Genomic DNA, 59,544 nt, shown 5'->3' with positions numbered 1-59,544 from the left:
GCAGTTCCCTGTTAGTGTGGGGCTGTGGATCCCCCTGAGCCGGCCAGTAGTACAATCCTGGACTTGATAAAATTTTTCAGAAGGTGCTTAGGGCTGCCATAAACTACATAGAACTTGGTTTGGGTTGTCGCCAGCCTCACTGTCCCCAGCCATGGAGGGATGGTGAGAGGGGTTCCTCCTCAGTGGATTTCATCAAGGTTCAGATCAATGGTTTCATCAAGGTTTACAAATGGATCCATTTGTAACATTCAGCTCTTTAGACCCATCCACAATTGACATGTTAGCTGACTTAATTTACTATGGTAATGTTGATGTCACTGAGATAAGAATTTGTATAGACATGTCCAGTGATTGCTACCTTTAGGAAAATCTACATGGGAAACTAAGATCATGATCATTGTATGTAATATAAATGGTTCAGAAAAAAATACATAGATGGGGAGAATGAATGATAAAGCAAATTGTGGCAAAATGATAAAAATTGTTATGGGTAAAAATGGAAAAATTCTTTGTACTATTGTAATTTTGGGGGGTAAGCTTGCTATAATTTTTAAAACAAAAACTGAGAAGTGTCTCTAGTGCTGCAAGTGTGCCTGTATGTGAGAGAGTTACCAGTCATGTATGGTCAACAAAAGGGAGTAAAATCACAAAGGCAAACATGCAGTGACTGGTCACTTTCTCTGAGAAAGAGTCAAAGTTACTACAAAGTATTCTGGTCCCTTTTTAAGGTTGGGCCTGTGGAGATTAGGATCTTTGAGATACACAGTTAAGCTCCTACTCTGGGGACTACTCTTGGTTCCATCCTTAGAATCAAGCTTGTGAGGTTACAGAATCAGAGTTGGTTTTTTAAAACTTGAGGATGAAAGGAGACATGGGCTTTTGGGGAAAAGGCCCTAGGAACAGGCAAAGTTCCTTCAATGGGAGAGGTGATCCAGAGCCCCAGGTAAGTGCATTAATAATGGATAGAATCAGAGGTAAGTCTCATTATAAAGGGCAGAAGGAGGTAATATGCACTGAGACATTTGTGGGTAGATGGTCTAAGATGAGGTAGTTGATCCTCTCAAGCCTCCTCTCCATTAACTAGGAAGCAGTGCCATCTTATGAGAAAGAATAAGCATGAGTAGGATTGGGTTTGAGGAGAGGAGTGGAGGGGAAAATGCCCTTTGAAGGGTTATATAGAGAGAGAGCGCTAAGAACTAATGACGATTGAGCCCTCACCTGATCCATGTAGTACTTAAATTTATAGGACATCAAGATCTGTGGTTTTGTTCTAGTAATACTGGCGCTCTGGGAGTGGAAGCAGAAATTAATGTTGAACATACAGTATGCATTCAGCATTGATAAAGTGAGTGAATACTTAGGTGGATTTATCTGTGGGTGAAGTTCTGCTAAATCAGTAAAACAAAGGGGCAAAGGAGTTGAGGGAAATACTGGTGAGTTGACACATTCTGGTGTCCGCTGTGTAGGGAAGGAAGTGAAGCCATCATGTGACCATTAGACTTGAGAACAGTGGGATATCAAGGGATTAGCTTTCCCATGAGGTTCAAGTGGGAAAAATGGGGGTGGGAGTAAAAAGACTGAAAAATATTTTAGCGCCTAATTCTAGGCATAATTGTAACTAAAATGGGCGAGGGTGAAGGTGATTGCAATTGAGGACAGTGATTGAGGCTGTATGTAAATCTGTTCATACATGGAAGACACTGATGGCAAGAGAAAAGGTAGAGGGAAAATGGTCATTGGGTCACAGGTATTACATCTTCTATACTGTGTCACAGGAGCTGGCACGCACAGAGAAGATAACTCAAACCTGCTAAATATTTTCTCATTGTGAAGTTTTAGTCAATACCCGAATTTGGTATTGGAAAACAGTGAATAGGATATGGCCATTTTACAATGTCATGAAAATTAGTAATTCTTTCCTACTTTCCCTGCAAGAATATTGGGAGATAGTAAAGACCACTGGATCTGCCTGAAAAAAGCAAGAGGCAAGGAAAATGGAATTTAAGTGAGGGCAAGGTCTGGGGCTAAAATTTATCCCAGTATCCCAACTGCGATGGTTGCCATAATGTATAATATGCTTTTATACAAACGCGAGTATCTGGTACTTCCCTTGGAGTGGGCTGGCTTTTGCTTGTCTGTATTATCTGGGCTTTACATTGATAATTAGGTTTTTCCTAGGCAACATACCTCTGCTTTACTATCTAAAATTCATTTATTCATCAAACACTGAGTACAGATGGTCCAAGATAATATAAATAAGAGTATGAGTAGTATGGAACCAACAGGAATTTAAAGAGGGTGGGAATGAAGCAATTATATTTGTCCCTCAGAACAAATTGGACTGGGCATAGCCCAGGTAATAGACTAAGAAACTGCAGAGGCCAGAAATCAGAAGGCTCTGTAGAAGAAAATGACAATAAGGATGTAGAGAGGCTGGAGTCAGTAAATTCCTGAAGTAGACTAGATGAGATTGGGTAACCATTGAGATAAGAATGGACTGAGGGAGAGGGGAAAGCCAGGCAGAACCAGATCTTCTCCCCCCCCCCCATGAGAGCTGCATGGTGGTAGTACTCACAGTAGGAAATAACGAATAGGGATGGTTGGAGAGGAAAATGAGCGCAGTTTGAGACAGCAGCCTAAAGCTGCACTGTCCGAAGGCCTACAGCAGTGATGTTCAACCTTTTTCATCTCATGGCACACACAAACCAATTACTAAAATTATGTGGTACACCAAGAAACATTTTTTGCCTATGTGACAAAAAGATTGGTATGATTTTGATTCATTCACACCAGACGGCTATTCTTGGCTGCTGTCATCTTTTAATTTGACAATCAAGGGAAAAGTCAGGTATTGGATGTTTTAAAAATTCTGGCCAGTGTGGCTCGGTTGGTTGGAACATTGTCCCATATATCAAAAAGGTCACCCGTTTGATTCCTGGTCAGGTTCATTCCTCTGGGCACATAGGGACAATCAGTGCTGCTCTTGCATCAATGTTTTTCTCTCTCCCTTCCCCTCTAAAATCAATGGGTATCTTGTCAGGAGAGGATTTAAAAAAACATTGGATATTCCCTTGTCCTGACGTGTGGCTTAGTTGGTTGGGTGTCATCCTACAAAGCAAAAAAAAACTAGTTCAATTTCTGGTCAGGGCACATGCCTAGGTTGTGGGTTTAGTCCATGGTCAGGGCATGCCTGTAGAGCAACCAATTGATGTTCCTTCCTCTTCGATGTTCCCTTTCTCCTTCCTTTCTAAAAAAAAAAACCACAAAACCCCCACACCAATGTGCCACATAGCACACCCTTTGAAAATCGCTGGCCCAGAAAAAAAAAACATGGACTAAAGGAAGAGGGCTTCATCCTCTGGTTGGCAAGATGACCTTGTGGTAGGTTGATTGCAAAAATTACCACAGTCCCTCACTTTTCCCAATGTTTACACCTTTTACAAGTGACCTGTCCAGCCCCTTCCATCAACAGTAGAGTCTTTTCCTTCCCCTTGAGTCTGCCTGACCTTACGACTTTGCTAGATGCAACAGAATAAGGAAATGATTGTGTCAATTCTGAGCCCAGGCTTCAAGGACTTTGCACACTTCTGCCCTCTCGCAGACCTCTGTACCGCCATGTGAAGAAGTTCAGGCTAGCATGCTGGAACAGGAGTGACCACAGAGAGCCCAGTACTCCTAGCTGAGGCCATCCTAGATCAGCAGACCTACGTGGTGACTGAAGACACATGAGAAGGCCAGTTAAGACCAACGAGGCAGGCACTATATGTAATAATGTACTTAGAGGTATTATTTTTTGGTAAACACAGGGTTTGTGTTTGCCTCAACTTGGTGCTGACCAGAAGTGCCCAGCCAATACAAAATATGTGGTAGAGAGAAGTGGCGGGTTTGAGGAGGAAAAGGGGTGAAACAGCCGTTATACTAATGAGCAAAAATACTAAAAAAAAACTTGCCAGCTAAGGTGTGATATATGAGTTGAAGCTGATGATTGTGTTTTGTTTTTTTTAAATATATTTTTAGAGGGGAAGGAAAGGAGGAAAAAGGAGAAACATCAGTGTGTGGTTGTCTCTCACACACCACCCCATCAGGGAGCTGTGCCCAGACTGGGAATCAAACTGGAGACTCGCTGGTTTGCAGGCCAGTGTTCAATCCACTGAGCCACACCAGCCAGGGCTGACGATTGTGTTTTATGGTGATGCTGATCTGCAGTTACTGATTTCCTTTACAGACACGTAACATGTAGGCACAACTGAAAAGCTGGGTTCACCCAGGTTGAGGTCTTGCTAGGGTTAGCAAACTCTTGCTTGCAGGGAAAATTTAACACATGGCTTGTTTCTATACAGACTGTAAGCTAAAAACTGTTTTAACATATTGAAGTGTTGTAGGAAAAAAAACTACAACAGAAACTATACAAGCCCATAAGGCCTAAAAATATTTAGTATCTGGCCCTTTACAGGACAAGGTTACCAATCTCTCAACTAGGTGAACAAAGAGAAGAAAGAAGGGCAAAAGTTAGAAGGTATTGCAAGGGAGTATTTTATTTTATTTTTGTTTATTTATTTAAGATTTTATTTATTTTCAGAGAGAGGAGAGGAAGAGAGGGGAACATCAACGTGAGAGAGAAACATTAGTTGGCTGCCTCTTGCACACCTAACCAGGGACCTGTCCCGTCACCCAGGCATGTGCTCTAACTGGGAATCAAACAGGTGACCTTTCAGTTCACAGGGCAGTGCTCAATCCACTGAGCCACACCAGCCAGGGCAACAAGGGAGTAATTTAAACATAATCCATGGAATCATAGCTGAGCATGAAGGAAAGTATAGAGAAGGGTGGTTGATAGTAGGGTCAAAAGGTCATAGTTCCCAGCCCTAATTGTCTAGAAATCCTTAGAAGCAGCCTAACCTCCACCTAGAGCAGCAGTTCCTGATATAATGACCACACATGAGGTAAGAGGGATGCTCCCAAGAATTTAAGATTAACCTCTTGAACATCTGCTTATGTCCAGTAGGGCACTGCATTTGGTAGAGAGAGGAAATTGGAGGCAAAGTAAGTACATGGGACTAGAGCAGTGATTTTCAGCCAGTGTACCTTGGCACATCAGTGTGCTGCAAAAATTATTAAAACATGCAGTACCTGCCTACTTAGGGGCACTAACTTCTTTTCCCTTAGATTGTCAAATTAAAAAAAAATGAAAGCCAACACAGCAATAGCAGTCCGGTGTGAATTACCTACTTTTTGTGTGTGTCAGATTAACAAAAATTGTACTTTTTTGGTTCTCAAACTTTCACATGCATCAGAACCTTCTGGAAGTTTTGTTAAAACAGATTGCTGAGATACACCCCCACGGTGTCTGATTCAGAATGGCTGGGATACCGAGAATGTGCTTGTTAAACAAGTTTCAGCATGGTTCTGACGTTGCTGCCCTGCAAACCCCGGTTTGAGAACCACTGTTCTAGAGTAACCCCTCCCTATGTATTCCGGATTTCACTTACCTTCAATAACAATTTTGATTTGTAAGTTATCCTTTTTCTTTTGTTTTTTAGTGATTTTGCTACTCAGAGGTTTGTGGATCAGCAACATCAGCATTACCTGGGAGCTTGTTAAGAATGCAGAGTTTCAGATTTACTGGATCAGAATCTGCATTTAACAAGACCTGTGGGTGATCCATGTGCACACTGATGTTTGCGAAGTACTGCCTGTGCATCATTCTTATCAGCAAGCAAGCACTCATGTTCTCAGTTTCCTCCTCCAAGCCTGCCCCTCTTCCAGTGTCAGTAGTTGGCACCACCAAGTAGCTGCTCAGTTAAACAAATTGTAGTTCTCCTGATTCCCGTCTCCCACATCCTACATCCAGTTCATCAGCAAATTGTGTGGGATTTGAGGATTACATATCCTCTGACTTCACCACTTCCACTGCTTTGACCCTAACCCACGATGCCATGATCTCTCACTTGGACTAGATGCAGCTTCTTACCTGGTCCCTCCGTTTTCACCCTAGCCCTCTGCAGTTTGTTGTCCTCCGGTCATGCCCTGTGATCCTTTTAAAATGTGAGATCATGATTCCCATCGTATTTCAGATCAAAGCCAAAGGCCTTATCTTGGTCTGTCAGGCCTTATGTGAACTGCCTTAGCCACCTGTCTGCTCTTTGTCTCTCTCCCCTCCACCCTCACCCCCAGCCCGCTCTACTCTAGCAACCCTGCTCACTTCCTGTTCTATTACAGGCTAAGTTCACTCATATCTTTAGGCTTTGGAACTCTCTGTTCTTTTGAATAGAATGCTCTTCACCCAAACAACATGCTCTTCATTTGGGTCTTCCCTCATAATTCATTTGATTTAAACTGTCCCCAGTTTTTTTCTTTGTTCCTTTATCTTGTTTTATTTCCCTTCATTCCACTTACTACTTTCTAACATTATTTCTTTGTCTCCCACACTAGAATGTAATGAGCTCTAAACCTGTCTTATCCATTTTATGCTCACAGTTGCTCAGACCAGATAACTGGAATACAGCCTTTTATTTTCTCTTTCTGCTGCTGTTCACTCAATCCTATCTCTCAAATATCTCTCAAGCAATTCATTTCTTATACTCTTCACTGCCACTGTCCTTATCTATATCCACATCATTTCTTTCTTGAGTCACCTACCACCTGACCTGCTCACTGTGCATAGGAAGCAGAGATATCTTTTAAAAATGTGATCAGATTATTACTCCTTGCTTAAAACTGCAGTACGTTCCCACAGCATTTCATTAATTGCCTTACAAGGTCCTGTGTACATGTTCATCTGCACTACATTCATTCACCCCTTGTTCATGAAGTTTCATCTACTTTTTCCTTTCACTTTTTAAAAAAATATTTTATTTAGAGAGAGGGGAAGGGAAGGAGAAAGAGTGGGAGATAAACATCAGTGTGTGGTTGCCTCTCATGTGTCCCCCACTGGGAACTGGCCCGCAACCCAGGCATGTGCCCTGACTGGGAATCGAACCGCAATTGGCTGGTTCACAGGCCCACGCTCAATCCACTGCACTACACCAGCTAGGGCTCCTTTCACTTTTTTTTTTTTAATTACATGTTTGTGCTTCCTGTCCCTCTGAATGGAACCCCTTCTCCCTGCTTTTTTTTATTCTTTCCCATTCTTAAGGATTCAGCTGAAATGTGACCTACTAAGAAAGATATTCCCTTAACACCATATTAAAGTAGTTTTTCCAGCCTTCATAGTTTTCTGCTTCATAACTCTGACGTTCTTTGTATCACTTCACATTTGGCAGTTACTTCACTGTTTGTGTTTTTCCATCTTTGTTGTCTTATTCCTCAACATCAGACTCTAAGCTTATGAGGGATACTCTTTTCCACTTACCTCCGTATACCTAGTGCTTTTTCATAATACCTAAGATATAACAGATCTCTGTAAGTGTGTTGGGAAAGTATGCCCAGGTGAGGAGAAGGTCCAGGACAGTTCTTTCTTCTCACCATTCTGTGACACTTCCCTTCTTCCTGTGTCTTGGTCAATTTTACCTACAAATCTGCCAAATGATTCCATTTCTGGGACTTCAGTTCTTTCAGTTTCATTCCATACCATAATTGCTGATGTGTAATAAATACATTGTTATTTCTTCTGAATTAATAACAAGGCTTTACTATTTCCCACTGTTAGCATAAAAGGAAGCATACCTTTACCTTTTTAAAGAAATTTTGGATCCGATTTATTTTCCTCAGTTAGAAATTCAAAACTAAGTAGTAGTAGGATAGCAGTTCTAAATATGTACAAAACATAAAGAACAAATATTTGAAAGCCCTGAAGAAAAATAAAAGGGCAGAAACTGGAAGGAATTAGATCACTGAAAGATAGGAGCTGTGTGTGTGAGAATTGCATTTATTTGTCTTCTAAGGGTCCACCCCAGTCCACATGGAGGTTAGAACAAAAGCGGAAAGCCACAGTCGTTGAATTAGACGTTGAATCCTAGGGTGCCAGAGTGATGATATTGAGGGGGAGATTTCAGAACGAAAGGGAACAGGGAGAGCCCTAAAATTTGTATATACCCTGCACTCAAATCTTAGCTGACGTTGAAATGCAAACATGCAGGGGAGACCCCAAGGAGCACAGGTAATAGCTGGGAGGCTGAAAGAGGTCAACAGACATCTAGCTGCCACCACGGGGGGGGGGGGGGGGGAAGAATTTGGAGTCTGAGTCCCACCCACTTAGAAGGGGCAGGGGAAACGTAATAGGGCTTTTCATTGAAAACCCTGTAGGACCACACCTTAGCTGAAAAGTCTGACCGAGGACTGAGCAATTCATCTTGGATTAAGGGCACAGAACAACCACAAAGCACCTATAAATTCAAAATGAGGAGCTGGTAAATTAATATGCTTGAACAAAAAGCAACACTCCCCAGAGTAAAATAATAGAATCCAAAGATTCTACAGCACATCTCTAATGTCCAGTATAAAATTAAAAATTACTAGACGTGTGAATGTGCCCATAGTCCAGAGTAAAAGCAGTTATAAAGACATAGTATCCTGGCTGGTATAGCTGTGGATTGAGTGCGGGCTGTAGACCAAAAGGTCACTGGTTCGATTCCCAGTCAGGGCACATGCCTGGGTTGCAGGCCAGGTCCCCAGTGGGGGCCCTTGGAGAGGCAACCACACATTGATGTTTCCCTTTCTCCTTCCCTTCCCCTCTCTCTAAAAATAAAATCTTTAAAAAAATTAAAAAGTTGCCAATTTTAAAAAATAGAGAAAAATAACCAATGGAAAGCTTAGAATTTTAAAAAACTACTTGAAGCGAAAATTCACTGGGAGCTTTAACAATACATTAGAGAAGCCATGGGGTTGCCGGGTGAAGGGAGATAAGGGAGAGGGAAAAAATAGGACAACTGTAATAGCATAATCAATAAAATATACTTAAAAATATATATTGGAGGAGACGAGGGAAGTGCCATTAGATAGAAACCAGTATTTATAGATGGGAATGAGTAGCACCAGAAATGGCAAAATAGAAAAGACTATAATTTTGTTTTACTTAAAAGACAACTGACCTTTTGCAGTAAAGCTTACAGCATTGTATTATGTGGTTTGTGACACAGAAAAGTAAAAATTATGGGGTAGATGGAATTAGGTGGTTGCAAGGGTCTTATATTTTACCTGATGTGGTATAATATTAATTCTAAGTACACTGATACAAGTTAAAGATGAAAGAGAGGCATACAGAGCTTAAAAAAACATAGTCATGCCCTACACAATAATGTTTTGGTCAACATATATGGACTGCATATATGACAGTGGTCCCATAAAATTGTAATAGAGCTCAAAAATTCACATCCCCTGGGGATACCGCAGCTGTTGTGACATTATAGTGCATTGTCCCATGTTTGTGGTGATGCAGGTGTGAACCAACCTGCACTGCCAGTCACATAAAAGTGTAACATGTACTATCATGTTCCGTACACGGTACCTGATAATGAGACTCAATGGCTGTTACTGGTTTATGTACTTACTACACTATATTTAAATATTGCTATTTTAGAGTGTACTCAATACTTACAAAAAACAGTTTCCTGCAAAACAATATATGCTGGGTAATACGAGCAGCAGCCTTGTACAGCTCATGTTTATTGTGTCTCTTGCACTATTTTCTTTTGTGCGTGATTCACCCGCGAGTTGTTTTGTGCAGTAACATGCTGTATGGGCTTGTAGCCAAGGCACAGTAGGCTGCCTCACGCAGCCGGGGTGTGTAGAGGGCTATGCCATCGAGGATTGTGTCCGTGCACTCTGTGATGTTCACAAAATGATGACATCACCTAACGAGGCATTTCTTAGAACTTATCTCTATTGTTCAGCAGCATATGACTGTGCCAAGAATTATATTAAGAAGAGATAAAAGTAGCCCTGGCTGGTGTGGCTCAGTGGGTTGAGTGCCGGCCTGCAGACCAAAAAGTTGCCGGTTTGGTTCCCCTCTGAGGCGCATGCCTGGGTTGCAGGCAGGTTAGGGTTAGGGGAGTGTGAGAAGCAACCCGTTGATGTTTCTCTCTCATATGGAGGCTTCTCTTCCTCTCCTTCTTCCCCCCTTCCCATCTCTCTAAAAATAGATAAAATCTTTTTTAAAAAGTGAAAGATAAAAGTGTATTTGATTAACCCAAGTTGAAGGAATAGAGGGGCAGAGGAACAAAATTGGATGAAACAAACAAAATTGCAGTTTTAAACCCATGTCAATAATTAAAGATAATGGACTTACTGCATGAATTAAAAGGCAGAGATCGTCCGACTGGATTAAAAAAGAAGACCCAAGTATAAGCTCTATACTAGAGTTGTGCTTTTAATATTAATAGAGAAATTAAAAGCAATAAGATGGAAGAAGATATACCATGCAAACAGTAAGCATAAGAAAGCTGTAATAGGGTCCTGGCTGGTATGGCTCAGTGGATTGCGCACTGGCCTGTGAACCTAGGGGTTCATTGGTTCTATTCCCAGCTAGGACACATGCCTGGGTTGTGGGCCTGGTCCCTGGCTGGGTGTGTGGGAGAGGCAGCCAATCTATGTTTCTCTTGCACGTCTCTCTCCCTCTTTCTCCCTTCATCTCTCTCTAAAAATAAGTAAAATCTTTTTTAAAAAAGCCTGTTATAGGTATAGTAATATCGCAGACAAAAACAGCCATTTTATAATGATAAAAGTTATAATTTATCAGGAAAACTTAACCCTAAATGTGTATGCATCTAATAACAGAGCTACAAAATTATGCAAAAAACTGATAAAAGGGACAAATGGACAAATATTTATAGTTGGAGATTTTAAAACCTCTCTCAGTACTTGATGGAACAAGTAGAAAATTACTAAGGATATAGGAGACTTGAACCACACTATAACTCAGCCTAACCGACATTTGTAGAACATTACCCAAGAACTGCAACATATACACTGATTCTTCTTCAGTGTATCTGGAACATACATCAATATAGTTCATTCATATGCTGGCCATAAACACGTTTCAATAAATTTCAAAAGATCAAAATCTTACAGCATATTGAATGTCTCAACAGATTAAAATCAGAAGTCAATAGCCCTGAAATGTTTAGAAAATTCTCAACATTTGAAAAATAAGCAGCATACTTATAAACTCATAGGTTAAAGAAGAAGTCACAGGGGTATTAGAAACTATGTCACATGCAATGACATTGAAGCAGTTTGTCAAGATTGGTGGGATGCTAGAACTCAGCTGAGAAAAGAAATTTATAGCTGCAGATGCCTGTATTGGAAAAGAAAGGTGTATGAAATTGGTGAGCTAAACTTATACCTTAACCAACTAATAAAAAAATAAAAAAGCAAGTTAAATCCAAAATAGGATAAAATAATGATCAAAATGGAAATCAGTGAAATAGAATAACAATTTAAAATATATCAAAGCCAAAGTTGTTTTTTTAAGATTTTATTTATTTATTTATCTTTAGAGGGGAAGGAGAGAGGGAGAGAAACATCAATGTTTGGTTGCCTTTCATGCGTCCCCTGCTGGGAGTTGGCCTGCAGGGAACCGGCCTGCAACCCAGGCATGTACCCTGACTGGGAATTAAACCGTGATCCTCTGGTTCGCAGGCCTGCGCTCAATCCACTGAGCTACACCAGCCAGGGCCAAAGTTGGTTTTTTGAAAAGATAAATAAAATTGTTAAATTCCTGGCAAGACTAATTTTTTAAAAAGGTAAAGGATAATAAAGAATATCAAAAACAACCTTGTACCATAAATTTAATAACTTAGAGAAAATGGTCAAATTCCTTAAGAAGCCCAACTTACCAAAACTGACTTGAGATAAAATTGTAAAAAAAATCAGAGTAGCCCTGCATATAGTAAAGAAGTTGACTCATCATAATCTTCAAACAATGAAAACTCCAAGCCCAATGGTTTCATTGGTGAATTCTGTTAAACATTTAAGGAAGCACTGATACCAATCTGACACAAACCCTTGTTTTAAGAGGCCAGCATAACCCTTACAGTGTAAGAAAAGAAACTTACAGACCAGTATCTTTCATGAACATAGATATACAAATATTAGCAGATTGAATCCAGAAATATATAAAAAATGGTGCTATATCATGACCAGATGGGATTTATCCCAAGAATTCTAGGTTGGTCTAATATTAAAAAAATCTATCAGTGAGCCCAGCTGGTATGCTTGCCTGTGAACCAAAGGGTCACTGGTTTGATTCCCAGTCAGGGCACATGCCTGGGTTGTGGGCCAGGTCTCCAGAAGGGGTTGCTCCAGAAGTAACCACACATTGATGTTTCTCTCCCTCTCTTTTTTTCCTCTAAAAAAAAATTTAATCAATCAGTGAAATTCATTTTTTAACAATATGTGATCCCCTCAATTGATGAAGAAAAAACACTTGAAAACTTCAACACCCATTCATGATAACAACTGAGCAAACCAGGGATAAAAGAGAATGCCAGTCTGATAAAGAGCATCTAAAAAAACCTACAGGCAACACTGTAATTAAAGCAAAACACAGATGTTTCTCGGTTGAGATTAGTAATAAGGTTAAGGGTGTCAACTCTCACCACTTTCATTCAACTTTTTATAGGAGGTCATAGGTGGTGCAATTAGGAAACAAAAGGCATAAAGATTGGAAAGAAGTAAAAAACATGGATTCACAAATGACAGGATTATTTACCTAGCAAAACTTAAGGAATCTACTGAACAATTACTAGACCCGAGAATTGAATTTAGCAATGTATAAAACAAGATTAAAAAACAAAAACACTTGTATTTCTAAATACTAGCAACAATTTGGAAACGAAACTTTAGAAACAATTTTCTTTAGCATCAAAACACATAAAATAGTTAAGATAAAATTAACAGATGTATAAGACCTGCACATTCAAAACTAAAATACTGCTGAGATAAATTAAACAAATATAAATAAGTTCATTGATTAGAATCCAAAATTGTTAAGATGCCAGTTCTACCCAGTTCATCTATAGGTTCAATGCAGCCCTGATCAAAATCCCAATCACTTGTGTGTGTGTTGGGTTGGGGAAGGACAAGGTGGGGGGTGGGGAAGGATCGCCATGTTGGTTCTTATTTCATAGCCAAATGCAAAGAGTCTGGAATAGCCAATATAATTTGTACAAAGAAGAATAAAGCAGCATCAGCAAATAGATCAATAATAGAACTGGTTAGAATGAAAAAGTACTTGTGCACACATAACAGTCAATTGATTTTTTGACAAAGGTGCCAAGGCTGTTCAATGGGAAAAGGAAAATTTTAACAAAAGAAATACTTTGTGCTGGAACAATTAGAAGTATGGGGGGGAAAATGAAACCTTGACCCTGACCTCACACCACAACAAAATTAATTTGAGGTTATCATAGACCTACATGTGAAAGCTAAAACCACCAAAGACTATAAGACTCTGAAAGAAAGCAAAGAATAACTTAATGACCTCGTAGGCCAAGATTTATTCAAGGACACAAGAAGCACTAAACAAAAGAAACAACTGATAAATTAGATTTCACCAAAATAAACTTTTGCTCAAAATACTTTTAAGAAAATGTAACAGTAAGTCATAGACTAGGAGAGGACATTTGGGATACATGTATTTGACAACGGGCTTGTGTCCAGAATAAATAAATAACTTATAAATCCTTAATACAAACAAACCACTCAAGCAGGCAAAAGATTGGAGCAAATTCTTCACACACACACACACACACACACACACACACAAATATATATAAGTGGCCAATAAATACACACAAATATGCTCAACATCATTGTTGAGAAATTAGAATTAAAACCACGATACACCATTTCACACCAACTAAGATAGCAAACAAACAAAAAACCTGGCTATTGTATGTATTTACTGGATGTGGGTCTACCGGAGCTCTCTCACGTTACCAGCGGGAATGCAAAATGGCAAGGCCGGTTTGGAAACCAGCGGCGGTTTTTACAGGTGTGAAGTTGAACATACTCCCACACAACCCAGAGGGAGTGGCTCCACTCACCCGTGTTTCAAAACTCAGAACTGTACACTTGGACATTGGAATTAAGAACAACCTAACAATAACCCCACGGGAGTGGGGAGGGACAATGGGGGGAAGGGTTTTCAGGAACTACTGTAAAGGACACACGGACAAAACCAAGGGGAGGGTGGAAGCAAGGGAGGGAGGTGGGTTTGGCTGGGACGGGGTGACTGGTAGGGGGAAATGCAGACAACTGTAATTGAACAACAACGAAATAACTTAAAAAATCAATAAAGGATGCTCTCTGATAAAAATAGAAGAATTGTACACTTCAAATCTGTGCACTTTATTGAACCTACCTCCAAGGTTGTCCAACCTGCAGCCCAACACAAAATCCTAAATTTACTTAAAACATGACATTTTTTGTATGTGATTACGTGTTGCACTGCATTTAATGTGTGGTCCAAGACAACTCTTCCAGTGTGGCATAGAGACGCCAAAAGGTGGGACACTTCTGCGAAAGCGAAACAAAAGATAGTAAGGTAAAAGGAAAAAGAAAAAAGCCGCGCCCGGGAGGCCCCTCCGGGTCCCGCAGGTGGGAAACGCAGGGAGCCGGGGTGGAATCGAAACCGCGCGCGGAGGCTGCGCCGGGAGCCGTGTCCTGCAGGAGCGCCGCTCTCGGCTAGTTGCAGTTTCGGTTTTTCCGTTCGCGATTACGGTTTCCTGGTCCGCTCGGCCTCCCTCCGGCTCGCCTCGCCGCCGTCTTTAAAAGCAGCGGCGCCCAGGCGCGCCCAGCCGGGGCGATGACGGCCGAGGAGCGGCAGAATCTGCTCGCCTTCCGGGACTATGTCACCAGGATTCTGGACCCGACGTACATCCTGAGCTACATGGCGCCCTGGTTTAAGGAGGGTGAGTGGTCCCTGGCGGCGCCCACCCCCTGGGCCAGGAAAACCGTTCGGGCGTGTTTTCTGTTTGCTCGCCTTGCCCCGCTTCTTATAATCAATACAGGAGCCTGCTGGGAACACGGGGTTTGTGGCAACAGCCCCAAAACGTTTTAGACCAGAAATTGTCAGAGTTGGAGTGTGACCCTGGGGGACTGGGTGGGGAAACTGAGTCCCAGCGAGGTGAAATGACTTTCTTAGGGGTGCACACCTCTTAAAGCCGAAGAAACAAGTCGCTGTCCATTTCATTATTTCTACTAAAAGTTACGTCTACTGGGTGTTCAGTTTTGTGCTGACATCAGAGATTCAGAAATAAGATGCGGGCCCTGCCTTAAAATCCTTTACAATTCACGGTTTTGCGGGTGGAACGGTAGTTGGCACACAGGTGGTTACGAAATTTTGGCGGAGCTACAAGGAAGTTGATGCTTAACCTGCCGGTCACTTCCAAAGCGCTGGGAACTTGAGAGGACCAAGCCCTGGACGGAACGGCTTTAGGCTTCAATTCGGGTGTTTCTATCCAGTTTTGAGACACATGATGGGCATATTGTACATTCGTATTCAAGTGTTTTGTGAGGTGAGCTGGAGGTGAGCACAGGCTTTGGGGAAAGAGAAGGGCGGTGTGCCTGAAGAGAATTGAGATGAGAGAGTGGGTCTGGCAGTTCCTTTTCAGGCTCCAGGTGCCTAAACATCTTCCCTCCTGTGAGGCAGTTTTTGGAAATCACATTAAAACACATGGGGTAACTTTCCTGCTAATTTTCTGCCAAACCAAACCACAGACTGTGGAGTGCGGAGTGAGATAACACCACCCACAGGGGACCTCCACTTTCTAGCCCTACTCAGAATGAAGGAACAACATAACATCCTAATGACCACAGAGTAGCTTCTGCCCCCAAAGACTGTGAGCCCCAGCAAAGCATTCTTTTAGATTTCTCTAGAATGAGCGAAAGACTAATAAGCTGGTGTGAATTCCATTTTTTCATATGCTCCTGTATTGATTGAATAAACAAGCAACTCGTATGTGTCGGGCATTTTGCTCACATTGTAGATAATATACCATGTTACTGCACATATTATTGAATAGGAAGCCTCACATCACATTCCACCACTGAGGAATTAGTGGTGAACACAATAGAAATGATTCCTGCCCTGATAGAGATTAGAGTGTGTGTGGGGAGGCAGGTAACTAAACAAATGATAGATAATGAAGTGTGGTAATGAAACGGAAAAGCCGGCATTCGGGCTGCCTGTCACCTACCAGACCCAATAAGCAGAGACAGGGATTGAATCTTTATGGGCACTTTATTCAGATGGCCAGCGATCTGAGAAAGAGGGTGGCTTTGTACCCTAACAGACCACCTAAAATTCCATTTTAAGACAACCCTTTTTATAAGGAGAAAAAAGTGTAGGTGTCAGGTCTGGAATTCAAGGGGAGAAAGTGTAGGTTTAGGGTTCAGGGAAGAGGTTAATCAGGTAAAAGCTGCAGTCCATCTCCCTAACATCCTTCCATCTGCTGACCCGTGATTTTCTGTATCTGTATCCTCTGTCATTTTCTTTATCTGTGACCTGGGTGGCAGACTGTCTCTCCCTGGAACAGAAACGCTGGGATACCACCTTGATTGCTTGTGGTGTCTTCTGGAGCACAAAGGTCTTGTGCTCTCCTGGCTTGTGCTCTCCTGGAGTCAGGCTGGGCTGCACCTGCAGTTCCTGAAACAATAGCTTTTCACATGCATTAACTGCTAGGCTTGTTAACCATCACCTTGAACTAAAATTTTCCGACTCTTGACTCCCCCATCAGTAAGAGCTTTAATGGAAAACCATAGTGCGCTGTGGGAGCATGAAGGTGGGATGATTTTTAATGTGCATGTTAGTTTTAGAGTTAAAATGCAACCACAATAAAAGTAACTGAAATGTAAGTTTTTTAAAAAGCAAGCTGAAGAACACGATGTATAATATTATTTTCTTGTTTTTTAAAAAAAGATTGTATTTATTTATGAGGGGAAGGGAAGGAGAAAGAGAGGAAGAGAAAAACGTCAGTCCTCACCTGCCTCTCCCCCTACTGAGGACCTGGCCCACAACCCAGGCATGTGCCCTGCCTGGGAATCGAACAGGTGACCTTTCAGTTTGCCGGCCTGCACTCAAACCAGCCAAAGCTAACCAATTTCTTATTAATAGACAGGAAACTTCCATTAAAAAATGTAAAGGTTTTATTTTGTTTTTAGAGCAGAAGGGAAGGAGAGAAACATCACTGTGTGGATGCCTCTCACATGCCCCCCAACAGGGGACCTGGTCCTTAACCTAGGCATGTGCCCTTACTGGGAATTGAGCCAGGGACCTTTTGGTTTGCAAAATGACACCCAATCCATTAAGCCACACCATCAGGGCAATATTATCTTCTTTTTGAGTGTTAAAGGTACGACAGAGGTACCTTTAAGCATAGAGGTTTTATTTCTAGCCCCTTACCAGAGGCAACTTTTTGTCATTTAGTTGATTTCTAAACCTTTTTGTTCATTTCTTTATACTTTATCACATACACGTGGACCCATAAACTTCTTTTCTCCCCATTATTTTTCTGTTTTCTATTGACAGAGTTTTCTATGTCTAGTTTTTTTTTTCTTGGCCACTTTGGAAGCTCTGGGTTCTCTTGGTTAACTTTTTTTTAAAATATTTTTATTTATTTATCTTTAGAGGGGAAGGGAAGGAGAGAGGGCGAGAAATATCAATGTATGGTTGCCTCTGCTGAGGACACACAATGTATCGTGTGTCCCCCTGCCGGGAACTGACCTGCAACCCAGGTATGTGCCCTGACTGGGAATCGAACCACAGTCCTCTGGTTCGCAGGCCCGTGCTCAGTCCACTGAGCTACACCAGTCAGGGCCTTGGTTAACTTTAATTGTGACAAGTACATTCTGTCAGTCAGGATTCAGTCAGAGAGTAGAAACACTAATGAGTGTTATGGCTGCGTGTACAGGTATGATTTGTTTTTTTGTTGCCCTCATCAGAAGGCAGTGGGAGCTTATCTGTATCCTAGGCATGCATTCTCATGTGCACACACACAAATACACCTGTAGGTTTAAATTACTTTAGCAGTATCCAGTGTCTCCTTTGCTATAATTCTCCTCTCCCTGTGTTGGATATTGGGAAAGGAACATTGGAGACACGTTCTGCTTGCACGGTCCCTGGGGTTCTGCAGGAGTCTCCTTAGGTTCTTCATGATGTTTCAAGGTAGACCTGGGTGTGGGCAATATCCCTTTGGAGTTCAACGCTAACCCTGTATGTTGGAGGGGCACTGGGGATGCAGTATTCTGAATATTTATCCATTCCTTCAGTAACATTTTCTGGACACAGTCATGAGCCAGGCACTTTGTTGGTGATTAGAATATAAAGATGAAGACAGAGGTGGTCACAACATGTCCATGGTCGTAGTCTAAGGGCGAAGGCAGACAGTTACTGTACACTATGCAGTGTCAGTGTGCTCGTCAGAGGCATGTGAAGAGACTGAGAAAGCTCATGAAAGAGAACAAGAAATTCTACCTTGGGAAGCTGAAGATGTCCCATGTGCTACATACAAGGATGAACCTTTCAAACAGAATGCTCAGTGAAGGAACCCAGTCGAAAAGCCTACAAATTGCATGGTAACAACCAAATGAAATGTCCAAAATAAGCAAATCCTTAGAAACCTAAGAAGATTATTGGTTGCCTGAGGCTAAGGGGAGGGTCAATGGGAAGTGACTGCTAATGAGTACAAGATTTCTTTGTACAGTAATGAAAATGTACTAAAATTAGGTAGTTTCACAACTCTCAAAACCCACTGAATTTTACTCTTTAAGAGGGTTACTTTTCTCTTTGCTAAGATGGAGAAGGAAAACACTCCTTCCTTTCATTCAGCATAATTTTGTTAGTGCCTGCTACCTGCTATGTTCTCTTCTGATCTCAGAGAATACAATGGTTAACCATCTAGACATCTGGCTTGCTCCTTTGGGATTTGCATTCCACTGACAATGGGAAGAGAGTGGAAAGTTACCAACGCCAGATCAGACCAAGGCAACTGTTTGGTTACCACCCCAGACTTAGAGTTAGTGTACAAAGTCAGTATGGCAGCCTGCAGGTTGGATGGTTTTCTGCTACCTGGCCTCACTGTGTTTCTCTTAAGCTCCTCTTGTTTTCTTTCAAAAGGACCATGAAAAAAAATATCTCTGTTTATTTCTAACTCTGCTTGCAGAGTCCATTATAATTGTTACTGATGCCATGGAGTGGGCCTGTCCTCACAATCGTAGTCCTGCAGTTCATTCAGACTTTTGAACTAGAGACTATCAAAGTACTGGAGGTGCTGACGGGAGAGACCTGGCTCTTCTTGCTGATGCATGCAAAGAATTACAGATCAGCAAATGTATTAGTGTGTAGTCAGCTTCTTGGTGTGACCCCCTCCCATGGAAGAGAACCGGCCTAGCTAGAGTGAGGGATGAAAGGCAAAGTTTCAGGGCAAAGCAGGGTGGCAAAAGTAAGAGCGGCTGAAGACCAGGGTGGCAAGCCCCCGGGTGGCCTGAGGCCAGGTGGCCTGAGAGCCAAGAGCACCCTGAGCCACCAAGGGAGAGAGAGAGAGGGAGAGAGAGAGGGAGAGGGAGAGGGGGAGAGAGAGGGGGAGAGAGAGGGGGAGAGAGAGGGGGAGAGAGAATGACCTTTATTCTAAGGACTTATATAGTGGGTATGATAGGGGGAAAAGTTACATATTGATTAATGGAAAAATGCAGGGCTAGCTTTCCCAGGGGGATGTGACTACCCAAACTTAGGTATGTGTGGGGGTCTGTTAGCCAGAATCCTTATCTTGCTCTAGACTCCATTTTTCATCTTATTGTAAAACAAATATGTGATGGAAGCCAGTTCGTTAAAATTGGGGCACTTTCCAAAGTTATTTATGGGCTTATTCTGTAAGCATCAGGGACTCCCTCGTAAAGCAGACAGTGACCAGAGGTAGACAATTAACCAGAGTTGTTTTACAGGCTTCTTCTTTGGGTACCATGGACCCTCCCCCACATTCCAGGCCCTGGGATGAAAGCACAGTTTCAAGGCTTTCTTTCCCAGATTCTAGTGGAAATGCTACATAGAGTTTCAAGGACTTCCCTTCTTTCTTGCTAACATAGTGTTTCTTGTGATGTCGGAACACCTGGCAATATTAGCAGACCAGGCTCAGGACTGCTCAGATAGTGCGTGAGACTTGTCTCCTTCCTCCTTCCTGCCTCGGTTTCCTATTTATTCTACCTAAGTGGTAAAAGGTGTTTCCCGGCAACCAGGGTGCTAGATGCTGGCCAGTCACAGCTGTGCAGCCTCAGGGCTCTCCCTGTGCTGTCTCCTGCCTCAGGGGGCGCCTTTGTCCTCCCCCCTAGTCCAGTGCCACCATGACTTCTGCCTGTTGTGGGAGAGTTTTTCATGCATCTGTAAGAAACTTGTTTTCTTCTTAATAATTTTTAAAATTTGTCAACAGTTTCAGTGTGGCTTCTTCTGTATACCCTTGGTTAGGGGACTTCTCTTCAGCTAGTCTCCAGGTCGTTCTCGGGATGGTTGTTCTGTATTTCAGTTGTAATTCTGATGTGGTCATGGAGGAGGTGAGCACATGTTTGCCTGCCTTGCCACCTTCCCCTTTCCTTTAAGACTGCCCTAGAGTGTGCTCCCAGACTTCCCTACCAAACTGGGGGAATTTTCAGAGGGGATAGGAGGGTGGGTTGGTGAAGAATGGGCAGAGAATTTGCTGTCTTCTGTTGCTGTGATTTGTTACCGTTTCCATCCCATCTGAGGAGGGTTGACAGCCCTTCTCAGGTGTTTCCTCTAGTGATTCGTGGTTCTACAGTCGATGAGTCACTCTTGCTTCTGTCTGTAGATGAGATGCAGTATATTCAGGCGGAGAAAAACAACAAGGGTGTGACGGAGGCCGCCTCGCAGTTCCTCAGGCTCCTGCTGGAGCTGCGGGAGGAGGGCTGGTTCCGCGCTTTTCTGGATGCCCTTCATCACGCAGGTCAGTTCGTTCTCTCTGCGCCCAGATCAGAGGGTGGCACCTGGCCGTTTCAGAGTGCTGTGGAGTGAAATGTTAGTAATGCTGAGGTGTCCACACAGAGCTCATGTCTTTTAATCCGAGGCAGGGTAAAGACTATTTTCAGGCAAAAAAATGTAATTATCTACCTGAAATATCCAAAGTATTCTACAGAGTATTGTAACTAAGGGGCGAGTTTAGCGAGTTTATTGGGTGTAAGATCAATATACAAAAGTTAGTTGCATTTTCACCCATTGGAAGCAAATAGAAAATCTAATCTAAAATGATATATCATTTATAACAGTACCAAAAGTTAGCGTATATTTAGGAACAAACCTAGCAAAAGATGTGTAAAGTGTGAATGGAAATATGATAAAATATTATTGAAAGATACTAAAGAAGTCCTACTTAAGTGGGGATGTACACATGGAGAGGAAGACTTGATGTTATAAAAATGCCCTCTTTCCCCACATTGATCTATATATTCAATACAATTCTATTGTATGGAATAAAAATTTTACTGTATTGCATTGAATAAAAATCCTACATGCTTTCTCATGAGTTTGACAAGGTAATTCTAAAATGTATATAGAAGAACTAAATCCCAGAATAGTCAGGAATTCCCTAAAGAAGAATTAAGAAGGCTGGGTTTTCTCTGCTCAATATCAGATTTATTGTAAAGCCATAGGCATCAAGAGAGTGTAACTCTGGTTTTAGAACTGACCAGCTGACCAGTGAAATAGAATCAGAGCCTTCAAACCAGGGAGCTGCTTAAATGCTCTTGATATTCCCCCCAAAAAACCCCACCCAGTGGACTGGCAGATGTGGACGTGCCTGCTGTTCAGTACATCACAGGTGTAATGTACTGATCGCAGACAGTGGGTGCGAGAGGGCCTGTACCCCCTTCTGTCTGAGACTTGTTTTAAGGGGTCCCAGACGAAGGAGGCACATGTCCTACACATGACTCTAAGTTACATTACCTCAGTGTAAAGGTCAAGAAGCAGTCACAGGACAGGAAGGCACTCCGAAAAGTTTATAAGGAGGAAGTTACAGTCCATTCCCAAAACAGTACACATCCCCTCTGGCCAGTGGCCACCTGACCAGCCCTCAGTTATGGGAGGGGGAAGGGCTGTGTAGTGACCCCACACTTTTTAAGTTGGTTTCATAAAAATAGCCAATTCCTTTTTTTCTTTCAGGTTATTCTGGACTTTATGAAGCTATTGAAAGTTGGAATTTCGAAAAAATTGAAAAGTTGGAGGAATATAGATGGCTATTAAGGCGTTTGCAACCAGAATTTAAAACCAGAATTAACCCAAATGATATTCTTCCTGAAGTATCTAAATGTTTAATCAATCAGGAATGTGAAGAAATTAAACAGGTAATTTAATTATAATAAAATTCTGAATTTGGGGGAAATAACTTGAACATGGAAAATATCTTCTGTTTTCTATACTGTTTTAGACCTAAGAAAGATCACTGAAATCCACAAAAGTCCTCAAATCTAAGGTATAATTACCAGAATAATATATTTTTCTTTTTAAATGTATTTTATTGATTATGCTATTACAGTTGTCCCATTTCTCCCCCTTTATTTCCCTCCACCCTGCACACCCCCTCCCACCCACATTCCCCCCCCTTTAATTCATGTCCATGGGTCATACATATAAGTTCTTTGGCTTCTACATTTCCTATACTATTCTTATCCTCCCCCTGTCTATTTTCTACCTACCATCTATGCTACTTATTCTCTGTACCTTTTTCCCCCCTCTCCTCCTCTTATATCCCTGCTGATAATCTTTCATGTGATCTCTATTTCTGTGATTCTGTTCCTGTTTTAGTTGTTTGCTTAGTTTATTTTTGTTTTTTTAGGTTCAGTTGTTAATAGCTGTGAGTTTGTTGTCATTTTAGTGTTCATAGTTTTTATCTTTTTCTTAGATAAGTCCCTTTTAATATTTCATATAAGGGCTGGGTGTTGATGAACTCCTTTAACTTGATTTTATCTGGGAAGCACTTTATCTGCCCTTCTATTATAAATGATAACTTTGCTGGATAGAGCAATCTTGGATGTAGGTCCATGCCTTTCATGACTTGGAATACTTCTTTCCAACCCCTTCTTGCCTATAAGGTTTCTTTTGAGAAATCAGGTGATAGTCTAATGGGAACTCCTTTGTAGGTAACTGTCTCCTCTTCTCTTGATGCTTTTAAGATTCTTTCCTTATCTTTAATCTTGAGTAATATAATTATGATGTGTTCCTCTTTGGGTCCAACTTGAGTGGGACTCTCTGAGCTTCCTGGATTTCCTGAAAGTCTCTCTCCTTTGCCACACTGGGGAAGTTCTCCTTCATTATTTGTTCAAATAAGTCTTCAATTTCTTGCTCTTCTTCTTGTTCTGGCACCCCTATGATTTGGATGTAGGAATGTTTAAAGATGTCCTGGGGGTTTCTAAGCCTCTCCTCATTTTTTTTGAATTCTTGTTTCTTCATTCAGATCTGGTTGAATGTTTCTTTCTTCCTTCTGGTCCACACTGTTGATTTCAGTCCCAGTTTCCTTCCCGTTGCTGTTGGTTCCCTGTAGATGTTTCTTTATTTCACATAATGTGACCTTCATTGTTGCCTGGGTCTTTTTTATGCTCTTGAAGTACCCAGTGAGTTCCTGGAGTATCCTGATTACCAATGTTTTGAATTGTGTATCTGATAGGTTGGCTATCTTTTCATTACTTAGTTGTATTTTTTCTGGAGCTTTGATCTGTTCTTTCATTTGGGCCTTTTTTTTTTTTTGTCTTGGAGCTTCTGTTATGTAGTAGGGGGTGGAACCTTAGGTGTTCCCCAGGGTGGGGTAACCTATGGCATTGCATTGTGATGCCATATGTGGGGAGGGGTCTGGGAGGGAACAGTGCCTCTTGCTCTGCTCTTTGCTGGTTTTCAGTTACTTCCCCTGCTTCCCATAATCAAATTGAGCCTTTCTGGTGCTGATTCTCCGTGGGTGGGTTCGTATGACCCATTCTAGGACCCTGTGGGTCTCTCCAATAAACTCTCCTGTGAGGCTGGGAGTTTCTCCTGCTGCATCCTCAACCCCCACAGGTGTTTTCAGTCAGAGGCTTTGAGGCCTTATTTCCCCACACTGGAGCCCTGGGTTGCTCCGTCTGTCTCACTCCCCAGTTGTTCCTCCCAGTGGGACTGAGAGGAACCAATGAGTGTGGGACTGCCCAGTCAGTAATCTGCCACCTCACCCAGTCTGCCAGCCTTGCCTCGAATCCTCTACTTGGCTGCCTGTCTCCGTCCGTCCCTCCTACCGGTCTGGGTGAATGTTTCTTCTTTAACTCCTTGGCTGTCGAACTTCCATACAGTTCGATTTTCTGTCAGTTCTGGTTGTTTTTTTTTTTTTTTTAAATTGGTTATCCTTGTTTTTGTGGTGTGAGGAGGCACAGTGTGTCTACCTACGCCTCCATCTTGGCTGGGAGTCGAGAATAATACTTTTAATTGTGAACTTAAAACCAGGGGCAACCAAGTTCAGAGCTTGTGCTGTCTGTCACCACTCAGCCAAAAAGCAGAGACAGGGATTGGATTATAAGGGTGCTTTTATTAATATCAGAAGCTAGCAGTCTGAGAATGTGGCTGGTTAAAACCCTAACATCCAGGTGAGGTGGCTTACCTGGAGCTTCCAGGGGCAAGTTTATGTAAGAGAAATGTAGGAGTTTGGGAGGGGGAAATTCCTAGGGGGAGAGTAGAGGGGCAGTTTCTCTTGGGAGGGGGAGCTGCAGGAGGAGTCTGCAGCTTCTTCCTAAGCTGGTTCCTTTGCTCAGGTGTCGTCTCTCTGCGCATTAGAATTGCCCTTCCTCTCTTCCCCAGAGGACTGTGGTTCGTGGCCTGGGAGGTTTTGTATTCTCTGGTTGGGAGGTTAAGGTCTTGAGGTCAGCTTGTTCAATTTTCTTGTCTCAGTTTCACTGTTCTCCTTGCCCAGGAATTTTCCTAGCTTCTTACTATCCTGTCTCAAACTGAGTAATTTTTATGTCACAAGTTTTTTTTCACATTTGTCCTATTTTCAGTTAAAATTATGATATTACTTTGTGAATAATGCTCTATGCAAATTTAAATACAATCAAACAGTTTAGCAAATAAAAAGAAAAAAGCCATAGACTCAAGTGGTTAAGTGTTCGGGCTGTGGACCTAGATACATTTTGTTAGAACCCTAGCTTGGCCTCTTACTAGGGGCGTGATCTTAGGCAAGTTACTTAGTTTCTGTGAGCTCCTGTTTATTCATGTATAATATGGCAATAGTCATAGTACCTCAATATCAAATTTTTATAAAAATTAAATGAGATAATATATGTAAAGTGCTTATATATGCTTGGCACATAATAATAAGTGTTCAATAAATTTTTATTATGATGATTAATAATAGTCATGTAAGTCTCAGTACCCTGAAAAACAATTCATTAATATTTGGTTTTATTTTTCTGAATATCTATGCCAATACACCATATCTTGAATAGCTATTAAGTGGATTGTTTTCTTAATGTTGCTGATAATGATTGGCTATAAGATCTCAAAGAAGGTGAGAATGCTTGGCTTGACATAGTAATATAATATGTGGAGAACAAAGGCAAAGAACAGGGTATCTGTTCTTAGTGTTGAATGGCCCTGACTAATGTGGCTCAGTTGGTTGATCATTCTTTCACAAAGTGAAAGGTCGCTGGTTCGATTCCTGGTCAGGGCAGAGGCCTGGGTAACAGGTTCAGTCCCTGGCGTAGAGGTGTGTATAATGTTTCTCTCTCACATTGATGTTTCTCTCCCTCTCTTTAAAAAATAAATAAATAAAATCTTTAGAGAAAAGATTGTGTTGGATGGTGCAAAAATGGTCACAAATAAGATCTACTGAACCATAGTGTACAGTGATAGCACTTGAAGTATTTCTGCAATAAAAACTCGTAAAAGGAAAACTTTGAAATATTCGATCAGCCAACCACAGTTGTCTTGCTTAGGTTTGTTCCAACAAGGGGCCCATGGCAGGTGCAGAGAAGATGGTTGAGTGCCTTCTCAGGTCAGACAAGGAGAACTGGCCCAAATCTCTGAAACTCGCTTTGGACAAAGAAGAGAGCAATTTCACAGAACTGTGGATTATAGAGAAAGGTAGGCAAACCATTCTCACCAGAATTAGCCCATCTAGTCCAAAGGATTTGGGGAAGGCAGAACCTGAGCTCACTTTCTGGGTTTAGATTATCGGAGAAATAGCTGGCAAAGTCTAGAGTTAAAAAGATAAAAAAGGACTCACCCATTTTCACAGTGGATTGAAGACAGACGTTGCCTGGTTCTCTGCCTAAAAGCCATCTGCCACTGAACCAGAACAGGATTGAAAGAAAAAAACCTACTGGGATTAAGTAATTGAGCCATCTCTTGACTTCCTGAAGCTAAGTAACCTCAGAGTATGGTTTTAAAGACTCGAGTTTGGTAAACCCTCTGAGGGTCTTACTTTTCCCAGGCTTGTTTTGATTTCAAGTTGTTCCAGAAATTGTCTGTATAAATACACATCTGATTTCTGATTTCTTGGGTTGGGCTGGGAATGGAGGACATGAATATCTGCTAAATCATGCTTCTCTTTTTAGTGTGCCCGTGAGTCACCTGGGGATCTTGTTAGAAGGCAGGTTCTGATTCCATAGGGCCTCAAGAGTCTGCATTGCTAACATGCACATTCTGGAAATTCCTGGTCTATGTTCCTCACTTTGAATGAGAAAGTCCAAAATAACGTTGGAGTTCAAACTCCAAACTGAGATGGGCACTCACAATGTTTTTGTTACAAGCAAAATTTTGAAGATTTTATGTTACAAGCTCATTGTAAGGCTTTCACACTAGAATCAGGTTATATCGAGGTTCTAAGATGTTGTTTGATCTCACAAAGGTGCGAAAGAGAAAACGAAAGATCTTGAGGATGAGGAAGTAGAAACTTCCGAGGTGCAGATTTTCTACAAGGAAGAACCAGAATGCCAGAATCTTAGTCAGGATTCATGCCCACCTTCAGGTACCCAGCATTGCTTTTTCTCTTCCACAGGGGTGCTCTTCGAATGTTTTGGGTGGGGACACATTCTCAGTACTGAGAGGAAGGTTCTTAAGGGAAAGAAAGAAAGAAAAAGAATTTACATGACAATATTGCTTTTCTCTGTGATTAGCAATGTCCCTCTCCTCCCTCCATAGCTATGGTCCGGTTCTTATTCCTCCTTTATCTCGTTGTTGGTCTTCTTTTATCACTAAGAACGTATAGGCCTGTGTACATTTAAAATGTAAAGAGTCTTCCCAGAAACTCAAGGCCTATAAAATCCTGCTTTCATAGACAGGATTCAAAATCAGCACTGCCTTCCAAAGAAATACTTCCACTTGAGAGTCCCGTGGTCAGTTTCCTTGTATGATCGCAGGGCTGCAGTGTAAGTGGGTGAAGTGTGTCTGCAGCACATGTGCGCTGGGCTGAGAGGTTGCGTGGGGAGTGAGACCCAGACTGCGCTATTTGCCACAGTGCATTGAGGGGCTAGGTGCTCCCCGAGGGCACTTTTACTAATTCATACAAAGGCACTGGATGAGTTAGCTGTGGCCTGGTAAGGCCCACATTACGGTTCTGGGAGCACATTTTCATGAGGAGACCAGAAAGTTACGTAATAAACCATAATAAAAAGTTATTTACTAAAGGGCATCAGGGGAGAAATTATGATTCACAATGACTAGTGTTAGGAGATGGGATTTGCGCAAACGCCACAAGAACCGAATTTACAGATTACTTCAGCAACTGAATGATACAAGTTTTTTGTCATTCCAGAATAAGATCAATGACTAGAGGTTGCTTTAAACTTTTCCAGCATGTAAAAGTCCTTGGTGCACTCTCTTAACCTTTTAGAAATTCTCTTTTTCTTTAAAATGGATAGATTGGACTCAAAGAATGATTTTCAAGGTATTTGTGGCTCTTCACATTCTATATGCTTAATCTTGTTAGTGGGGGAAAGCCTCTGATTGTTTTTTAAAACTTCTGGTTCTTTTTCTTTTGAGAGAAAAATACCATGTGAGAGCCTGTAGAATTACAAAGCAGGATTGCTCTTCAATGAGAGATGGCTTTGGGAATTCAGTATTTACCATTTAGAGTTTTTCAAAGATCTTGGAGGCATTTGTTGCCGTTTTGTTCCATGTGGCATTTCCTTTATCTGGAAGCCATCTGTCCCGCCCTGAATTAAGCCATTCTTTTTTAATTTAATTTTCTTTTCCTTGTGGTCAGTACTTTGTCACTGAAAGAGAATCAGTGGGGAAGCTGGAACCGTGAACAAGAAGCAAGGATTCTAAACTTTCGTACGTGAGGCCCTTCTGGCCGGAGCCAGAAACTCTGGTCTATTTGATAGCAGACAGCTATTGCCCTGATTCCTCAGAGCAGTAGCTGTTTGGTAATTTTGTTCCTTTTGTGTTTCAGAAGTGCCTCATGCTCAGAGCCCACTGAAGCCCAGAAATTACCAACTGGAGCTCGCTGCTCCTGCTATCAACGGAAAAAACACAATAATATGTGCTCCTACCGGTAAGGCGATTGCCGTTACTTCTGTGCTCTGTTCCTCTGTTTGCTTCCCTTTTGTTCCTTTTCCTGCACACTGGGATAAAACGGGCATGTTTTAGTTAGTCCCCTGTTCTATTCGTCTTTTGAGAAAACCATCCTATTAATATAGTCTTAAGGTATTTTAAAACAACACAAGGGAAAAAGAAAAATGCCATCTTTTAGCTTGCTTCAGACCCTGAGTACACGTAGCCTAGGAAGCAGCTTGACGTTTTTTAGTCATGGTGTAAATTTTGCCATTGTTAACCCATCCACATGACCAATTTACTAGTCTACCAGTGGTTTTAGGAGAGCCCCAAATAATTACTTCCACAGAAATATTTTAGTATTGTAACTGAGCAAACAGGGACACCATGTGGTACCTTGCTGTATGATCCAAAATTAGTCCTGGAAAAAAACAGGTTTTTATTTACAATATTCCAACCTTGAGGGCCTGAGAGCACTTCTCCCAGGAGCCCCATTCGCCCTTGCTCCCCACCAGGCTGTATGCCAGAACCAAGCTCCGTAGTTCCCCATCTCCTTAAGCTGGCTGTGCCCACAGTTCTCCATCTCCTCTGGAAAGACTGCCCGTGGGTCCCAGAGTCACCATCCTCTTGCAGCAGCTGTTCTCCAGGACCTGGGGCACGTTGTCATCGGCCTCTGTGTCATAGTCCAGGAAGCATGTTGCACTGGATTGTGGAGGAGTCCAGGAAAGGCTTAAGTCCCAAGAGTCCAGATAGGGTCTGGGTCTGCAAGGCAACAGGTCAGCGTCTTGCAAGGCAGGGTCTTTGGTGGCTTTGGAGTCCGCTGGGGTGGGCACGATCGGAGCAGCAGCATATCTCTGCCTTCTTACTAGCCCATGGTGCATAGCTGCCTGCTCATGGCTTCCCCTCACATGGTTGCTACATCATTTCTCCAATGGCCAACCAGCTCCTACAGTCTGTGTGCCTTCCATCTCACTACTGGCAGCATGGTGGAATCTCTCTCTCTGCCCTCCTGGCAGACCCACCTCCTCCTGCCTGCTCTCAGTTTAAATCCTGAACCAGAGCTTCCTACCTGACCTCCTCCTCGGCTCCTCCCACAATGAGCTACGTTGGCCAGTTCCCTGTATTGTTTACATTCTCTTGGCTGCCACCTTCAGTCAGGGTGGCAGGAGGAGCTGCGTCCCTGCCTCCTGTGCAGGCACTGTGCCAACCCTGGGCCACTTCACCAGTCACCATACATTCTGAAAGTCAGGTACACACCTTTTGCCCCAGGGAGGTAGCACAGCTATTAGCTAGCTCTCAGCTTGCCTTTGATAGGAAAGGTATCCCAACGGCCCACTCCCCACACCCCCGACCGAAGGCCAAGGGGGTCTCGGGGACCTTGCGCTCCACGCCTCGCAACAGTGTTATGTTAGTTACATGTTTTCTTTTTCTTTGTATGTTAAAAGGTTGTGGGAAAACATTTGCTGCACTTCTCATATGTGAACATCATCTTAAAAAATTCCCACAAGGACAAAAGGGGAAGGTTGTGTTTTTTGCTAATCAACTCCCAGTGTATGAACAGCAAAAATCTGTGTTCTTAAAATATTTTGAAAGACTTGGGTAGGTATAACAGTTGCTCCAACTTATTTTTCTCTAGCTTTATGTAACTGGTATGCTTTCTGCTTTGTTTTGTTTTTGGAAAACCATGATTCAAAAACTTTATAGTAGAGTCAGATTTTATATAATCTAGATGTAATTCCTTTGTGGATTCAAGTCTGTTTTGTTATCTGTACCTGAAGTCCTGAACTCCTTTGGTTAACTCTTGCAGAATAATTCAATGACTTAAGGGATAAATTTTATGTTAAATGGCACATTTAACTTTTTAATGATTGTATAATTTATTTACTATTCCTCTTTACTATTTTCTTTGTTGGTGGCTTGAAAGAATTAAAATATATTCTTAGCAGTTTAACTAGCTTGCATTTATTGATCACTTACTATGTGTAAGACTGCTAAGCACTTGTCTCCTTTTAGACTTAAAGAGAACTGAATCTATGTTCTGATCTAGTGTTTCATATCTTTGTGTTCCTCATTCACACTGTGGTTGGTAACAGGCAATTTCTGTCATTTTCCAGGTACAGAGTTTCCGGCGTATCCGGATTGACATTTGAGAATATCTCAGTGGAACAGATCATTGAGGACAGTGACATCATCATTTTAACTCCACAGATTCTTGTGAATAGCCTTAGAAATGGGACTATCCCATCACTCTCTGTCTTTACTTTGATGATCTTTGATGAATGCCACAACACCAATAAGCGCCATCCTTACAACATGATCATGTTCAGTTATCTAGATCAGAAGCTTGGAGGATCTTCAGACCCACTACCCCAGGTATCTGCAGAGTCAGATGGATTTCTCCTAAGAGCCGTGACCTTCCTAAATCCTATCGACTTAACTCTCATGGCCACAGTGAGGATGTCCTTCTCAGGTCCTAAGTGCATATTGTGTAACTCACTGATTAATTCTGATTCATTTAGCAACTCAACATCTATGTATCCGGTGCCGCTATGCGCTGTGCAAAGCACTGGGGGTACAAATACAAAAAGACATAGTTCTTGCCATAGTTCTTCAACTGCTGAAGTTTTGTGGGGAGCCAAATATGTAAGAATTATGTCATAATTTATCATGATGGCACACTATGGAGATGTACACATGGTGCAATCAGAACAGAAGTAGAAGAACTAAGTGTGCAGTGAAAATAAGGCACAACCTGACAGAAGTAAGGTTAGGCAAAAACTGAAGAGAGTTGACAAGGTAGGTAGCTGGGTGGTTTTCAGTAAAGCCTACTATGTGTCCAGAGGCACAGAGCTGTGGAAGAACACAGTGCATTCACGAATCCTGAAACGTACATGGTGCATTCACAAATCCTTGAGTACAGTGTGAAGCGGTGAGTAGCGGTGGGTGAGGCAGGATGTCAGAGAGGGAATGATGGATAGAACAAGATGCCAGGAGCGACCGGAGGTTTGCAATAAGTAGGCGTGCAGATGGATTAGTTTGGGGGACCAGTTGGAAAGCCATTTTTGCTCTTTTTGGTGTTGTCAGAGGGGAGAGTCAAGACCAAGAGTAGTTCTCAGATGGGAGCAGGAAGGGTAGGAAAACTGGCATATAACCCTCCTTCCTCCTGAAGGTAGGACAGGTAGATGGATCATTCGCTGAGTATAATCAGATGGGAAGGGGGAGGAAGCTCAGGGCGCATAGAGCAGACTTGGAGTGGAAGACAGATAACTCATGCACAGAAGAATTCACTGTGTCATATTGGGGACTCAAGTGAAGCTGGAAACCATGAATTTGTAGTACACCAATCCCACATTGTGAGCAGTTCTCTAGCCCCACTAATAATCACTTTGTAATCACAGGTGAGAAGAAATTCGGTATGGTGCTCACAGACAAAATTCAGCGGCAATCACATTTCTTACAGCTTTTTCATCCAGAAAAAAAATGAATAGTTAACTAGATTCCTGGTTAATGAGTCAGTTATTTAGTTATTTATTGAGTGGCTATCAGAGGAAGAAACAAATATTAGGTGACCATGAAGCTAAATCTTTTATAAATGTTGTCTCACTAAATTCACACGGGTACCATTTTAAATTGCAATTGTGACCTAACAATTGCTGTTGTTACCTAGAGAATAGTAGATACTTGCAACCCATGTGGCATGCCCGTGACTGGAATGGGAGTATGACTGACTTCAGTCCCTTTCCATCTCAGTAGGTTCTTCTGCAGGTCATGAGGGGTCCCAGGGTAGAGCAGAGAGGAGTCCTGCCTTGCAAGGGTTTCTTCTCTTTGTTTCTATGTTGATTTGTGTTCAGCGGATGAGTCGTGGCTTCTGCATTTATTCAGTGCTTTGCTGAATGTGAACCTTTCCATTTGCAACGTCGTAGAGAATTTCAGGGAAAAAAGTGTTCTTGCTCTTTATCTCAAGTCAGGGGAAAAGCCTGCTTTAGCAGGAGAGGGCTATGTGGGGGGCTGCGGAAATGTCGCACTTTTCCCAGACACCTGACGACGGTCTGGCTTGCTCTTTGCAGGTCATCGGGCTGACGGCCTCAGTCGGCGTTGGGGATGCCAAAAACGTGCCCGAAGCCATTGAGCATATCTGCAAGCTGTGCGCGTCTCTGGACACCTCAGTGCTGTCAACAGTCAGGGACAACTTGGAGGAACTGGAGGGAGTTGTATATAAGCCCCAGAAGTGTAAGTGGGATACAGTAACCAGCCCTTGGGGGCTTTGTTACCTCCGGATATTTCTAGTTTAGAGCTCTTTGAATGAGCACTCAATGTTTACCCTCTCTCTGTTTAGTAAGATGTATTTAACTTGGGAAATGATCTCGTTTCTGGCTTTTCTCCTCCACTGAGCTTTCTCCTCAAGCAATGGATGAAGCTCAGGAATGGCCTTTAGAAAGCAAACAGTCTTACTCTCCAGTCCCGTAAAACTCTTATAAAGATACCAGCAATGAGAGAGAGGTGATGAGAAAAATCTAAGCATGTAAGTCTCTACAAGTCAGGCTCAGTCCTTCCCAGGGTTCCATGCTTGAGGGGCATATGGTGTGGTCATTCATTATTTCAATATTTATCTGATAATTTTGGCTGAAGTTGTCTGAACTAATCATACCTTACCTCAAAAGATCAGAATGTGATTTTATATAAGATGGACTAGGGCATGTGTATTGGATACCAATGCTGTACTCATTCGGCAAGGGCGAAAGGGGGGATGAGACGCACATGGCTTCACTCTTGCTCTCTGAATGGCCTGTGGCTGTATACGGCGGAGCAAACACACGTGAAATAGTCAGGGAGGGGGCAGTTACATTTCGTTCCGGGAGCTGCCCGTGCCGGGTTTAGGGAAGGTACACAATCTAAATTTTTTAGAATCAAGTACACATACATTTGTAATCCAGTCGCCCCCCCACCCCCCACATGACCACCGTGCCTTCTGAGCTTCATCTCCTCCCAACCCCCATAAGCCCAGTCATGCCGCGTTCCTGTGGGTTCCTCAGATGTGTCATAGGCTTTCTCTGTGCTGTCCTTTGTACACGACTGTGTTTGCTTTCTCCTTTCCTCTTCCCCTGCTTATCCCACAACCCTGCCTCCTTTGGAGGCACTTGGAGTCCTTTCCCTGTGCTCCACGACATTTGTGCATACTTCTCTCGCAACACTCCACTTGCATTTGTTTGGCTAAGTGTCTTCCTCTCCCCTGAGAATACAGGCCCCTCTGGATTCAGACCTCTTTACCCAACTCTCTATCACCAGAATATGGCATGTGGTGGGCAATGAATAAATTTCTGCCGAAACGATGCAATAATGCAAATTAGGAACAGTGTGAACACTCCTGAGAGTTGGGTGGGAAAGGATCAAAGAACAGAGACAGGCAGAAAGTGTGGTATTTGCAGGGATAAGACAGATACCAGCCTCCTCGGAGCAGGGGCCTGTGTTGAGAAACAGGAAAGCCAGAGTGAGAAGGTGAATTAGACCCAGAGCATAGAAGATGCGTTAGAGAAGTGCAGTAAGTCTGAGGGAGCTGTTGCGGGGTTTTGGAGCATTTTTTTATCTAGGTGAGCTGTCTGTGAACTTGGGTCCTCAGGTTTTGCCGAGGATGTTACAAAAGTAGGGAAAGGTTTGGAGATGCCTACTTAAACTCTCATGTACGCTTCCTGAAAAATACTCACTTTCCTTTGATGGTTCTAGTGTTCAGGAAAGTGGAGTCACGAACTACCAGCAGATTTGAATATATCATCTCTCAGCTGATGAAAGAGACAGAGGGTCTGGTAAAGAGTGTCTTTGATGAACTCGGTACTACAAGCCTCGGTAAGATAAATCTTGTTTTGTATCCTCTCCTTTTTGGAATAGCCGTGAATTGTTCACTAACATTTGTTTGCATTCTCCTTAGTTCAGACAATTTCAAGAGGTTCACTTTTTAAAAATACATATATTTTATTGATTATACTATTACAGTTGTCCTGATTTTTCCCCCTTCACTCCCTCCACTGAGCACCACTCACTCCCTCAAGCAATCCCCACACCATTGTTCATGTCCTTGGGACACACATATAACTTCTTTGGCTACTCCATTTCCTATACTGTACTTTACATCCCCATGGCTATTCTGTAACTATCTATTTGTACTTTTTAATCCCTTTACCTCTTTACCCATTCCCCCACAGCCTCCTACTATCAACCATTCAAATGCTCTCTGTATCCATGGTTCTGTCTCTGTTCTTGTTTGTTTAGTTTGTTTTTTAGATTCAGTTGATAGATTTGTGTTTTTTGCCATTTTATTGTTCATAGTTTTGATCTTCTTTTTATTAAATGAGTCCCTTTAACGTTTCAGATAATAATGGTTTGGTGATGAAGAACTCTTTTAGGTTTTTCCTGTCTGGGAAGTTCTTTATTTGCCCTTCAATTCTAAATGATAGCTTTGCTGGGTAGAGCAATCTTGGCTGTAGGTACCTACTTTTCGTAGCTGAATATTTTTTGCCAATGTCTTTAAGTGTGCAGAGTTTCTTTTGAGAAATCAGCTGACAGCCTTATGGGAACTCCCCTGTAGGTAACTCACTTCTTTTTTTCTCTTGCTGCTTTTAAGATTCTTTATCTTTAACTTTTGGCATTTTAATTATGATGTGTCTTTGAGTGGGCCTGTTTGCATCCATCTTGTCTGGGACTCTCTGTACTTCCTGGACTTGCATGTCTATTTCTTCACCAAACTAAGGAAATTTTCTTTCATTATCTTTTCCAATAGATTTCTAATTTCTTGCACTTTCTCTTATCCTTCTGGTACCCCTATGATGCGAATGTTGGACTTGAAGTTGTCCCAGAGGCTGCTAACATTATCCTCATTTTTTAGGATTCCTTTCTCTTCTTGTTCTGATTGGTGTTTTTTTGCTTCCTTGTATTCCATATCATTGATTTGAATCTCAGCTTCATTTACTGTACTGTTGTTTCCCTGTAAATTATTCTTTGTTTCAATTAGTGTATGCTTTGTTTCTGATTGGATCTATTTTTTAATGCTGTTGAGGTCCTCACGGAGTTCCTTGAGCATCCTTATGACCAGTGATGTGAACTCTGCATCAGATAGATTGTTTATCTCTACTTTGTTTAGCTTTTTTTCTAGAGTTTTGATCTGTTCTTTAAATTTGGGCCATGTTTCTTTGTCTCCTCATTTTGGCAGCCTCCCTGTGTTTGTTTCTGTGTATTGGGTAGAGCTGCTATGATTTCCTGTCTTGGTAGGATGGCCAAATATAGTAGGTGTTCTGTAGGGCCCAATGGCACAGCCTGCTTTATGACCCAAGCTGGGTATTTGAGGTAAACCCTTCCTGTTGTCTGAATACACCCTCCTTGTAGATGGGCCTTGGTTGCTGTTGGCAGATCAGTGGGAGGGATCTACCCAGGCCAGTCAGTTGCAAGAATTAGCTGCGACCACTTACCACCAACCTCCACTGTCCATGGAGGATCAGCTGTGCAGGAGCAGGGTGGTGGTGCTCTGACATGGTCTGTAGCTGTCCACTGGGTGTGTGTCTTGGGTATTTTCCAGGTGGTGCAGGCCAAGGTCAGCCCCCTCCTGTGTTTTGTCCAGGGCCACCCTGCCTGAATAAAAAAGCAATCTAAGATGGCTGCTATTTGTGCTGGGCTTGGGCTTTGAGATGCCCAGGCAAAGCCAAGCTGTGAATCTAGGCTGGCTGCTGCTAGTGCTGGGCCTGGGACTCAATGTAGCCAGCTGTGGCTTGTTTGATAGGATTTAGGTAGTTATGAAGCTTGGCCCAAGACCAAGCGTTCATCTGGAAAAGCAGTTTAGTTGGGTTTATGAATTGGATGGGGTAGAATCTCTGGGGATATCCAAGGTGAGTCAAACAGTGTTAGTCAGGTCGATGGAGTCTCAGATATGGCATTAGCTTGCTGGCTCATTCTGAATCAATGTGATTTCTTAATTCTGTAGTTGTCAGACTTCCATTCAACTCGGTTTCTGATGGTTCTGAGTGATGGCTATTTTGTATTTTAGTTGTAATTTTCATAACAATTGTGTGAAGAGGTGAGCCATGACTGCCTATGCCAACATCATAATCATAGGGTGATATAAAAAAAAAAACCAACCCAGAGGGTTGTTGACTTTCTTGATTATAGGTTATTCGAGAACCTTCTAAGTTCTTCTTTATTTTCTCTTGCTTTTTTTTCCAAATCCAAAATAAATATAGGACACACAGCTGAAAATATTATATTAAGTCAACTTATTGCTTTTTCTGACCTTCCAAATTAGCTTTCTGTCCTGACTTCCCTTTTATGTGAATGAAACCACCATTCCCCATGATGGCTCATTAAAACCTAGAAGGGACCTTTGACCTTTCCTCTTTTGAGGCTCTCATGAAGTCGTCACATTCTGTTCTTTTTATCCATGCCCTCATTCCCCAGAGATTTGTTGTGTCCGGTATTGTGCTCAGCGATGGAAAGAGCAAAGTTCAAGGCCCTTGGGAAGCTGACAGTCACACAATGGGAGTCAGACATGAGAAGCTTCCCTGGGACAGGGCAGGGGTACACGGTGGGCACCATGGGAGCACGCAGGAGCTGGGCTGGGCTGTAGGGAAGGCTTCCTGGGATAGAGCCCGAAGTCAGCGAAGTAAAGGAGAGATGACTAAGTGAGGTCTGAAAGGCATTAGGCATGGAGGGAAGAGAGAGCACAGTGACTTTTAGGAACTGCGAGCATTTCATGATAATTGAACATGTGAGTGGTAGAAAGGAGTGAGACTAAAGGGGGCAGCAGTGGGCAGGCGGGGAAGGGCCTGGTAGGCCAAACTGAGGGAATTTTATCCTATAAGCAATGGGCAGCAACTGAAGATTTTAAACTGATTAGTGATGTGATAAGGATACCAGTGAAGGAAGAGGGCCAGAGGTTGTTGAGATGGGTTTGTGAAGGGAGAAGGATTGTGCAAGGTACTGCAAACAGGAAGTGTTCCGATTTAGTGGCTGCTGGGAATTGGGTGAGAGAGGGAAGGGGCTGGAACACCCCCCCCCTCCCCACCGCTGGCTTCTCGCTTGGGCAGCTGTGTATATACCAGTGGGTTGTACTGGTTCTCCAGAACTAGGAGCCACTTTGGCCAGGTAGGAGGGGAGTTGAGAGTTTTGGAAATACTGTATTTCTAGTGTCTACAAGATATCTCATGGTGTCTTGCCTTCTCTTATGCTTATTTTTGCATTTCTTTCTTTTACCACTTGATTTAAGACATTCTAATAGCCTTCTAGCTGGTTTGCCCACACTCACTCTCTTTTCCATCCATCCCAACACGCTCTCCCCGTTGCCTGATTAGTCTTCCTGAAGGACCAGTGTTATCATGTCAGTGTCCTGCTTGGATCCCTTTGCTGTACAGGCAGGGCCCTCTAAGTCTCTAACTTGACAGTCTGAGTACCCCCGGCGCAATCTGGTTCTACTTACCTTTCCAGTTTCACTTTCCTCTCCTTTGATGTAGCCGGTCCTTGAACATGTCATTCACTTGTTCCCTCATTCAGTGTTGGTAGTGTGCTAGGTAATGGGAATATAATGTGGCCCCCGACACAGCCCCTGCCCTGTATAACAGTTAGTAAGTGATGAAAATAAAGCAGCAGCAGGGGATGGGGTGGGTGGATGGGTGGTAGGATAGGGATGTTGCCAGCAGAGGGGACAGCAAGTATGAAGGCCAGGAGGGTAGGGAGAGTGCGGGGACTCACATTAATCCTGTAAAATGCAGGGAGGGGCCCGTCTAGAGGTGGGGATCAGAAGATGGCTGGGCTGGATCGCCGCTGTGAGCTGGGGTGGGAGTTTGTCCAGAGGAATCTAATAAAGGCTCTGGAGCAGTGGGGTAGCATAGGTTCTCATCTTTATTTTGGAAACTCCCTCTAACTGCTGGGTGAGGAAGGATTGGAGGCAGTACATCGAGATGTGGAGAGAACACTTAGGAATCCGTGGTATCACCCGGGAACATTGTAACCTGTCTGGGTGGGGGGAGGGGCAGGGGTGGGGAGACGTGGGTTTCTCCTTTCTTACCCATTCCACTCTACTGCCTACCTCCACCTTTTCCCCAGCTAACTTCTCGTTTCCAGATCGTTTAGCTTATTTTTTTGACAGACTTTATTTTTTAGACCAGTTTTAGGTTTACAGAAAGATTGAGCAGAATGTACAGAGATTTCCCATATTCCTCCTGTCCTCAACTTAGCTTTTTTTAAATGCCTGCCCAAGTTCAATAAATGCTTGCCGACTCATTTAGTTTACTGCTGGCCTTGAATTTGGGGCAGGAAGGAGCAGCATGTCAATGCCACTTGTCTGGGCAGCCTCCTTTGTTCCTTTTTATCAAAAAAAGAGGAGCATTTTAACCCAGAAATATAACTCTCGCCTGTGACTTTTGCTGTAGTGAGCTGTTCCTGAGAAGCCCCAGGAAACTCTTCCCAGAGGAACTCACAGACGGAACCTCTTGAGATCAGGGCTGCATCTCCCCATCCTTTTATCCCCAGCACCTTGCATAGAGCCAGGGCTGTTTTAGGGGGCTGTGCACCATTCTGTGCACAGAGAGTAGGAAAGGAAATTAGAGGGTATGGCACGCTTAGAACCTTAAATGACTGACATTATGGCGCAATCAATGGAAAACTTTTTCTTTCCAGAAAGCTTATCTCAAATCCAAAACAGGCGTTTTGGAACACAGAAATACGAACAGTGGATCGTTGCCGTTCAGAAGAAGTGCGTGGTGCTGCGGCTGCGGGACAGAGACAGAGAGAGCAGGGTTTGCAAAGCGCTGTTTCTGTACACTTCCCATTTGCGGGTACGTTGCTTCTTTGGCGGGGCGGGGGTGGGGGGGGGCGCATTATAGGTGTAGCCCTACTGGGAGCTGTGCTGTGGCAGCTGAGGGAACGTCAGCTTTTCATCCTGTTCCCAGCAGCTCACTTAGGAATTTTCCAGAAGGTTCTTATGAAGCAAACTACAAAAGTTGTCCCATTCAGCATCTTCTTTGTCTGCTTTCTGAAACTTAACACTAGAGCCCACAGGACAGAAACACAGCTCTGTGCTGTGTCTCCAGCGTGCCCATGACTGACGTGACCGACATGACTAGAAAAAGGTGGGGGATGAGGAAACATTACTGTAGGCACGCGACTGGTGACTTCAGTGAGGGTGCCTGTCACCTTATCCCGGAACACGCTTTCTCATCCTCGATAAAGCCACATGCACACAAGGAAGAGGCAGGTGTTTTAGAACACACTCAGTCTGCATTTATAGCATTTTAATGAATTTAACTGAGTATTTGGTGTAGGTGGTCAGTGCTGTCACTTAAAACCAAAACATTTTATTCATTTATTTTTAGAGAAAGGGAGGGTGAAAAAGAGGGAGAGAAACATCAATGTGCGGTTGCCTCTCATGTGCCCCCTACTGGGGACCTGGCCCATAACCCAGACATACACCCTGACTGGGAATTGAACCCGTGGTCCCCCAGTTCACAGGCTGGTGCTCAGTCCACTGAGCCACATCAGCCAGGGCTCAGTGCTGTCATTATAAACAGGTGCAATTGCAATTCAGTGATGCTTTTGATGTATAAAAAGATTAAATTGAATGTCTGAATTATGAGGCAGGTTGATATGGAAGCTGTTTTGCTTTCTCTGTGTGTGTGTGTGTTTTAATCTTGGCATGCGTTTTTCATGTAATTTTCTTTCTTTTCCAAGGTAGAACTCTAGAATTCAAAGTGACCCTAATTAGTTAATGATTCTAGTTAATTGAGATTTTTTTCCAAAGAGTATGTGAACCCGTGATTTTACTAAGTACCACTAGGGACTGTTCATTTTAGAAAACTAAGTCGGGCCCTGGCTGGTGTGGCTGCATGGACTGCGTGGCAGACTCTAAACCAAAAAGTTCGATTCCCAGGGGGGCACATGCCTGGGTTGTGGGCCAGGTCCCTGGTGAGGGGCCCACGAGAGGCAATCACACATTGATGTTTCTCTCCCTCTCTTTATCCCTCCCTTCCCTATCTCTAAAAATAAAATCTTAAAAAAAAAGAAACCCTAAGTTGGAATAGATCTGAGAAAAGTTTATTCTTCAAATTAATTCCATGCCAAGTTACCGCAAATTGAACTTAAGTATGGCAAATGTGTTAAGACATTAGAAATATGTTGAAACCAAGTTTTCATTTTGCACAGAAATTTAACGATGCTCTCATTATCCATGAGCATGCTCGGACAAAAGATGCTCTGGATTACTTGAAAGACTTCTTCCGTAATGTCCGAGCGTCAGGATTTGATGAGATTGAGCAGGATCTCACTCGGAGATTTGAAGGTGGGTAGTGTTCCCATTGGAGGGAGCCATGGGGCCTGGTGACTCTAGTGGCCACATAATTGTGTGGTGTTATACTTAGCATGTGGTGTTGCTCACAGGCTTGTCCTAGGCTTACGAGGATATCATAGATGGCAGGACTGTGAAGCTTCAGTGAAGTCTGATACTTAGGGAGAGAATCTACAGTTGGACTATATTTCCAGATTTGAAGAAGGAAAAATTGTAGGATTTGCAAAGGATGCATTCCATAGAAATAGTTAATTGATAGTAGCATATTTTAATTTTAGTGATTTTATAAAGGTTTATAAAATGCAAAAAATATTCTAATGATATTTAAAATACTATAATTTATATATACTTCTGTGTAAAGAAGAAAACCAAACTGGCTCAGTCCCACATCCCTCATATTAAGAAAAATATAGGAAGATACGAAATGAATAGCAAATCTTCCTTTTCCCTCTCCCCCAATTTTTCCCCCAAAGGTAATTACAGTTAATAATTTTGGGGAGACTCTACGGAAGTATTTACTACACATGTGAGTAACCCAGTGATGGACTGCTAACCACCTCTCGGGGGAAAATGCATCATATTAGTGAATTTAATGTATGCCTTAAATTGGTAGTTATCATTTATAAAACTCTGGTCAAAGATTGAGAGATTACCTGAACGATAGCTGAAAGTCACAGTGTGTTCTAGAGTTTTAGAATTTATAAGTCATTTATAAAAACATTCTTCTTTTGCAGAAAAGCTGCAAGAACTAGAGAGCATTTCCATGGATCCCAGCAACGAGAACCCTAAACTCATGGACCTCTGCTACATCTTGCAAGAGGAGTACCACTTAAACCCGGAGACGAGGACCATTCTCTTTGTGAAAACCAGAGCACTTGTGGATGTGAGCCTCTTCTCCTTGCAGATAACAAATGACTTAGCACCACGTTGTTGAAAAGATTGTTCTTTCTTCACTTCACTGTTGTAATCACTCTATAGTTTGTAATGGTGTCTTGGTACCTTTATGCATTTTTGATTCTTTTCATCAATGTAAAACATTTTAGCCATTCTCTGGGTATGTAGTGATATCTCACTAGAATTTTAATTTGCATTTGACTAATGACTAATACCGTTTTAACATTTTTCATGTATTTATTAGCCATCCATATAACTTCTTTGGTCAAGTGTCTGTTCACACCTTTTGCCCATTTCAAAACTGGGTATAGTTGGATTGTTTATCATGCTCCTGCTGAGTTTTGAAGCATTCTTGTAGTCTCACGAAAACATCCTCCATCGGGAATGTGACTTGCAATTTTTTGTTCTGGTGTTCTCATTCTCTTAGGACTCTCTTGACCGATCGACAGTGTAACTTTGGATGAAGCCCAGTCAATCGATTTTTTCTTCCTGTGGATTGTGCTTTTGGTCCCTAAGGGCACTTTGCTCACCCATGATCCCAAAGACTTTCTCTGGGTTATCTTGTAGGAGGTTTATGGTTTTACAGTTTGCAGTTAGGTCTACAATCCGCTTTGAGGTGTGGGTTAAGGTGCTTTTTCCCCTTTGCTGTGTGTGGACATCCTGCTGTTCCAGTCGCCCTGCGTGTGGGGAACACTGTTCTCCCTCCACTTAATCGCCTTGGTAACTTTTTCAAAAATCAGTTGACTGTATTTTTTGCATCTATCTCTGGGTTCTTTATTCTGTTCCATTAATATATACATCTAGTCTTTCACTCATCCCCCTCTGTCTTGACTGCTGTAGCTTTATAGTAACTATTAAGATCAACTAATATGAGTTCTCTAACTTTCTCTCTTTTTTAACATTGTTTTAGGTATCTTCCTTTGCCTTTCCATTTATATTTTAGAATCAGCTTGTTCACATCTATGAAAAAGTCTACTGGGATTTCTTTTGGGCTTGCATTGAATCTGTAAACAAAATTGGGCAGAAATGACATCTTAATACGACTGAACCTTCTAATTCCTGACCATAGTATATCTGTTCATTTATATAGGGCTTCTGTATTAGCTATCTCTCACTGATAACAAATTGCCCCAAACTTAGTGACTGGAAACAAAGACATCTAGTATCTTACAATATCTATGAATCCAGAAGCTGGAAACAACTGGGTGTTTCTGGCTCAGGGTCTCTCACTCGGCTGTAGCCAAGGTGTTTGGCTGCAGTCACCTCAAGGCTGGACCCCCCGCCTCACTGGGCTGGCTGTTGGCAGGCCTCGCGCGTGCTTCTGCGCTCACTTGTGGGGCCTCTCCACAGGGCTGCGGTATGGCAGGGCCGCCGGCTTCCCCGAGACTGAGTGATCAAGGGAGACTGGGAAAGAGTGCCTGGGATGGGGGTCATAGCCATTCAATAACTTCAGCGTGGAAGCGGTATCTCATCCTGTGTGTCATATTTTATTAATTAGGAGCCAGTCAGTAAGTTCAGTTCACGCCTGAGGGGAAGGGACGTGAGGATCTGAAGACAGGGGCACAGATCCTGGAGGGTTGGCTGCCTTAGAGGGCACCTACCAGTGTTTCCCCTCAGTGTTTCTGCGCCTCCACCAGTGTTTTGTTGCTTTTAGCAAACAGATTCTGCACATCTTTTGTTAGATTTGTACCTAAGTATTGCTTTTTAATGCAGCTGTAAATGGTCCTTTTAGTTTTTTGTTGCCAGTATGTGGAAATACAGCTGCTTTCTGTATGTTGATCTTGTGTCCTCAGATCTTGCTAATAAACTCACTTCTCAGTTCTATATATATACGCACTCTTCTAAACTTTGCTTTTCTCACTTAAAAAAAATCTTAGTGATTAAACTGTATGAGATCACAAAGATTTATACCTTTATGGTACAAAATTATTGCATGTAAATATTGCATGTAAATAATTCAGTTCCAGGAAGCTTTTTTTCTTAGGTTTATCAGTCTGAAAATTGTCTGTATACTAACTTATTGCATCTATTTTTCTTGCATCTATTTCTTCTTGCATCTATTTCAGTATTGAATTAATACAAATGAAATACAAATAATGCCCAGCTGAAAACTGCCTTTCATTTTCAGGCTTTAAAGAAATGGATTGAGGAACATTCTACACTCAGCTTTCTAAAACCTGGCATATTGACTGGACGTGCCAAAACAAAGCAGAACATAGGTATTTATATATGGTATATGAACGATATGTAACTATATATAATGTATTCAATTTTTTTATTAATGCTGGTATCAGTCAGGGTTCAACAAAAGAAGCAAAACTAGTAGAAGATTATATATATGTACCTATATGCATATGTATATACATACATATGTGTGTATACACACACAGGGATTTATTACAAGGAATTGGGATATACCATTGGACTGGCAAAGCAAGGTTTAAGTCCGAAGGGCAGGTGGTCAGCAGCAGGTTGGGACCCCATAGGCATGAGCTGTTTGGAGTCTCTGAGCTCAGGAAACTCCAAAGCTTTCTTTTGAAGGGCCCACTGGATTAGGTCAGGCCCACCAAGGGTGAAACCCCTATCTAACTTAGTGTCAACTGATGAGGAACTTTGATTACATCTCCTTCCATATGTCCTGCAGACAAAACCAAAGTATTTTGTTAACGTATTGTTTGAGCAATACGTTAAAAAAATACTTTGAGTGAGCAGGTCACTCTTTTGCTCAACCAGTAGATTAACTGGAAATAGAAATGATCTGTTTCTATTTTATTGTTCTTTAAACTGTAGATGCTTTTGTGTGTATTATACATTTTATAATTTAAAAAGTAGTCCAAGCAGCCCCAGCTGGTATGGCCTGCAAACCAAAGGGTCTCTGGTTCGATTCCCTGTCAGGGCACATGCCTGGGTTGTGGGCCAGGTCCCCAGGAGGGAGCATGAGAGAGGCAACCACACATTGATGTTTCTCTCCCTCTCTTTCTCCCTCCCTTCCCCTCTGTCTATAAATAAATAAAGTATTAAAGAAGAAATAGTCCAAGCAGACAATCTTGAAATCTAACAAGGTGGTCAGAGGATGTAAGGCCGCCTCTGTTCTCATCCAGGAGGAGCCCAGGCGGCCAGCCCCGACCTGACAGTCTCGTGGCTGTGCCCCCGACGCTTCAGGTCCTCACTCTGTTCCTCCTAGTTACTGTGGTTTCTAATAAGCAGTTCCCACTTTGTCAGTCCTCAGTCATCATTTGAACTTCCCCCTTATACACATTTTAAATTTCGTGGATCTAAAGAGCAAATTCTTATTTTGAAAATCTGGCCTGCCATATGCAGTCCAAAACCACACTGTTGTGGTTGGAGTTCAACGTCCTCAGCCACCTGACTCCGGTGAGACTGCAATCTGATTTTCCAACTTTGTTATTACCCCACAAGTCAGCTTCAGAAAACACTCTCTCATTGGTTTTTTTAATTTATTCACCCACCCATCCACATTTATTTAGAGTTTACTCTGTGCCAGTCATTGTCCCTCTGCCAAGCCCCGCCCCCGCACCCCTCCCCCCGCTCCCCCAGCACCCTGTCCTGCCTCCATCCCACTGGCCGTCGCATGGGATCATAGCTTCCTGTGACATCCCTCTCCCTCCAGCTGCGAGCTCCTTGTAGGTGAAAGTGGGCCTTTGACCATTGTGCCCTTATTTGATAAACCATAATGCTGAGTAAATGTTTGATGAACAAATGGATGAAGAAGTTCAGAAATTAATGAAGTATGCAGAAATGAATGAAGTATGGTGTCTGTCTTGGGCATGCTCACTGTTTAGGGGATAGTGAAAAGAAGTTAGTTTGGTCTTCACAAAATATATCTCAAGATTTTGACAGCCAATGTACTAGAAAAANGGTTTCTTAATTTATTCACCCACCCATCCACATTTATTTAGAGTTTACTCTGTGCCAGTCATTGTCCTTCTGCCAAGCCCCACCCCCGCACCCCTCCCCCCGCTCCCCCAGCACCCTGTCCTGCCTCCATCCCACTGGCCGTCGCATGGGATCATAGCTTCCTGTGACATCCCTCTCCCTCCATCTGCGAGTTCCTTGTAGGTGAAAGTGGGCCTTTGACCATTGTGCCCTTATTTGATAAACCATAATGCTGAGTAAATGTTTGATGAACAAATGGATGAAGAAGTTCAGAAATTAATGAAGTATGCAGAAATGAATGAAGTATGGTGTCTGTCTTGGGCATGCTCACTGTTTAGGGGATAGTGAAAAGAAGTTAGTTTGGTCTTCACAAAATATATCTCAAGATTTTGACAGCCAATGTACTAGAAAAAAATAGAGCTTTTATAAATTCCATGAACTCTGAAGTGATGATCTCTGAAATTCTTTCTCCTCTCACTATATCGGCAGCTGAGAACTGCACACTATTAGCTCCCTAGACTTGAAAATTCAAGACCTGGCTCCGCTGTGAGCTAGTCCGTCAGTTTACCAGACTTCCAAAAGCTCAAGGTCTTCATCCATAAAGGGGAACCATAACACTGGCCACATCAATTTAAAAGGGCTTTGTGCAGTTCCAGTGAGTAAGTAAATGGAACTGTTTCGTTAGCTGTGAACTCCTGTGTACATGCAGAGGCGCTACTATTTATTTTTGCAAAAAAAAATCAGTATTTGTTTTGAGACAACACGACTAAAGCCACACAGCTAGTAAGCGCCGAGACTGGGATCTGAACCCAGGCAGTCTTGGAGCCAAGTCCAAGTTGTCACCACACTAAATCTCCTCCCTGCAGCAATGACGGGAATAGGCCCCACTGCCCAGGGCTGCTGTGAGATCACGAATATAAAGCACTTACACAGAGCCTGGCATGTAGTAAGAATCCCATTCTCGATAGCTATTTTTTCAAGGGTGAAACTCCCTCCTTGGTGAGTTATGTTTTGCCCTCCGACTCGGCCACAGGAATGACCCTCCCAGCGCAGAAGTGCGTACTGGACGCATTCAGAACCCACGGAGACAACAAGATCCTGATCGCCACCTCAGTGGCAGATGAAGGCATTGACATTGCGCAGTGCAACCTGGTCATCCTGTACGAGTATGTGGGCAATGTCATCAAGATGATCCAGACCAGAGGTGAGAGCAGTGTTAGTGGCTTTATTCAGTGGCTGCCAGTTTGTCTGATATGTGAGTGTATCTGCCGCTCTGGCCTTCTTTACTGGGTCACACTCGTGTGTGAGACCAATGGTACTGTGCATGTGCTGTGGTATCACTGCTGTAAAGGTGGCTTATTTGGTCAGGACGGGGTGGCTACAGTTTCGTCCACTGTTTTAATTCCTGTTCACGAAGGAAAATGCACACTTGACCAACACTGACCAACGTGTTCACGGAAGGATGGTCTCGCTTGGACCGAGGCCCTGACAGTCATCTCGCGGGCCTTTCCCGGTTGTGCCTGTGCTGCTGCCGGGCCCTCTGTATTCAAGGGGCTCTTCCGTCCCACTTGAACTAGACAGGCTCCTAACTAGACTTCCTTTTTCCGGTTTCTGTAACAACGGCTGCCACATTACTTTTCTGGGAAAGCGGCTCTGAGCATGTCACTTCCCTGTGCAGAAACTCCAGCGCCTCCCCGGTTTTCTGGATGTTACGCAGATTTCTAATCGAGCAGCCACGTACCTTTCCAACCTTGTTCCCCAACCTGACGTCACGATTTTTTCCTTGTAGAAGGAATTGCTCACGTACTGCTACCAATGATCTTCGTTTTACCTCTCCCTCTCCCTCCACATCACCTGTCCCGAATTCCCCTGGCTGTCAGTCATCTCTCTTTTGGCCATCGTAGCTCTTTACACCTGTCTTTCAGCACTTACTATTTCCCACCTGATTCTGGAGGGTGTGAACCTAGCTTATCTCCCCATTTCCTGGGAGGCTGCCGAGTGAGCATCTCTGCTATTCAGCCTGGAGCCCTCTGTGGCATCCGGAGGGTTCATGCTAGATTGCCTGTAAAACAGTGTTTCTGATGGTGGGGCTCTCTGATCACACAGCAGTGCGGAGACTCCAAGGAAGCCAGTCTGAGGCCGGCTCCTAGCTCACGGGCATGTTCAGTGCGCAGGTGCCTACCTGCACCCAAGTCTGCGCTCTGACAGCTCAGCTTACCTGCAAAGCGGGATCCAGTGCACCAGGGTTGAATTTTAGGAATACCCCTTTCTCTTTGCTTACCGGTTCTTAGATTTACCAGTGTTGTAAGTTAAAGACACCAAATGAAATACTTATTTTCTGACAGGCAGAGGAAGAGCAAGAGGTAGCAAGTGCTTCCTTCTGACTAGTAATGCTGATGTAATTGAAAAAGAAAAAATGAACATGTGCAAAGAAAAAATGATGAATAACTCCATTTTAAGCCTTCAGACATGGGATGAAGCAGTATTTAAAAAAAAGGTAAGTCTTTCTGTCTGTGCCGCTCTTTCAGAATCTGCCCATCAGTGAGAAAGGGGGAATGTGAGCATGTTGCATCAGATGGCTGAGTGTTGCCTTAGAACAGTAAGTGTGAGCTTAAACATTTGTCCTGCAGCGAACCTCAGATTTATTCTGCTTTTAAGTCTCAGTGAGATTAAATATATTCTATTAATGCTAATACCTAAAGTTGTGGGGAGTTTTTTACATAAAAGGAAAACTGAGCTAGGATTGCTCTTGACAGTTTATCTTGAGGATAACACCCAAATCCTGCGAGACACGGCCATTCTTGACCTTATTTATCCTCAGATCTCTAACATCCAGAGTCCTCAGAGATGAGCTCCCATTGTGTTGTGCCCAGGTCGGAATGCCTGACTGTGGGCATGGACAACAATGTGTCCTTTGGAGTGGCACACTGTTGAGTTCAGCCTCTTGGTGGTAACCTTCATTTTAATGTACTGTCCTTTACGCCTCCGACACATAGAACAAGATGAGGGGAAATCAAGACACACACGTGCATGCACACCCACACTTTCTCCAGGCTTTGCAGAGATTTCCATCTCAGAATCTCTGGGAGCATCAAACACTGTAGGGCCAGAGGACAGCTGTAACAGTCAGTGGTCCCAGTTCCAGTTCTGCCACTTGTGAGTGAGTTCAGGTTGTCACTCTGTCTTAAATCATCAGTTCCCTCATTTGTAAAGTTGGAGAAATAACGGCACTAAACTCACAGGGAAGTTTGGGGAGTGAAATGAGATGTATGCATTGCTTAGCACAGTGTTGGTATAAAATAAATAATCAAAAAACGAGTCGTTTTGGACATGGGTGTGAGGCACGCTTTTCATGAAGATGAAGATGAACCTTCCAATTCAGGACAGCAACTCCACAGTGTCCACAATTTAAAGTCATAATCTCAATGATCAAAAAGTACTGAGAAACAGTGATGTAAAGAAAATTAACTATTATTTTGGCAAAAAGTATAATTTTATGTCAGTGTTTACTCATTTTAAAAAATGCTTCTTCATAAAGTTTGGAGACCAAGATATTTGAAAACACCTCTTCCATATTTTCAGTGAGAAGAATTGTAGGGAAATTCTTTAGTTCCTCTTTAATTTTACTGAGGGATAGGGAATTTTCACCAAGCTTATAAGACATCGGGATATTGCCAATAAAGGCCTTAAAACCATATTAGTGTTAGTACCTGTGGAATAATATTTATCTGCTCCACAGATTGACAAGCTACTTACTTTCAGACTCATATGTGGCAGAACAATGGAGTAAAGGTTGACTGAGGGAGATGGAGGCAGGACCGGGCATAGATAGTCTTCTGTAGCCAGCACACCAGCTCAAGTAGTGGAGTGGGAGAAAACGGGATATTTATCTGTTGAATTAGGCTATTGAATAGCATTTGGGATTCTCCTAACACCTACAGAGAGAAAATGGTGCCCTGGCCTGATACGGATCCTGGCTGGCAGGATCTGTGTGTCATGGCAGCGACGTACAAATACACACGGACTACAAAAGTCCTGTGGGGAAAAGGGACAGCATAGCCGCTCTCTTTTCTGTGAGAGAGGGCCCTGGCCCCTGCCTGGACAGGCTTTTATTGCTTTTCTGGGTACATTACATTGAGGATGGTCCTCATTTACTATTCACGGTTTTGCTGTAGGTGATTACCTTTTACAAATCACAAAGGAAAGAATGTTGCTAATTACTTCAAAGATAAGGATATTGCAGACCAAGGGGAAAAGTGGTTGGACTGGTTACACTCCATACTTGGGAGGTTTAGCACAGACTTTAGGAAGTTGCAGTAAGCCCTTGTGCCTCATCTAGGGTGAGGGAGTTTTAGTGAAAACAAGTCTCATAGCAGCCAGGTACAAAGCCGGCCTGATTCCCCTCGGAAGAACCTACCCATGGGCATGGCTCCCATGTGCCAGAACCTCACTTCCCACTGGCCTTTCCAAGTGGGAGCTGAGCTACATTCTATGCCACACAGAACAGTTCCGTATACTGGCCAGGCAGCTCAGTTGGTTAGAGTGTTGTCCCGATACACCAAGGCGTGGGTTTGATCTTCGGTCTGGGTACGCACAAGAATCAAGCAGTGAATACATAAGTAGGTGGAACAACAAATCAATGTTTCTCTCTCCCTTACTCTCTCTCTCTAAAATCAATAATTAAAAATTTGAAAAGAAAAAGAAAATTAGCAGAGATGGTAAAGAATGAGAGGGAATCTGGACAAGTGCAACTGGGAGTCATTCTGTGGCCGCTAGGAGCTCAGGGACCTGGCATTAGATGTCCTGTCCTGTCATAGATGACCAGCTGCTCCATTGAAAGAGGAAGGCTTTGCCTTCAGAGGTTTAGTAGAAGTGTAATAAGGGAGGGACAATCTTATACTCTTAAAACTGTAACTGGAAAAGACACCGGCGTTTGGGCTGCCTGTCACTACCAAATCCAATAAGCAGTGACAGCGATTGAATCTTTATGTGTGCTTTACTCAGATGGCCAGTGATCTGAGAAGATGGTGGGTTCGCACCCTAACAGACCATTTTGCCTTGTCTCTCTAGGCCAGACTTTTTATACCAGGGAGTAAACAAGGTGAGGGCTTTGAGATTCAGGGAGGATTAAGTGATTTAAGCTGCAGCATTCCTGTCGAGGCTGGCTAGCTGTTCCCAGGGGTGGTGGTTGTCTGTCTCTCCCTGGAACACAAAGGCCCAGATGCCTCCACTTGTCCCCAGGCGGTGATCTCTAGCAGTGCTCAAGGAAGTCCGCTCTTTTCCCCCCTGAGCCAGGACAGGCCTTATCTGTCGTTTCTGAAACAAAAGCTTCAACATACACTTTACTTGCTAGACTTAAAACTTTTTACCTTAAGCTAAAATTTTCCAAGTCTTGAGTCTCCTATCAAAACTAAAAGTAATAATGTTTTGGGGGGTGAGACCCCTCTCTGTGTCGTTTAGAGAAGGGCTCGGATATTGGATGTGAGCCCTGTGGCCCCTGTGTATTGGGAGGGGTTCAATGGGAGAAAGAGCTCTACAGGAGAGAGGGGAGGAGTTTGGTGCTCTTTAGGGCAGTCAACGGGTGGGTGGAGGTGGAGGGTGTGTGCTTTCTTCCCCAGCCCCACAGCTGCACTGTTGGTTGCTGCCGTGGCTGGCCTGCCTGCCTCAGAGCATGGTGGTCCTGGGGGATCCCTGGTTACTCTGCAGCCGTTTTGACATATGGATGGTCCGGGCATATCCAAGGACTGGTTTCTGTGAGGGAAGCTTCAGAATTTGGGAGTATTTCATTCTAGAGAAATAAGGTATAAAGGGTATTTTTCACAGTTCTTTCTAATTTGAATTCAAAATGAGGAAGCCCACTTTCCTTCCTCATAGAGTAGAGAATGAGATGTGGGGTAAAATGAAGTTCATTTTGATAAAAGACCTTCCAGCATGACTTGTACGCATGGCAGCCCAAGGTCAGGGTTTCATGTTTTGCTCTTTTCCGCCTCAGTGCACAGGATTGGGCTGCTTCTCCTATCACAGGTGGAGGGGAGAGGCAGTGTGCTGTACAGGTTAATTCGTGGTGATGGTTGAGCCTCTTTATCCAGTTATTGAATTAGTTTTAAGTGCAGCTGTAATAGTTTTAAGTTACTGGGATTTATTACCTGTAGTAACATTGAACATATTTGGGATCATAAAATATAATAAAGATTTAAAAATAAAATATTTGGGGTTATGAGTATTTAAATGAACTTTAGTACATAATTTAATATCATTAGATTTAAGTGACTTTTAAAAAACCGGATGCCCAAAGGGCAAGTTTATATTTTTACCCTCATTCCTGTCACATTCTCCCCACCCTGAGTCTGCCCTAAGTAGTGACTAGATCCATTTGTGGGAAAAGGACATTAAAATTGTTCAAGGGAAATGTGTACCATGTAACCCAGGAATTTCTCTTCTAGAAATTTATCTAAAGGAAATAATGGCAATGGAAATGGAAATAAGTACACATAATGCAACAGTTTTACAGCAGTGAAACGTTGAGTTGAAAAAAGGAGGCATAGCCCTGACTGGTATAGCTCAGTGGGTTGGGCATCGTCCTGTAACCAAAAGGCCGCCAGTTCAATTCCCCATCAGGGCACTTGCCTGAGCTGCAGGCCAGGTCCCCAGTAGGGGGCGCCCGAGAGGCAACCATTTGATACGTCATCTTCACATCAGTGTTTCTCTCCCTTCTCTTTCTCTCTCCCTTCCCCTGTCTCTAAAAATAAATACATGAAATCTTCATAAAAAAAGAAAATATGAGGCCGTAAACATTCTTTCTTTTCACAAAAACAGCGAAGATAATTTCAGGTGAAAGAATTGGGAGTAGGGTTTAGGAAATCATATTTTGATTGTTCTCCTACATTCCAGCCCTAAATTTATTTATTGAAGTCAGACTTTATTTAAATTTGAAGAGCTTTAGGAATCAATGCATTTTTTAGGAATGATGAGTGATTAGTTAGAAGATGTGAAGGAGAGGGAGATTCCCATTCACAGCGACGACAGTAATTGTAACTCACGTTCAGAACATGTGTTATCCACCTCCACCAGGCCCTGCAGTAGAGTCTCTTATGACATCATTTTATAGGAGGGGGACTGCGGCATGAAGAGCTTCAGTAGCAGTAAATCACACCGTTGGTTAGGGGCAGAGCGGGCAGAGCTCACCTGTTTAATCTGCTGGCCTGCTGGCCTAACCACAAATGTTTGGAGCATGAATGATGGTGACTATTAAACCTTTACTGAGATGTATGAGGTAAGTTAAGACAAAAGAAAAGAAATGCTCTGCTCTTGAATGGAATGGCTGAATATTTTAAAGGTGTGCATTCGCTCCAAATTCACTTAGAGGTTTATCGCAACCCAGAATCAAAGTATGTTTCCAATGTGATGACATGGTTTCAGAGTTTGTACAGAAAATACATAAACATGGCTATAATATTTCTGAAAAGGTAAGTGATGAATGGAGATTGCCCTGACCCAACACTGAAGTACAAAATGTTGTCATTAACGTTTTCATGGTTTTTAGCACGTCTAGCCTGATAAACCGAGGGTAACCCTGATGAGCATTTAGCTTGTGCCAGGTGGTCCTTCACACATGTCACCTCCCAACAGTCCACAGAGCAGATGCTATAGTTGTTCCCATTTTGTATTTGAGGAAACTGAGGCACTTGCTCCACATCACACAGCTGGTAGGAGCAGGGTTTGCACCTGGGCTGTCTGGTTCTACCTGGAGCCCTGGTAAAACACCATCTGATAAAAGAGAGTCGAGCCACAAACAGGTGAGACAGGGCAGACCTTTTACAGCTGACAGTGTGGAAATCCCCATGTTCTTTCTTCATTTGTGATGTTTTAAGATTCCTTCTTTTATCATTTCCTTCTGTTTAGAGATCTTCCTCTTGACATTCTTTTCAGGAAGTTCCGCTGGTGAACAAATTCTCTTAGTTCTCCTTCATCTCAGATTGTCTTGATTTCGCCTTTATTTTTGAAAGCGTATTGCTGGGTATGGGAATTCAGGCTGACAGTTTTTTCTTTCAGCCTTTGAAAAATATTGTCTCTGGTGAACAGTCTGCTGTGATTTCAAAGTGTTTTTCCTCCATATCTAAGGTATCATTTTTTCTATGTTTTTAGTCTTCAAAAGTTTAATTATAATGTATCTTAGTGTGGATTTCTTTGGTATTTGTTCAGGTTTTTGAATCTATAAGTTTATATTACATTATGTTTAATTTAGGAAATGTTCAGCCTTTATCCCTTCTAGTACTTTTTTAAAAAAGATTTTATTTATTTATCTTTAGAGGGGAAGGGAAGGAGAGAGGGAGAGAAACATCAATGTATGGTCGCCTCTCGTGCGTCCCCTGCTGGGAACTGGCCTGCAACCCAGGCATGTGCCCTGAGAGGGAATCAAACCACAGTTGTTTGGTTCACAGGCCCGCGCTCAATCCACTGAGCTACACCAGCCAGGGCTCCTTCTCACAAGACCAGAAAAATAGGAGATTAGGTTGGGGCTCCTTCTAATACTTTTTAAGCTCTCTTTCTCCTCTCTGCCCAGGATTCCAGCGGCATGAATGTCAGATCTTTTTGGATAGTTCTAAAGGCCCCTGAGGCTCTGCTCATTTTCTTTTCACTCTGTATGCTTGCTGTCATTCCATTTGGGTAATTTCTGTTATTCCCCGTTCCAGTTTGCTGATTCTTTCCTTTGGTCGCTCCATCTTGCTGTTGAGCCCATCCGCTGAGCTTTTTTGCTTTAACTGTTACATCTTCCAATTCTAAAATTTCCATTTGGTCCTTCTTCATAGCCTCCATTTCTTTGTTGAGCCTCTACAAGTTTTTCATGTTTCGAGAGCGTTTATGAATACCCATCGAAGCCTTTTTATCGTGGCTGCTTTAAAAATCTTCCTCTGATAATTATAACATCTCTGTCTTCTCGGTGGTGGCATGTACTGATTGTCTTTTTTTCATTCAGTTTGAGGTCTTTCTGGCTTTTTATATGAGGAGTGGTTTTTTATGAAAACCCGAACATTTTCCTGTTGCATTATGAGGCTTGGGACCTTATTTAACCCTCTGTGCTAGCTGGCTCTTTCTGACACTGTTGTGGCAGAGCAGGCGCGGGGACACTGCCTTGTCACTGGTAGGTGGAGGTGCAAGGCTAGGTTCCCTGTGTAGCCTCTGCTGACACCAACGAGGGGGAGACTCCTCGTTACTGCTGGGTGGAAGGGGAGACTTGGCCCTGCACATGGACTCTGCTGACGCCAGAGGCGAGGGGAGCTACTAGTGAGCAGGGATGGAAGTCCAGGTTCCCCACTGGGCCTGCACTGGCACAGGTGGAGGTTCAGTCACAGGTTTTTGTTTTGTTTTATTCTTTGGTGTTTGGCTGAAGTCAAATAGTTGTCGGCTAAAAGTTGTCTGTCTTTCTAGGCTGCTCTTTTCCTGGCCCTTTGGCTGGAGAGAGTGGGCTGTTGTTGAGACTTTATCCGCGCCCGTAGGCAGTTCTGGTTGCCCGCTTCTTCAGCTCCAATCTGGGGTACACGCTAAGCAGTCTGGGATACGTGCTAAAGAAAACCCAGGGTACCTACAGCTGTGCTGCTCCGAGGATTCCAAGGTTCCTAGCTGGTCTGCCTTCCTCTCTGCACCCTTTAGAATCTTCGTATGTTAATTTTAAATAAACGTAAGCTGTACTTGGCCAAGGCCTAAATTTTGAAATAGAATGCAGTCAATACTCTCTGCGGTTGGAAGGGGAGAGAGATAGAAAGATTTTAAATGGTGAGGGCTCTCCTGCCTGCTGTTTGAGTCGGTGGGTTTCTGCCCCCGAAGTGGGCGTAATTATGTCTGAAACAGTCAATGCATATCGTATGTCTATTTGTGAAGGACATTTTAAGTTTTGCCAGCTATCAAAGTAGAAAGCATAGTTCACATAACTATTGTATGGCCATCTTTAGTGCTTTTGTAGGCAACTCTGATGAGGAAATTAAAAGACTAATTGGAGGCCACAGTTAAACATTGACTAACAGAAAGATAGATGAACCAATGAAATTATCTATGGGATTTTTACACAGCTGCCAGGTAATGACATGTTCGTGGAAGTGTATGTGGGTGCAGAGTAAAGGATACACGTGTGTGTGTTGTGTGCATCCTAGTTATACTTAAACTACATGTACAAGGGTTTTCTTTTTTTCCATTTAGATTCGCCAGATACAGATTCATGAAAAATTAATCAGGGATAGTCAAGGAAAAGCAGAACCTGTACTCGATAAGAAAAATAAAAAGCTGCTGTGCAGGAAGTGCAAAGCCTTTGCATGTTGTACGGCCGATATACGAGTGATCGAGGTGAGTGAAGGCCTCCTTTGTCACAGAGGGCACCGGGTCGTTTTCTTAGCACTCATTAAAGCTATCCAACTAGTGGTGAGATGTTTATAGAGGGATTACTGTTACTTCCTTACAGCTTTATCATGTCACAGTCCATGTATGTTACAAAAGCTAAGAAGTTAAAGGAAACCTTTAAATTCACCAAAAAATAAATAGTTTTAAAAATTGCTGCATAGCCACTTTATTGAAAATTATGTAGCCACTAAAATTAATAGGTATGCTAAATGCCCTATGGTTTCCTGGGTTAGGTTTTAGAACAGATAAAAGGGTATTACTGTAACCAAGTAACCAGGGGCTTGTCCGTGTGGTGCCTCGATGCATGACCCAACAATTAGTGTTGAAGGGAACAGGTGTTTATTTACAGGATTCCAACCTGGGAGGGGAATGCTGAGAGCCTCCTGCTCAGAGCCCTGCTCTCCCACGAGACCCAGCATTCCCTTTGCTCCCCAAAGGGCTCTAAGCCAGAACCATGCCCAGAAGTTCCCCATATCTTTTGTCTGTTCTTAAAAGCTGACTACACAAACAGGACTCCGTCCCCTCTGGAAATGCTCTTGTGGGTTTCGAGGTCGCCATCCTCTCGCAGCTCTCTCCTTCAGGATCTGGGGTACGTGGATCTCGGTCTCCATGGAGTGGTTCAGGAAAACATATGCTGTGTGCATTGGGTCATGGTGAAATCCAGAAAAGCACACGTCCCAAGAGAGCAGCTTCTCCGTATGTCCTTCAGAAAGGCCGAAGTCTGCAGCTCAGCATTCCTGGTCACAGTTCACTTGAGCTCCAGGCATCTCCCAGGAATCCGTGCTTGGTTAGGCAGGTTCCTACATGACTCCATCAGCTCTCTCCTTACACCCTTTCCCCCTGGATGGCTTCTACTGCCTCTGTTCCAGACCTCAGGCAGAACCCCCTTATCTCTTAGCCTGCCCTTATTTTCAAGGCTCTGCCCAGAACTTCCTATGTGACCTCATATCCAGCCTCTCCTACCATGTGCTACTTTTGCCAGTTCCCCCATATCTTTTACCTTCTTTTGGCTGCCATCTTTAGTCAGGGCAAGAGTTCCCCGTGGTACAGGGTCATCCACCTCCCCTGGCTATGTCATCAGTCACTGAATGCTCTGAATGTCATGCACACCTTTGCCAGGGTGGCAGCACAGCTATTAACTTGTCATTGTTATGCAAAGTATCTTAAACAATATATTATCTGCTCTCCCTTCCACCAAAGAAGGTTTGTTGGGAAAATGCTCTGCTATTTTTGGGAGCCCCCACTCTGTACCCTGTTATATTACTGGGAAAAGAGGTAAAATCTGTAGTTTAGTTAATAGTAATGGGCCGATATTAACTTCTTAATTTGGAGAAATGTCGTACAGTATGTAAGATGTTAGCATTCAGAAAAGGTGCTGAAGGGTATATAAGAATTCTCTGGACTACATCTGTAACTTACCTATAAATCTAGAAGTATTCCAAAGTAAGGTTTATTAAACAAAATGATTATGAATTTTACGTAATATAATGAAAAACTCCTTACAAACTCCTTGTAAAGTAGAAAAATAACCAGGATACAAAATTATAAATATGCTACAATTATAGCTGTGTGAAATAGTAGCAGCGATGCCACTATCAGTATAAAAATACAGAAAAACTGTACAGAGAAAAGACTACAGGAAACATACTAATATATGTTATTATTTTGCAGCAAGACTCCATGATTGATTTCTCTTTGTACTTTTTATGTTTTCTGAACTTTCTTTTTGGGATGCGAATCACTTTTATAAGCAAAGTATCTCCTTATTTTTAAAACACAGTATCTGCAGACTATATATATAAATAAATACAAATAAATAAATAAATGCCATATATTATTTCTTTATTTTCACTTTTAGATAAAAGATTAGGAAAATCTCAAAAGATGGATATGGGATATTACTTGCCTGCTGCTAACGGAGGGTTGGGTGGAGGGCCTGCGCTGGTTCAGGTGATGGGTGATCACTTCTCTAGGGTTCTGTTTGCTCTTGAGAAAGCCGAAGTCTCTAATCAGGCCCACTGTTTGCACAGGAAGTATATTAGGGGCAATATCGGCAAGTTTCCAGACCTTCCTGAGTTTGCTTCCTTAACTATCAAAGATCCTTTCAGCTGGGTGATTTTTTCTATTGAAAATGACCCTTTTAGACTGTGTTTTCCTGAGGGACTGATAAGTTGGATCTGCATTTGTTCTGTGCAGCCTGGTTTTTTTTTTTTTAGCTTTGCTCTAAAGTTAGCTGTGGGTGGGGCCTGTGGACAGGTTAGTCCCTCCCCCTGTTGAGATCCACACCGACCCTTTGCTCTTTTTCCCTGTATCTTTTGAAAGATGCCTGTCAGGCCACTGGTGAACTCGGGCTTCACGGATCTGCAACAAATACCCCTTTTCTTTCTAAACTAATAAAGAGGATCTACTTCAAGAAGCTAGGTTGCCTGGAAACTTCTTAGTCCTCTTCTTGAGAGTCCCCTATCCACTCACTTGCCCCTCCACCCCCAGCCCTCACTTGTAATTGTTTATCAGGCTGTGTGGATTCTACGCTGGCCTTCAGGTGAATCCATATTTCCTCCTTTCCCCTTATGTAAAATAAGTAGGATCCCACCTGCTGTTCATCTGGGATCATTGTGGAGGTTTTTCCAAAACAACTGTGAACTCGTTGTAACATTCTGTTTTGTATGTCCTACCCCTTCCTCTATAGGAATGCCATTACACTGTGGTTGAAGATGCTTTCAGGAAGCGCTTTGTGACCGGATCACACCCCAAACCAAAGAATGTGGGGCTTTTTGAGAAGAAAGCAAAGATATTCTGCGGTAGACAGGACTGCAGCCACGACTGGGGGATCTATGTGAGGTACAAGACATTTGACATCCCACTTATAAAAATCGAAAGTTTCGTGGTGGAGGATATTGCAACTGGAGCTCAGACACTGTATGCAAAGTGGAGGGACTTTCATTTTGAGAAGCTACCATTCGATGCTGCAGAAATGTCCAAATGACCTCAGGACTCATCTTGAGCTGCAGAGAATGGGTGATCTTGAGCGAAGAAGAAATTACCCGCAGTGGATAAATCACAACACCCTGTACCACTGTGAAGATACTAAGGCTGATACTGCACTGAATGTTGATTACTTAATTCACCTTTTGTTCATTGCTTTTAACAGTTTGTACTATATCATATACATAAAGTGTGCATGAATGAGTCAGAACACTGAAGTCTTCATAGGCCAATAGGGGTCTAGGTACTTGGGAAAAATTTTAAAGCTTCAATTTCTTTCCATTCTTCCCTTTAGAACCAACCACTGGTTTATACCCAGTAGTCACTCAGTACACATGAGGATGAATGAATGAATGAATGAATGAATGAATGAATGAATGAAATACTGAAAGGTTTTTCAATGCCCTGGCTGAGTAATTCAGTTGGTTAGAGTGTCAATCACATATGCCAAGGTAATTCAGTTGGTTAGAGTGTCAACCACAATCCCTAGTCAGGGCACACACAAGAATCAATCAATGAATACATAAGTAAGAGTGGAACAACAAAATCGATGTTTCTCTCTTTCTTTCTCCCTTCTTCCTCTGTCTCTCCCCAAAAATCAATTTTAAAAAAA

The 59,544-nt window shown here is 42.8% G+C and overlaps 1 protein-coding gene across 1 annotated transcript; it reads left to right on the top strand.

Annotated features, from left to right (window-relative positions):
• The first annotated feature begins 14,627 nt into the window (after positions 1–14,627).
• On the top strand, positions 14,628–59,323 carry RIGI (RNA sensor RIG-I). Its single transcript, XM_037035746.1, has 18 exons — positions 14,628–14,852; positions 20,757–20,891; positions 22,103–22,284; positions 25,888–26,035; positions 26,802–26,921; positions 28,347–28,448; positions 29,893–30,046; positions 30,562–30,820; positions 32,515–32,677; positions 34,169–34,288; positions 39,101–39,258; positions 40,622–40,757; positions 41,498–41,646; positions 43,786–43,876; positions 46,588–46,758; positions 47,900–48,051; positions 55,749–55,892; positions 58,636–59,323. The coding sequence occupies exons 1-18, from the start codon at positions 14,747–14,749 to the stop codon at positions 58,930–58,932; spliced, it is 2,787 nt and encodes a 928-aa protein (XP_036891641.1). The 5' UTR covers positions 14,628–14,746; the 3' UTR covers positions 58,933–59,323.
• Positions 59,324–59,544: the final 221 nt, after the last annotated feature.

This window comes from Sturnira hondurensis, unplaced genomic scaffold, assembly GCF_014824575.4.
Source record: "Sturnira hondurensis isolate 20B ecotype Veracruz unplaced genomic scaffold, ASM1482457v3 Scaffold0022566, whole genome shotgun sequence".
Lineage (NCBI taxonomy): Eukaryota > Metazoa > Chordata > Mammalia > Chiroptera > Phyllostomidae > Sturnira > Sturnira hondurensis.
This window is presented reverse-complemented; position numbering and strand designations above follow the sequence as displayed.

What these genes read in the sequence shown, in the direction of transcription:
- RIGI (XM_037035746.1), top strand. Translation starts at nt 14,747, where the DNA reads ATGACGGCCGAGGAGCGGCAGAATCTGCTCGCCTTCCGGGACTATGTC. An exon ending in AATGTGAAGAAATTAAACAG is followed by an intron (nt 22,285 to 25,887) that starts GTAATTTAATTA and finishes TGTCTTGCTTAG; the next exon opens with GTTTGTTCCAACAAGGGGCC. An exon ending in ACTCGGTACTACAAGCCTCG is followed by an intron (nt 34,289 to 39,100) that starts GTAAGATAAATC and finishes TTTTCTTTCCAG; the next exon opens with AAAGCTTATCTCAAATCCAA.